The sequence below is a fragment of the Tetrao urogallus genome (assembly GCF_951394365.1).
Source record: "Tetrao urogallus genome assembly, chromosome: 24".
NCBI lineage: Eukaryota > Metazoa > Chordata > Aves > Galliformes > Phasianidae > Tetrao > Tetrao urogallus.
The window spans coordinates 5,388,780-5,457,288 of NC_136837.1; the positions used below are offsets into that span (position 1 = coordinate 5,388,780).

At 54.7% G+C, this 68,509-nt stretch overlaps 6 protein-coding genes across 7 annotated transcripts in view; 4 read left to right on the forward strand and 2 right to left on the reverse strand.

Moving 5' to 3' along the window:
* The window catches only part of FKBP5 (FKBP prolyl isomerase 5), a gene marked incomplete at its 5' end in the record, with an annotated part of 10,478 nt that extends 4,906 nt beyond the window's left edge, over positions 1-5,572 (forward strand). The window contains 6 exons of the mRNA XM_079546563.1: positions 327-483; positions 1,028-1,118; positions 1,965-2,048; positions 2,587-2,772; positions 3,244-3,483; positions 4,708-5,572. Coding sequence (XP_079402689.1) covers positions 327-483; positions 1,028-1,118; positions 1,965-2,048; positions 2,587-2,772; positions 3,244-3,483; positions 4,708-4,791 — 842 coding nt within the window. The 3' untranslated portion in view covers positions 4,792-5,572. The remainder of the gene's footprint in view (positions 1-326; positions 484-1,027; positions 1,119-1,964; positions 2,049-2,586; positions 2,773-3,243; positions 3,484-4,707) is intronic.
* A 3,216-nt stretch (positions 5,573-8,788) lies between these two features.
* Positions 8,789-12,888, forward strand: TULP1 (TUB like protein 1; the record flags this gene model as incomplete). Its single annotated transcript, XM_079546328.1, is given in 13 exon segments — positions 8,789-8,856; positions 8,858-8,917; positions 8,919-9,075; positions 9,078-9,408; positions 9,492-9,602; positions 9,780-9,914; positions 10,005-10,093; positions 10,280-10,450; positions 10,937-11,049; positions 11,183-11,291; positions 11,440-11,538; positions 11,783-11,954; positions 12,755-12,888. Coding segments are annotated over 13 exon segments (1,749 nt in total).
* A 12,506-nt stretch (positions 12,889-25,394) lies between these two features.
* On the forward strand, positions 25,395-35,126 carry TEAD3 (TEA domain transcription factor 3; the record flags this gene model as incomplete). 2 transcript variants are annotated; one of them, XM_079546258.1, is made up of 12 exons in its annotated part: positions 25,395-25,587; positions 28,534-28,598; positions 29,931-29,993; positions 32,000-32,011; positions 32,364-32,501; positions 32,677-32,720; positions 32,802-32,863; positions 33,273-33,406; positions 33,515-33,688; positions 34,031-34,171; positions 34,375-34,527; positions 35,013-35,126. In XM_079546258.1, the coding sequence occupies exons 1-12, from the start codon at positions 25,452-25,454 to the stop codon at positions 35,124-35,126; spliced, it is 1,236 nt and encodes a 411-aa protein (XP_079402384.1). In that variant the 5' UTR covers positions 25,395-25,451. The 2 variants fall into 2 exon arrangements, with proteins under 2 accessions (XP_079402384.1, XP_079402383.1); XM_079546257.1 differs by lacking the exon at positions 29,931-29,993 and adding an exon at positions 30,120-30,182.
* A 3,587-nt stretch (positions 35,127-38,713) lies between these two features.
* SMPD2 (sphingomyelin phosphodiesterase 2) lies at positions 38,714-41,287 on the forward strand (the record flags this gene model as incomplete). Its single annotated transcript, XM_079546379.1, has 10 exons — positions 38,714-38,763; positions 39,134-39,248; positions 39,333-39,409; positions 39,473-39,566; positions 39,652-39,741; positions 40,000-40,082; positions 40,187-40,319; positions 40,401-40,505; positions 40,575-40,731; positions 40,941-41,287. The coding sequence occupies 10 exons, from the start codon at positions 38,714-38,716 to the stop codon at positions 41,285-41,287; spliced, it is 1,251 nt and encodes a 416-aa protein (XP_079402505.1).
* A 1,145-nt stretch (positions 41,288-42,432) lies between these two features.
* On the reverse strand, positions 42,433-49,486 carry MICAL1 (microtubule associated monooxygenase, calponin and LIM domain containing 1; the record flags this gene model as incomplete). The annotated part of the gene is made up of 23 exons (XM_079546306.1): positions 42,433-42,563; positions 42,646-42,719; positions 42,803-42,902; positions 42,978-43,071; positions 43,167-43,265; positions 43,366-43,436; positions 43,518-44,001; positions 44,093-44,199; positions 44,292-44,460; positions 44,730-44,807; positions 44,892-44,945; positions 45,025-45,134; positions 45,236-45,426; positions 45,495-45,645; positions 46,016-46,088; positions 46,429-46,555; positions 46,647-46,762; positions 47,119-47,376; positions 47,459-47,559; positions 47,790-48,044; positions 48,116-48,232; positions 48,307-48,514; positions 49,226-49,486. 23 exons carry the CDS (start codon positions 49,484-49,486, stop codon positions 42,433-42,435), a joined length of 3,429 nt encoding a protein of 1,142 aa, XP_079402432.1.
* A 4,093-nt stretch (positions 49,487-53,579) lies between these two features.
* LOC306955236 (inositol 1,4,5-triphosphate receptor associated 2-like) lies at positions 53,580-56,970 on the reverse strand (the record flags this gene model as incomplete). Its single annotated transcript, XM_079546483.1, has 10 exons — positions 53,580-53,739; positions 53,996-54,115; positions 54,210-54,286; positions 54,366-54,416; positions 54,912-54,964; positions 55,411-55,558; positions 55,755-55,886; positions 55,999-56,139; positions 56,713-56,740; positions 56,879-56,970. 10 exons carry the CDS (start codon positions 56,968-56,970, stop codon positions 53,580-53,582), a joined length of 1,002 nt encoding a protein of 333 aa, XP_079402609.1.
* Between the last annotated feature and the right edge of the window lie 11,539 nt (positions 56,971-68,509).

The following is a 68,509-nucleotide window of genomic DNA, read 5'->3' on the forward strand; positions in this document are numbered from 1 at the left end:
CATATTAGTCATAATGTTTATCTGTTGTCTGGTCCTTGCTGGGATGAGATATGGCTGCACTGCTTTTTAGCAATGTTCTTCAAGCCCTCCCACCCCTCTCTGCTCACTGTCTCCCCTGATGCTTCCGAGGCTCTGGCTCAGCTTGGGGGAGGATGTGGGATTTTGGGGTCTTGTGATCGGTCACTGGATGGAACTGCCCCATCTCTGCTCCCGCTTCCTTAAGTGCCACCTATATGCAAAATCCCTTGGAAAATGGTTTATGGGGAGCCACAGGGCTCAGGGCCTACACGGTGCTGACTGCCTGTGGTCTTCACTCTGTCCCACAGTTCACCTGGAAGGGTTCTGTGGTGGAACCCGCTTTGACTGCAAGGATGTGAAGTTTGTGGTGGGCGAAGGAGAGGACCACGACATCCCTATTGGCATTGACAAAGCGCTGGAGAAGATGCAGAGGGGAGAGCACTGTGTCCTCTACCTAGGGCCACGGTAAGGGATTCTGCGCCCATGCTGCTCGGTGCAGGGTTGAAACTTCCAACATTGGAGGCCATTGGAGCATTTGTGAAAATGCAAATGTGCCAACAGAACTTCTCCGGGATATGTTAGTATCACCAGCAGGGAATGCCAGAGTGGTAAGTGGGAGGCAGGTACTTGAAAGGGGTTTTATCCAGCTGTTGGAGCTCAGGAAATCACTGTTCCTTGTCCTGACGCATGATGAAAGCTGTGTAAAGCCAGGTCTGGTGCACCTGTGTGCATCTGGAGATGCACATGTGTAATGCATTGTATGCTGCAGCATATATTTGCTTCTGGAGGATAATAGCACTCCAACCCAACAGCATTAGCATGGAGCTGGTTGTGAGAACAGCAAGCCATGTGGTTGTGTGCTTGCTAAAATGAAGATATAGGGGATTTACCTTTCCTCCTGCTTTTTAAAGATGCTGGTTGAGGAAGGGGCTGGGGGGAGGCTGGTCCCGGGGGGAGGCTGTGGGTGCCCTGACCTCCCCCCCGAAAGCTTCTTGCTTCTTCCCTACAGGTACGGCTTCGGCGAGGCAGGGAAACCCAAGTACGGCATTCAGGCGAACGCTGAGCTGGTGTACGAGGTCACGCTGAAAAGCTTTGAGAAGGTGAGGGCAGGACTCCCCCACACTCCCCACACTGTGCTCACCCTTTGTCCCTGGCCTGGCTGCGCCACAGCCCCTGCCGAAGTGGAGACGTCAGCAAGGATCGCTGTGTTCTTAATTTGTTCTTGTGTGTTGGTTTGTTTCATTTTTCTGGCCAAGCTCCAAGGCTGGTCCTCTTATTTGTTCCTAACCTTGTTCCTTTTGTACTTTTTTTTTTTTTTTTCTATCTCCTTGGGCTGCACAGAAAAAAAAAATATTAAGATTTGAGTCCTGATGGGAGAGGGTTGGGGTGAATGCTGGAGGGGCTGGGGATGGGGACAGGGACTGGGGACAGCACAGGGATCGGGCAGGTGCTGCTGGGTCCCTAACCTTGGCTGGAGCAGGGATAGTGCCAAGACCCTATGCTGGGGAGAGATCTTCCTTTTTTTTTTTTTTTTTCATTCTGTGGGGTTGCTATGTGTGTACCGCAGTGGACAAATCATGCTGTATAGCTGGGCTCAGAGTACATCCCATCCCTGCAGTAGTTACTCTGCACCCCAAGGCATGCCCTTTGTGTGCTCCATGAATGTTTCCTATTCCCTATCTGCTCCACTCCTTCAAATTTAGCACTCTGCCCTGTGCAAGACCACCTTGCTGAGCCCCACTCTATTAAAGAGAAATCCTCCAAAGCTTCCTGGGGCTGCCTGGATTGTGGCATCCCATTAATTTTGCTCTTCTTACTGCTTCCTAAGGGTGTGCATGCAGGTGGGTCTGGAGCTTTGGAGTTGCATGGTGTGTTGATCTGGCGCTGTTCCCACCCTGCAACTGCTGCTATGCCTTGGGGTGGTGGCTCTGAGCTTGTCTTTGCAGGCCAAAGAGTCATGGGAGATGGACACCAAAGAGAAGCTGGAGCAGGCTGCCATCGTCAAGGAGAAGGGGACAATGTACTTCAAGGTTTGTGACACCTGGATAGAAGCAGGGAGCTTGCACTGCTGGGCCCTTGGAGCAAGTCCTAGTTCACCTCACTGGGTCTTCAAGGAGTAAAAATGTCAGAAATGTCCCCTCCCAAAAAGTGCCAGTCCTCTGCCAAGTCCTCTCCCTGCGTAACAAATACACTCCATAGGCAACGCAGCAACTGGGGCCATGCAGCCTCATCCACTCCTGCCTGCCCAGCTGTTTGCTGTCCTCAGCAGATCCACTGTCTTTCTGAGTCTGGATTCATAAAGTAGAATCATAGAACCGTGGAATGATTGGGTTGAATGAGAACTTAAAGATCATGAAACTATGGAACGGTTGGGTCAGAAGGGCCCTCGCAGCCCTGCCGCCTTCCTCCCCACCTCAGGACACCACCAGGGATGGGGCACCTTCTGGGCAGAAGTGCTGGATAACCTCACTGCCCTCTGAGTAAAAAGCTCCGCCTAACATCAAACCTAAACTTCCCCTCTTTCAATTTTTAAACCCTTCCCCGTATCCTGTTTTTGCTCCATCTCAGGAAGGCAAATACCTGCAGGCGGTGATTCAGTATGGGAAGATCGTGTCCTGGCTGGAGATGGAGTATGGCTTGTCAGAGAAGGAGTCAAAAGCCTCCGATTCCTTCCTGCTGGCTGCCTTCCTCAACCTGGCCATGTGCTATCTGAAGCTGCGCGAGTACACCAAAGCTGTTGAGTGCTGTGATAAGGTATGGGAGCACAACTTTTGTTTTACTCTTCCTTTCCTATTCAGTTTGTCTTCGCAGCAGTTTCCAAAGGGCACTGTGTTGGTGCCATTAAGAACACTTAACTATTTTATAAAAGGCTCAAATTTACAATCGTTTGAGTTGGAAGGGACCTTTGAAGGCCATCTGGTCCCACTCCCTGAGCTGCACAGTGATACCCACAGCTCCGTCAGGTTCTCAGAGCCCCATCCAGCCCTGACCTTGGGTGTCTTCAGAATTAGGCATCCACCAAAATTTAGGAATCTTGCCTCTGGTTCTTCATTGCATAAGGCTTGCTGCCTTAACTCAAATGGAAGATACCAATGAGACGCATCTGTGGCTCTCAGGAAGCTTTCACTATAAGGAAATAACATGAAGCTGGCACAAAAGCTTGCAGTATCCATAGTGAACACGCTGCTGAGGGTTGCTGGGTTCTGGAGAACTCTGTGCTTGCAGGCGCTGGGGCTGGACCAGGACAACGAGAAGGGCTTGTACCGGCGGGGTGAGGCCCGGCTGCTGATGAACGAGTATGAGCTGGCAAAATGTGACTTTCAGAAAGTGCTAGAGGTGAACCCACAGAACAAAGCAGCCAGGTCGCAGATTGCCGTCTGCCAGAAGAAGACAAAGGAGCACAATGAGCGGGACAGGAGGATCTACGCCAACATGTTTGCCAAGTTTGCTGAGAGGGATGCAAAGGTTTGTTGTGCCTGGAGGTTGGGTTTGGGATGCTCAGCATGGTGATGGGGCTGAAACAGAGCAAATGGAGACTGGGACAAGGATGGAGGTCTGGATGGCAGTTACAGGTCATGCGTGGGCTGCAGCTGTAGGTCATGCATGAGTTCATAGAATTTTAGAATCACCACGGTTGGATAATACCTACAAAATCATCCAGTCCAACCATCTACCTATCACCAATATTTTCCACTAAACCATGTCCCTCAGTACAACATCTAAATGTTTCTTGAACACCTCCAGGGTCAGTGACTCCACCACCTCCCTGGGCAGCCCTTTCCAGCACCTGACCACTCTCTTGGAGAAGTATTTCCTAACGTCCAACCTGAATCACCCCTGGTGCAACTTCAGGCCATGAGGGTCGTATATGTGCCACAGCTATAGGTCTGTGTGGGCTGTGGCTGTAGTTCACTTATGGACTGCAGCTGTAGGGCTGAATGGGCTGCAGCTATAGACTGTGTGTGGGCTGACAGAGCAGCATGGGAAGGAACCCCTTGGTTCTTGGTCTGTTGCACGCAGAAGCTGCTGTCAGGTGCTCACTTGTCGATTAAAGTGTTTAGGACATGGGCACGTGACAGCTGGCAACAGATTTGGTGTTTGTGCTCCAGCTGCTGTCCCCTGCCTGTGGCGATTGATGACATGGGTAAAGCAAAATGTCAGCCGCTCTCTGGCAAGGCCGGGGGGAGTTTGAGACATGATAGTATGAATTTCCTGAATCATATAACCCAACACTTTGCTCCTCTGCTTATATAAGAGATCGCTTTCTTGTAATAGGCTCTTATCCAAAATTCCTTCAAACAAAAACCAATGCACAGTGTACCATAACAGGAGAGGACAACTTTGCAGTCTGTGTGAGTCATTTTTGGTATAATCTCTTCTGAACCAGTGTCTGAAAATGAGGCGGTGGAATATGTGAGTGCAGTGGACAGGGAGCAGCTGTGGCCCAGCACCAGGAGGTGGGTAGGGAGCAGGGCTGTGCTCAGCTGCCAGCTGTACGCGGGCTGCAGGATGTTGTCCTGCACCCGTGCGTCTGGCTGCAGCTATAGTTTGTTGTGTATGGGCTGCACCAATAGATTGTGTATGGGCTGCAGCTGTATCTCCATGTATAGACCACAGGTACTGCCCAGCACGTGGACTGCAGCTCCATAGCCCATCATTCCTGTTTCTCGCTCTGTGTTTCTCTTTCAGGAAGCAGCCAGCAAAACCAGAGTAGAAAAAGAGGCAGTGACAGCATCATGTGATGAAGGCAAAGAGACAGAGGGGCACGTATGATGGAGGTGCTGGCAGAAGGACAAGCCTCCTGCCTTCAGCCTGTGCCAAGAACTTTGCCAGGACTCAGGACCTGCTGGTGTTTCCTTGTAAAGTTTGTTCCAGTTTGTGTGATTGTGGAAGCAAAAGTGCCTCGCAGAGATCAGACCAGCCCGGTGCTGCTGCCAGCTGCGAGCAGTTGGATGGTGTGGGACCACCACCAGTGGAACAACCGCCTTCGCAGGGGTGGGGGACAAAGAAATCAAAGCTGGAACTCCTGGCTTCAGGAGGCTCACCTTGCTCTATGTCCTCTGGGAGCAACTGGGATGTGGAAGCAGTGTGGCAGGATGCAATAAAGCCTTCCTCATGCACTGCCTTCCTCCTCTTTCTTCTCACTGTAGGGCTGGGGGAGCTGCAACAGGGTGTCCGGACCCCACTGTGCTCACTGGTTGTGTTCCCTGTTCAAATTTTTCAACAGAGGTTTCATGGCCCATAGGAACAAAAATAATTAAAAAAAAAAAAAAAAAAAAAAAAGGAAAAAAAAAAAAAAAAAGGAGAGAAGCAGTGGTCAGGGAGCAAAGGGGAGGTTCTCGTGGAACCGGTGCTGCACGGTGCCATCCTCCAGCCAGCCCCGTGAGAAAGGATGTGGGCACTGCCTGCAGAGAACAGCTTTCAAGTTTTTATTTTTACTGTCTGGTCTTTGTAATACCCACTGGAAGCTGGAAAATAAAGAACTGAAAAAAAACAAAAAATTGGTTAAAATAAAAAAGTGCTTCTCTGCTCCATCCCAGAGGGGATGCAGCAGTTTGAGTGTGTTATGGAGTTATTGCTGTCTTCTAGGCCTGGTCCTGCTTTGGAAAGCTGTTTGTAGTCCTGCTTTGGGATTCTGCTTCGGAGTCTTGCTTTGAGGTGCTACTTTATGATTCTGCTTTGGGGTATTGCTTGGGGTCCTGCTTCGGGGGTGTTGCTTTAGAGTGCACCTTTGGATGCTGCTTTGAGGTCTTGCTTTGGGGTTCTGCTTTGAAATGCCCCTATGGGTGCTGCTTGGGGTCTTGCTTTGGGGTCTTCCTTTGGGGTGCTCCTTTGGGGTCTTGCTTTGTGTTGCCGCTTTGGTGTCCTGCTTTGAGGTGCCACTTTGGGGTTGCAGCAGTGCAGACTTCCCAGCCTGGGGAGTTTGTCCCGATGCCTTTATTTGTTCAGCACCACCGTTTGGGAGATTTGGGGCTGGTGTTTCGGGGTTTCGCTTGCCCCAGGTCTGGTTCTGGGGTGAAAAGTTGAATGGAAGTGATGGCTCTGCAAAAAAATGTTTTCTTTTTGCAAGCGGGACAAACAAGTCACTTTGGATCAGCTAAAGTCATGTTTTCCTTAGGAAACGACTCTGGCTTGCTCCACAGAAACTTGCAACTCTGGCTACACGGCTCGAGGGTGGCAGTGTTGAGCACACCATGGCTCAGGGTGCTCCTCTCTGCGTGGGGTGTGCAGTGTCCAAATGCCACCTAGTGGCACTGGGTGCTGCAGGGAGCAAGGCTTCAGTGGGTTGGTGCTGCAGTGGGGTTGTGTTGAGGAAGGAGTGGGTTTGATGCTGCAGTGGGGTTGAGTTGGGTAAGCAGTACGTTTGGTGCTGCCATGATATTGAGTTGGGTAGGCAGTAAGTCCAGCAGGGATCCTTGGGTTTTCTGTGCAAACCAACCCAAGTTCTGTGTTTCTATCCCCAACACTGGGTGAGAAAAAGGAGGCAAGCCACAAGCAAATCCCCCAGGTTCCCTTTTATTGGGATTACTGCGACAGCTGTCACTCTCCCTGCAGGGCCGGCCAGCCCTGAAATCCTATTACTGAGTTTCAAGAGAAATAAAAAGTTAATCGTCTTCTCTGCGCACTCCTGCGCTGCTGGCACCAGGGCTGAGGCTGCACCCATGGAACCAGCTCTGATCCTATAGGCACTGCAGCGATGCCACTGCAGACTGAGATCCTGCGTGAGGTGTGGGCCACCGACAGGTGAGGTCCCTTTTTCTCCCTTTTCAGTTTAATGGTTTGTCTTAGTGTAATTCTTTTGATTTTTTTCTCTTTTTCTCTTTTTTTTTTTTTTCTTTTCTTTTCTTTTTTTTTTTTTTTTGCTTGTTTGCTTGCCTCAATGGTCAGTGCCTCGGTGCTTGGTGGCTTGCAATGGGAAAAGCATTAATTAGGGCACATTCCCGCTGGTTAACCTCACTGCCATCAGCACTGACCAAAGCAGAGCCCAGCCTGTGCTTGGCCCTGTTGGGATATGGGGAAGCTGCTTTGGAAAACTGCTATCCATTTTGGCTCACGTTCATCAAAAAATAAACTTTCCAATGGAGCCAGCCCTCACCCGTCTGCTTCCTCTGCCCACAGCCCCAGCGAGGAGCTGAGCAGCCCTCAGCAGCAGCGGCTGAAGCAGGTGAGGAGCAATTCTACGGGCTGAGGACGGGTGCAGCCCCTGGCCACATTGTGGTGGGAGTGGAGTGGGGTTGGTGCTCAGTCCTGGGTGAGTGCAGGCGTTTGTGGGACCCTACTCTGCTTCTGATCTGTACATCCTTCCCAAGCCCATCTCCATCCCATCAGATGGGGCCTCAGCTCCCGATTAGTGCTTTAATTAATCATTTCAGCTGTCAGCAGTGTCACTTTCCAGGCTGTGACCCCTTCTAGGGGTGGCTGCATTTTGAGGCAGCCCTTTGGGACAGCCCCTGACAGGGGTCTCTGCAGCAATCTGAGTACTCTGCTGTTATTAGCAGACTTTGTTAAGTCTGCTAACAAAGTGGAGGGCCATCCCGTCCCTGTGCTGCTCAAGTGATTAAAGGAGGGAAAGAGCTTTTTTGTAGCCAGCTGAAAGAATTTGGGATTTGCAGCCCCACCACGAGACCCCGAGGAATATGCACTGGGAGATGGCAGTGGGTTAGTGCTGTGGGGCAGATCCATCCTTTTGTGGTGCTGAAGTGCTGGGAGCTCTGCCTGGGAAGGATCCCCTCAGAGCAAATCCCTCACAAAGGGGGGATGCTTTGCACCCAGATGTGATCAGTGCTGATGCAATCAGTGCTGCATCACTCCTGGGGGACCCCAACCAGGTGCCCTCTCCCTCTGATGTCCCCTGCCTGGTGCTGAACCACATGCTCTGCATTTGGTAAATCAGCATTATTTATAGCCCAGGGTAAAGAGGATTAGGTGTGCTGCCTTTAATCCCCCACTTCCTCCTGCCCTGCTTCTGCTGACCTCGATCCTTGCAGCTCTGGTGTCCCTAGCCTGTCTCAGCACATGGCCTTCAATCTCCACCCCACAATCCGGTTTCCATAGGAAACACACGTGGGCGAGAGGAGCCAGGGGGATTTTGATCCCCACACTCCCTGTGTATCCCTTGTGGCTCACATATGGTGGTATGGCATCATGTTCCCCATCCCCTGGACAGGCACGGTGTGGTACTGCTGCCCTCCAATCTCTCTGCTAATGGCCCGTTCTGTTTCCTTCCTGCCATCCCTCTGTGGGCCAACCCCATGGTAAGTTGTTCATGTAACAGTGCAGCACGTCCCTTGCAAGAGCTTTTGCAAGAACAACGCAAGAGCTGCCGTGCTCACAGAATCCCTTTCCAAAATGCACCAGTGTGCTCCAGCTGCTGTAAGAGCAGATGCTGAACCATGGCACGGTCGGTCTCTGCAGCATCGTCTGTGGGGCAGAAGCTGAAGAAGAAACGGCAGGAGCCAGCAATGGAACCCGAAGCCAAACCACGACGGCTGCGGGTGAAGAAGCCATGTGATCCCAGGGGTACCGAGGAGCCCCATGGCCCAGTGCAGGGTGAGCAGCTTATGGGGGCCCTCTGCCAGCTCCTGTTCCCTCCAAAGCTTATGCCCCATGCACCCATGGTGCTCCTTGTCACACGGGCTCTTGAAATGTGCAGGGGTGAAGAAGGTGGGGAAGAAAAAGGAGAAAGGAGAGCAGGAGGGTGATAAGGAGCCCAGCTCCAAACCCCTCCGGGAGCCTCGGAAGAAAAAGGAGAGCTCAGCGCCTCGATCCCATGTGGCCAAAGGCCAAACAAAGCAGCAAGGTGAGGGGACATGGCGGGCAGCAGCCACCCTCCATGGGCACATGGAGGTTGTACCACAGCATGGTACAACCACATTCCCTCACATACCATGTGTCCCCACGAACCACAACCCTGTGTGTCACGACCCCAAGCACTTTGTCCCCACTGTCCACCCCACTCATATCCACAGCAATTCTGCATCCCCTCAGGGTGCTTTTTGCCCCCAAATCAACCTCATGCATCCAAAAAGGATGGGGAAACTCCAGCCCCATGTCCCCACGCCTCATGTCCCCACTCACCACATCCCTATGTCCACGCTATCAGTTTCTGCAGAAACCCTGCACACCCCTGTGGTGGTTTTTGTCCCCAAATCAGCCTGATGCATGAAAGGTGGGAACCCCCCAGATCCATGTGTGTCCCTCTGTCCCTTGTGTACCACCACCATTTCTCTGCTGTGTCCCACTGGGCAGAGGTATCTGAGGAGGAGGAGGAGGAGGAGGAGGAGGAGGAGGAGGAGGAAGATGAGATGGAGAGTAAAGATCCTCCCAAGAAGCTGAAGAAGAAACTGACGAAAGAGCCACCCTCAGGGGAGAAGAAGCTGAAAGCAAAGGGTGAATACACAGGGGTGGCACAGTCCCAGTCCACTGTCACCATGTGACCTCTGTCACTGGCTGTCCCTGGTCTGGCCCTCCAGGTGACAAAAGTGATGCTGACAGCAAAGCCAAATCTACCAAAAGCGCCAAGAAGGAGCCGATATCTGTGTTCCATGTGAATGGGGAGAAGAAGAAGAAGAGCAAAAAGAAAGGTATGAGGTGAGCGGGGTTGGCATCCTCATCCAGCAGCTCCCACGATGTGTGATGGTGTCCCCATGTTCCCATAACCCTGTGTTCCCATGCACCGTTTTCCCATATCCCCACGTCCCTGTGTCACTTTGTCCCTGTGTCTCCATGTCCTCATGTCCTCATGTCCTTGTGCCCCCCAGCTGCCACTGGCAGTGATGAGGAGGATGACTCTGATGCCAGTACCAAACCTATCCGATCGGGTAAGAAGAAGAATCCGGTGTCACTCTTCCAGACTGGTGGGGACCCTCCCAGAGAGAGAAAAACCAGGAAGAAAGGTGGGAGCAGCGCTGGGGGGCTCCAGGGCCATGGGGGGCCTGGCTATGGGGCATTATTAATGATGTGTTGGCATTCTCTCCTGTCTACAGCCCCTAAAGCAGCAGAGAGCGAAGAGGACGCCTTGGAGACACAGCAGAAGAACTCCAACAAGAAGGGCAAAGGGAAGAAATCTAAGAAGGTAATGGGGGGAAATGCCAGAGACACCCATACAGTGGGTCAGGAGCCTCCCCTGGGGTAGGTCTGCATGGCCATACTGCCCCCAGAGCCAAATCCTGAGGGCACGTGGGGTGTAAGGAACTGGGAAATGGCAGTAAATGGCACAGGGCTTGGGATCCCCCAAAAAAGCTGTGGTGTGGCCCTGCAGAAGGAGGAGAGGCCGCTGTCACCTGTCATCGAGGTAGACAACCTGGAGAAGTTTGTGCTGTCCCCAGCGCCACAGGGGGTGACCATCAAGTGCCGGGTGACACGGGACAAGAGGGGTATGGACCGGGGCCTGTACCCCACCTACTACCTGCACCTGGATAACGACAAAAAGGTGAGCAGGCAGGGGGCCGGAGACCCATGGGAACACCCAAGGAGTGCACCCATACGGTTTTTAGGGCATGCCTATGTGCACCCCACTGGGTTACTTCTGTCTCATTTTTCCTTGGAAATGCCAAAGTTGATGCAAGGTATGATGCCAGAGAGGTAATGCTCGTGCCACGCATAGGGACACTGACAGTGTTTTGGGGCTCAGCTGCGCCACAGTGGTGCTGGTGGTAGGTCAGTGGTTGGATTTGCTGATTTTAGTAGTCTCTTCCAACCTTAATGATTCTGTGATTCTATTTAGGGACATGGCTTAGTGGCCATGGTGGGGATGGGTTGATGGTTGAACTGGATGATCTTAGAGGTCACTTCCAACCTTAATGGCTTGATGACTTTACAACTTACACAACGTCACAGCCGTGTCCCCATTGCACAATGCAATATGCAGAGGGTAAGGTGAGGTGACAGCTCTGTCCTAGCCACGTCATGCCCCCAGGTCTTCCTGCTCGCTGGGAGGAAGCGTAAGAAGAGCAAAACCTCCAACTACCTCATCTCCATTGACCCCACAGACCTGTCACGGGGTGGGGAGAACTTCATCGGGAAGCTGAGGTGGGTGCCACCAATTTTTGCACATCAGATGTGGGATGGGAGTGGGATCAGTGCAAAAGGAGAGGCTCTGGATGGTGGGATTTGGTGTGAGATAGTGATGCTGGTGGCACCAAATCTTGTCCCTCTGCTGCAGGTCCAACTTGATGGGGACCAAGTTCACCGTGTTCGACAATGGCTCTAACCCTGATCGGGCCAGCGCCGATTGGTCCAATGTGCGGCAGGAGCTGTCGGCTGTGGTTTATGTAAGAGTTCCCCCCAGCAGAGACTGAGGGATCACCAACCTGCACTCCCTTGCTGGGGCATCACTGGGGGCAGCAGAGCCATGGAGCCATGCAATGAGGCTGCAGCCCACAGCAGTTGCTTCTTTTATGAATGGGGCATCTCTTGCAGGAGACCAATGTGCTGGGGTTCAAAGGGCCCCGGAAGATGACAGTCATCATCCCTGGGATGAACTCAGACAACGAGCGGGTGCCCATCCGGCCCCGAAATGTGAGTCAAATGGCCAAGGATCAAGTGAGGATGGAGCCAGCAAGCCCTCTGGGCTGGGTTTGATGGGGTTCACTTGAGGTTCACCTGGTTGAGGCATCCCTCAATCTCAAGGGACCTCTGTGGGAGGTGGAGGTGTGGCGTTAGTCTCTTCCCAGCCATGTCCTGCTTCGGAGTTGTGTGCTCCAGAGCATCCAGGGACAGCATCCCACTGTGTGCCAAGTCTCACCCTCTTTGCCCTCCCCAGGACAACGACGGGCTGCTCATGAGGTGGCAAAACAAGAACATGGACAACATTATCGAGCTGCACAACAAGGCACCAGTGTGGAATGACGAGACCCAGTCCTATGTCCTCAACTTCCACGGCCGTGTCACCCACGCCTCCGTCAAAAACTTCCAGATTGTGCATGGCAGTGACCGTGAGTGGAGGGATAGGGTGCAGGGGGGACTTGGCTGACTCCCAGCACACATTTTGCTCTTTATTTCTTGCCCAACTGCTCTGGGGTTTCCCTGCGTTCTGCTCCGGCAGAGGGAGCACGTGGGTCGTGCACGGTCATGCAAAATAGGGCATGACTCGATCCTGCAGGGTGCTGAACTCTATAGCACCGCAGCATCGCCGCCAGCACACACCCCATGCGTGCTCCCCATATGCACATCTTTGGTGTGCATCATGCCTTGGGGATGGTCCCTTAGGGTGACCCTTTGGGGTGATGGACACAGGATCCGAATGTGGCTCAGGGGTACATTTGTACCCCCTTTGCCAGCGGCACTGCCTGCCCCACGGCAAAGCAGACACGGCCCCATGGCAAGCGTCCCAGCATGGGGCAGCACTCAACCCTCGTCACCTGTCCCGCGCAGTCAGAAGCCATCGGCACCCGCGGGTGTTGAGTTACAGGACAGAAAAAAACCTGTCGGGGGCCCCCGGTTATTTTTACAGATTTCCTGCCACCCGTGCTTTGGTAACAGTGAGTGTCCCATGGGGGGCAGTAGGCTCTGGTTCCCAGGGAGAGGGTGCTGGGGGGACCCAGAGTGCCACATCTCCTCTGAGGTGCAATGCAAAAACGCTACTTTTTGGTTAATTGAGCTGCAGTGCAGTGCAGCAGCAGCCAGTGTACGAGCTGGGCATAGGTGCCCCCTTCACAGTGCCACTTGGAAAGGGAAGGTGTGGGTGTGGGAGCCGTCCAGCCCACACCAACGTGCTCTCTACTCTGTCCTGCAGCTGATTACATTGTGATGCAGTTTGGACGTGTGGCAGATGACGCCTTCACCATGGACTACAACTACCCGCTGTGTGCCGTGCAGGCCTTTGCCATTGCTCTCTCCAGCTTTGATGGGAAGCTGGCCTGCGAGTAGCTCCATGCTGTCCTGTCCCCATCCGCCCCCCTGGTTCCTGTGTCTGACACCACTCCATTGGGCACCACTCTGTCAGGCACCGTTTTGTTGGGCACTGCTTGCCTGGCTGTGGACAACTTCCCTGGGAACTGGTTACCAGCCTCAGGCAGAAGGAAGAGTTAAACCTGAAATATATATCTTTTTTAGTTTCTGTTTTGGGTTTTGTAGCACAATCTTTAAACAAGAAGAGGATGTGATCTCCTTTGGTTGGCGGTTCTTCATACCCACACCAAAGGTCACCCCCAGCCGCCAGCAGCACCCAATACCTGATTTCGTTTAAGGACTGTCAGCAGGAACAGTGCTGTTTCTTGGAGACAAATCTCCAGATTTGTCCCAAATTGCCAGCCTAGTGATGCTCTTCTGTTTTCCAAAAGCTGCATGGCTTTGGGCTTCATGAGTCATCACTGCATTGGGGGCAGATGGAGCCCTACATGGGTGCATGCATAGCCCCATCCCTTACCCTCGTGGGAAAGCTGGAAGGAGAAACAACTGGTGTGGTTTAGGGCCAGCATCTGGCTAGGTGCAGCCAGAAAATGTGGGGGAAAGCCAGATCTTGCTGCCCAAATCCAGCTGCCAACCACACATTTGTTTGAGATTGGGAAAGGAACAGCTGATGGTTAGGGACTGCCTCCATCGGCACTTGTCTCAGTTTCCTGTGCATTTGTGGGAGGCAGGAAGCCAAAGCTTGGTAAGAAAGTGAGGTTTGCTACTGGGGTCCCCAGAGTGCCCCCTCTCAGAGCATCACTGTTCTCTGGGAGTTCCTCCCTCCAGCACACCCAAACATTTTTTTTTCAAATATTACTTGCAGTTCCCCCAAATTGCCAGCCTGGGGTGCAGTCAAAGAGAGCAAAAAGCAGCACTGTGTTGGAGATGCAATGCATTCCCATCCCAAACCCATCACCCATTGGGTTGGAGACACAACACCATCCCATCCCAAACCCATTGCCAGCAGCAGCGATTCTAATGTGCAAGCACTGCACGCACAGCCCACAGCAATTACAGCATCAGCCACCTCCCCCAAATCACATACACAAATCCTCCTAAACCAAACCAACTGCAGCATAAGAAGCAAATGAAAGCAATTTAATAGGGTGCTGGATGTTCGGGCCCTTTGTTTGCGCTGGCTGTTAACACCAGTGGAGATAAAGAATTGAGGCAGTTGCAATGTGTATCTACTTTGGCCGATGGAAAGTGTGACGGATGCTCAGGCAGACCAATGGGTGAGGATGAGGATGTGTGCGTGGGTGTGGAAGGAATGCTTGCTGCAAGTAAAGATCAAAAAAAAAAAAAAAAAAGTAGAGAAGAAGAGGAGGGAGCTTATCAACTTCTGAGGCCAAAGTGTGCATTGTCCTCAGAGAAATGCTTTTCTGAATCCAGGGGATGAGATTTACCCTGAGGCAAAGGCTTTGAGGCTTCTTATGGTTGAGTTTAGGGGTTAGGGTTGGGCTGGTGGAGCGGGGATGGGTTTAGCCCCATGGAGCACATAAGCTCTTCCCAGGATCCTCCAGGGAAATGCATTGTATTTTTTGCAAAGGTGTAAGGAAAAGAGAGAAGAATGCATCCCACCTTGATGCTGCATATCCTACCTTGATGCTGAGCACCCCACCCCATCCCTCTCCAATAAGCGGAATGGTGCTGCTCTGGGCCACATCCCAGTGGTATGGGTGTGCAGGACATGCTGCTCTCAGCATGATAACCAACAGGCAGCACTGGGAAAGCTGATATTTTTCAACTGCTTTAAGAAAGGAATCATTTTTTAATTAGTGAATCCATTCTGGAGAAGTGTCAGAGTTTTACAGTGTTGTAGCTGTTCTTGGTGTGTTGCCTAGACTTGGATGTTCCAGCCATAAGAAAATATTATTTATGGCATTGCTGCTCACAGCTCTTTTATATTATAATTTGGGAAGGGAAGTTGCTGTTCCCACCAGTGGACAAAGAACAGCAGAAACCAAGTTTAGGAAAAAGACCAATCAGCAGCACCACAGCAAAGCACCGAGGGCAGAACTGGAACAGGATGAGACCGTGTTGCAGCCACTCACTGCACACATCCAGCTCGGCACAGCAGTAACCCCACTGCTGCTCCCCTGTGCAGAACGCCATGTGTTCCTAAACATTTGCAGATCAGGCTTTTCTTCATGGGCTAATGCACGCCTGTTTGCTCATGCCTTACTCAGACTAAACTCCTATTGAACTCAATTAAGTCTGTCATCTCCAGGAGCAGTCAATGTCATTTTTGCCCAAGTAAGGGATGAGTAACGAGTGCTGCGAACGGCCCTTGGAGAATTGCAGCCATTTTGCTGCAGTTCTTGGTCCAGATTCTTGCAGTCAGCACCAGGCCAAGGGTGGAAGAATGCGATATGGCCATATTAATCACCCAGATTGCTGAATGTGCTGGATGGGTGTGTGGAGAGCTGCACCATTGGCTGTTGTGTCCCGAAATGCTTCAGTACAGCTGAGTTTGGCATGAAAATCAGAAAAATATGTTTCTGAAAGGGATGGGATGCAGGGAGCATCCTTATCCTGAGTGAAGTGCCTGGAAGATCCCATTCCCTGATCTACGTCTGCGTGCACTGCGCCATGTGTCACCCAACCTGCCCACGTCCTTGCTGTGTGCTGAACTCGTGCTCAGCAGCGCCGGGCTTTCTGCCATTGGGACCTCAGATCCCAACACTGGGGCTGGGCCATGGCCAAGGACTTGCATGCAATCAGTGTGTTACCACCCCTCAGCCCTGCTGCTGGCTAGGCTCCCTGGGATTCCACTGGGAATCACAGGCGCATGGGCTGAAATCCCCATCCCGGTGCCACGGGGAAGAATGGGTGTTCAGGAAATGGGGGACTGTGGTTGTGTGGGGGAGTGCACCGAGGGATGAAGGTATGAGAGAAGGAGGATGGAGGTGTTTGGAGAGGAATGAGGGTCTAGCATGGGGATAAGGGTATGAGGATAAGGATGAAAGTATTTTGGAAGGGATGAAGATGTTTGGAGGGGGATGAGGAGGTAAGGATGAAGGGGGGGGGGGAGGGATGAGGAAAAGGATAAAAGTGTTTGGAAGTGGATGAAAGTGTTTGGAGGAAGATGAGGATATGAGGATGGTAATGACGAGGAAGAGAATAGGGATGAAGGTGTTTGGAGAGAGATGAGGGTCTAGGATGAGGATAAGGATATATAAGCAAGGAAAAATATGAAGATGTGTGGAGGAGGATGAAGGTGTGAGGATAAGATGAAGGTATTTGGGAGGGGATGAAGGTGTTTGCAGAAAGATGAGGGTGTGAGGATGAGGAGAGGGAGGAGAAGGATGAAGGCGTGTGGCACAGCATAAGGGTGTGTGTTGGGGGGGTGATAGAAGTGTAGGGGAAGGGGTGAAGGTGTGTGCAGGGGGTGAAGATGGATACTGGGGGTGAAGGTGTTTATGGGATGAAGATGTGCAGGAAGGAATAGGGGTGTGCGGGAGGCAAGCACAGGAAGATGAGGATGTGCACAGAGGACAATGAAGGCTGGCACAGGGCAGAAGCACCCCAAGCTGAGGGAGAAGGAGGATAAAGGCTCCGAGAAGTCCCTCCCGGAGTCGGGGCTGCGCTGCCCCTCCTTCCCGCTGTGCTGTGCTCCGGGGGGGCCGAACACTCCGTATCCCCGCACCGCGACGGGACCACGAATCGAGGGTCGGACATGGGACCCGACGGGGCGGGAGTACTCGGGAGGAGGGAGGGAAGAGCACCGGGAAAGGAGGGTGGGAGGAAGGCCGGGGGAGGAGGGTCGGCCCTGCCCCTCCGCCTCCTGATTGACTCCCAACTTTCTGCTCCTCCCTTGCATAAACTTTCCCGTCCCTGAGCCTGGTTCCCTGTGCGGACTCCGGAGCTTGCAGCGCTCTCGCATTCCTGTCGTCCTCCCCCGGCCCATCCCCGGCACCAGCTCCGGTCCCGGTTCGGTCCCAGTCCTCTCCCGGCTCCCGTGGCCGGCCCAGCCCTCCGGAGCACGGAGCAGGTAAGAGCCGTCGGGAAGAGATCCCTACCCCCCTTCCTCCTCCTCCTCCTCCTTCTCCTCCACCTCCTGCGCTCCTTCCTCTCGGCCCGCAGCCCTCCTCCGCCTGCACCGAGCCCGGGAGGGGCGGCTCCGGCTCCATAGGATGGCGGTGGGGAACGGGGGGGGAGGGGTAGGTGAACAGAGGGTCCAATGTGCCCCCCGACCCACCAGCAGCCGGGCGGGAGCTCGGCTTTGGGAGCACCCCCGGGGCCTCTCCGTGCGCTCCTCCGGGCCGCTCCTTCTCTCCCCGGACGGCTCTGCAGTGCCCCCAGCCCACTCAGTGCTGGGACCCCCCCATCACGCAGCTCCCCCCACCCCTCTCCCCACTTACCCTCCCCCCCCCCACTCCAACCATTTCCCATTTTCAGCGCTGCGGGACGGCTCATCCCTCCCCGACCCCACTCATCATTTCTTATCCCAAAGGGTTTGCGTCGGGGTGAATCCATGTTTTTTCCCCTTCACGCTGTGCATCTCCGGATTACACATAGGGTTACAAAGGGGCCTTGTGTGCAATAGAGCCTATACGTCGGAGCGGGCGTTACATAAACAGCCCTGGCACAATGCCCACCCCACCATGCCCACCCCAAAGGCAGTGGGGTCGCGGGGCACGGGGACGTGTCACGTTACATGTGTGTCACACACATGACCATGCGCTGAGTGTATGCGAAACACTTTGTGCCTCGTCATAGGGGCGCATTGCTAACGAGTCAGCGATTAGGTGTATAATTTTCGGCAATGTGTCATCTTTATTATTATTATTTTATTTTTGCACTCTCATTCGGTTTTGTTTTGTTTTGTTTTTTCACTTCTCCTGTTCAAAAGAAAAATAACATCCAGCCCAAAATCACCCAGGAAGAAGTCATTTTTAGGGAGAAAACTGCTGGGAATGGGGAAGCATGCACGTGTGTTGCTGGTCCACACTGGGGCAGAGGGTCTGGGACTTTTCTGGGGGCCATGGCAAGCTAGGCCAGGCGACAGTGTCGCAGCAAAGCGCTAATCTCTGTGTCAGGCGCACTGGGGTATTTTGGGCTCCAGCGTCCTCTGCCCCCTCCTATCGCTTTCCGACGTGTGCACCGTGAGTCAGGGCTTTGCGCTGCCTGGGGGCACTGTGTGTTTGCTGGGGGGCTGCGGGGTGCATTGAGCCCCACTTTGTGCTGTCACATCTGGAGCTCTGTTGGCCCCAAAGCTCTTCTCAGCCATTGGATTTTGGGGTGGTTTTCCCATGAGTGGCTCCCCAAATGGGGCGTGAGGAGTCTCGCTGAGGTCACCAGGGATGGCCCAGTTGGTGGGGAGGTGGCAGCTGCTCCCTGATATAGGGGACATAAGTCCCATTGAGGTACAAAGTTTTGGGTTTGGACATGCTTGAGTCTATGCAGGGATCTGCCCTGCTCAGTGGGGATGGGGACATTGAGTGGGGATGGGAGAATGAGGGGACCTTCCTATCCCTGCAGAACCTCAGGCACAGCTTGAGGCCGGGCTTGCCCCCAGGTTTGGCACAGCAGCAGCTTTTCTAACAAAAATAACCCTTTGGGAGCGGCCACATTGCATAACGGTGCTGCAGGGGCTCTCAGCCGGGCTGGGCTGACAGCGCAGAGCATGGGGATGGTTTGACCATGGCACTCCAGGGGACAAAAGAGGTTCTGCACAGGGACCAACCTTCTCAGCCCATATCCCCCTCATGTCTTGCAAAATCCCTTCCATCCTCCAGACCCATCCATAGCCCACAGCAGAAGAACTCACTTGCGTTTCCCATGACATACGGTCACTATTTATCATGATACCGGAAACAGCACCGTCTTTAATCGCCGTTTAACCCCTTGTTTGCTGTGAGAGCGGGGCTGGGAGCATCTTGGTGTCTTATGGAGATGTGGGAGTTGCTGTGTTCACTGGCTATAATTAACCTATGAAACATCACGGAGCTGCACCATTCCCATCGAACACACCAAGTGTGAGATTGGGATAGGGAGAAATGGATGATGTTGGGCTTTCTGTGGAGAACATGGGGCTTTCTGCTTTCCATCTGTGGGAATAGGGGCAGAGGTGGATAGCAGAAAATGTGCTGTGGAACCATTCCCAAGGTTTGTGGGTTTGTGCTCACAGAGATGGGACAGACACTATCTGAAGTATTGTGATCCCAAAGAGCTCCTCTTGTACTTCAACCGCCAAGGTGCTCCAAGGCTGCAAGGGACTATCATGGTTTCTATGTGTTGGCCCAACCTGGGGTGCTGCTGGGAAATATCCTTTTTTGGGGGTCGGTGCCCGGGTCAGGCACTGGGAGCATGCCAAGGTGGCCAAGCCCAAGCACCTGTGTTGTGGTTGGGGACAGCACCTGAAGCGTGTGGGCGTTCGTGATTGCCACCGTCACGTGTGTTGTGTTACGAAATGTTTTTTTGGACGGAGGGAGGGAGGCAGGTAATGATGGGGTGAGCCGTCGGGGCTGTGCCCCATGCCAGCCTGCAGCGGGCACACAACGATACAGTGCGGGTTTGGACAGGTTGCTGGAGCGGTGGTTTTACCCATTTGGGAGATGGGCGCCGTGGCTTTACGGTCATCCCATCCAGCCTCAACCCATCCTACCTTACCCACTGACTGTGTCCCTCGCTGCCACATCTCCGTGGTTCTGAACACCTCCAGGGACAGTGATCCCACCACTCCCAGAGGCCTCAGCCACTGGTGTCCCAGCAGCTCTATGCCTCAGTTTCCCCACCTCGGTTGGGAAGTGGAGTGCTGCTGGGGCTCTGGGCTTCTCGCCCAGGAGCGCCAAGCCATATTATTTCCCCACGACTGTCTCCTCCTCACTCCTCATCAAATTAAATCCAGCTGTTCACAACAGCCACTAACTTCTCTCCGGAAGATGTTCAAAGTTTACAGCTGCACTGTGCATGGAGGATGGGCTGCGGGCCCGTGCCAGCTCCCCACTGCCCTCCCCCAGCTGCTGACTCCTGCTGTGCACACAACCAGTGTGGACATTGGGTTTGGTGATGATGATGATACGGGCTTCATCCCTCTCAAGGTGAAGGCACTGGGCAGGACCCTGTGCCTGCCTGCCTGATGGGAGTGAGCTTCCCCCAAAACTCCCGGTGGGGACAATAGATGGGTTGGGCAGTGCTGAGAGAGATTGGGCAGAAAGTGATGGTGCATGTCCATGGCACAGCAGGATGCTTCGCTCACTCACTTTGCTTGTCTGAGGTAGCAAGCAGTGAGGTGATGCTGAGCCCAAATATCCCTTTCTGGGAATAAAGTGGTACAGCACTCAGTGCTGCGCTGTTTTTGCATGGTCTTGGTTTGTAGGCTGTCTCATGTGGGTTGGTGACACTGGGGACCTCATAGCAGTGACCCCACTGTTCCTAGCTTGGGAAATCAGGCAGGAAAGGTTGCATTCTGCAAGCCTTCCTGTGACCCTGCAAGCCTTTTCCTATGAGTTTGGGGGTTGGCTGTTGCTCCCTTTGCTGCATGCCCCACTGGTTTCCTGTTCTGTGCAGTGCTGTGCTCGCCCCGCAGTGTTGGTGCAGGCAGCAGTGCAGCTGCTTCAGGGTAGGGTTGGGTTTCTTGGGGGCGGAGGTGACTGGGAAGGGGGCAAGTGAGAAATGCATTGAAGCCTTCCTCCTCCTGCTCTTCTTCCTCCTCCTCTTCACCCAGAAGTCTCCATCCCTAAGAAGATGTTCTCCCTGCAGTGGGGTCAGCAGCACCCAAACCTTCTCCTCCGTGGAAGGAGTGTGTCCTGAGGGGGTCTCTGGGGTCTCTCCCACCCAGCAAGGGGACATTGCCCCATGTGTGTGCACAGAGCCCTGGTACCCACAGCTCTCCCTTGCCCGTGGTGGCAATGGGTCTTGGGGTCCTGGACACAGTGGCCACCCTGTGGTAAATGTCCCCATGCATACCAGGATGGGCACATTTTTGGGGTGGGAGCAAAGCATATTCCTTCATATCCCTTCCATGTTCCAGGTCACCTGGTGCTGTGGGTGTCATGGGGTGGCCATGGTGGTGGCCTGTCTTCAACCCCAACCCTGTTGTTTTCATTGCTCTCGTTTCATAACACAGAGAGTAATTAATGCCGTCAAAGCTTTCTATTTATGACCTGACGGGTGCAACGCCCTGGCTGGGCAGGGTAATTGGGGCAAGGAGGGACAGAGGATGGGGTACAGTGTCCATCTGTCCCCATGTCCCGGGACCAGAGCCTTGGGTGAAACTAGTGTAGGTCCTCCAGCAGCCAAAAACCAGTGTGGAGCATCTTACCTGAGGCACCATGAGCTTCACCTAGGTCTTATCCCTTGACCATACCCTAATTTTACAGGGACACATCAATGAGATTTCCCCATCGTTTGCCCTCGTGATTTGAAATGGAGCATCCTTGACCAGTGCAGTGATGGCAGTTTTTGGGGAACTGTGCTGAGGTCTGCAGGGTGGGGTTGCAGTGGGTACCCCGTAGGTGGGCACCTTATGGTTGGGCACCCCACAGATGAGCATCCCATGATTGGATGGCCCTAGTGGCACCACAGACCCCGGTGGGATGCTGCCACGTGGCCTCCTGCAGTTTCCCTGCTCTGATTGCTTCCTGAGCCGTCTGCCAAGCCGGAAGGGACAGGAAGCGATAGAGGAAAGGAAACTAGTCAGGCTGCTCTGTAGGAAGTACCAGGGGCTTGTTGGTGGCCCCGTGGCACAGCCTTGGGTGGAAGGGAGCAGGGGAGTCCCACACTGCAGCCCCAGAGCTGCTGGGAGGAAGAGAGTGGGGTCAGCAAAGCTGTGCCACCTCCAGCCCCAGTGCCGACAAAGGGTCATTGCACAGTGAGCATCATGATTTGGTGTGCAGCATGGAATATTAGTGAACAGGGGAACGTCTTCCCATTGCTGGGGTCTTCGTAGGAGACCTTGGGTTGTTGAAACATCGGTCATGTTCTCGTTGCAGGTGGGACTCCACTGCCCCACTCACAGCCCCGTGGGATGTGTCATGGTGTGGGTGACCCTGTGCTCCTCCCATCACCGAAGAACACGCGGACAGTCCCACAGATTGTCTTCTGGTGTCTGGGTGGGCTCTTGCATTGCACCCAATGCATTGGGGCTTCTGCTTTGGGGTTTGTTGGCTTGGGGTTCTGCAGAACCAAAGGGGGCGGCTCCTCTTGGCACCCCGAGTGTCCTCCTCGGGGCACATTGCACCCATCCTGCCTCAGCGTCTGAGCAGCACAGCCCAATGGAGCGATTCCCTCTGTGCCACCAGTGGTGATGACCCCGTGTTTCCCCCCACCCCTCCCCATCAAGTGTCTGCACCACAGCAGTTACTGTGCAGGTGAGGCTGCGCCCGCCCCGATGCCTGCCCCAACTTGTTGCTGAACTTTTATCCTTTTGCTATGGGGTCCAAGTAGGGAGGGCTGGCTTGCCCCATTCCGCTGCGCGCGGAGGGAGTAAAGTGGTGGCAGTAGCCCTTTGTGCTGCGTCTGCTCATGCTCAATTGCATGTGTCCCCAATTTGCAGTCCTGAGGCTGCTCCCCATGGAGTTGGGGAAGCTGTCACCCACAGCAGGGCCACCTTGATGCCACTAGGAGGGCAGGGGTGGCTGTGGCAAGTGAGGAGCAAGATGAAGGTCCTGGTCCCTGTGTCATGATGATAGCCACCATAGGATGGCATCTTCCTCCATCCATCCATCCTCTCTTGCTTTGGGCACACCCCAAATCCTGGCTTTCTGCTCCACATAATTGGGATATGGGGCTGCAGTGATGTGTGGTGGGTGGAAGTGCTTTTGGGGCTAAGCATGCTGGGGAGAAGAGTATGCACCTTGACCCCAAGCTCAGTAGCTGTGCTGGGGATGAGGTGTCACTCCATGCTCCCCATTCTATCCCCATGCTCCCAGCTCCATCCCTGTGCTCCCAGCCCCAGTTGCCCTCATGCTCCTCCCACACATCCTCTGCCCCCCACAGTCCTTACTGCATCAGGTTCTGCTGCTCCTGCCCCCACTGTGCCCTGCCAGCACTCTGCTCCTGACCTGGGCACTTGGGCACCGCCACTGTGTCCTCAATATTTCCATTCCCCAGTCTGTGCACCCACTCTTTGCAACCCCTTGGGCAAAGCTTTTGATGCCACAGGGTTTGGCAGGGATTTCTCATAGGATTTTAGGACTGAGGACCCTCACCTTGGCGAGCCCTTGTGCTGCACTGGGGCCAAGCTTGGGGTGAGCACGCAGCCCACAGGAATGCCACATCTGTTTCTATCTCCCAGTTTCACCTTGGCCATGCCCTGGTGGCCCCCTCCATGCCCACTGTGAGTACCCATCCTGTACCCTCCTGCGTACCCCAAGGTTGCCACGGTGCAACAAGCATCTATCTCTTTGCCGTGTGGCTATGAACGTCTCTGCTGAGGTGCCACGGTCCTTGTGGGACAGAGGCTCAGTCCCTGTCCCAAGCAGAAGCCAGGAGGAGGGACACACTGAGATGTTATTATTCCTGCAGCTCCAGTCCCTCCCAGCCTTGATCAGGTCGGGCAGGCTGGTACCCAGGTCCAGCCGTGCTGGTTTCCTAATTGCTTTTCTGGTTGCTGTTTTGTAAGGTTGGGTGGAGCGCTGTGCTCGGCCCCTTACGTCAAAGCTGTGACTTGCTGCCTTTCTGCACCCTCCCTCCAGGAAATAAAATCTCTTGGCCTAGCTAAAAGCAGGTTTGATGGAGGAGGAGCTGTTTCCTCGCACCTTGGCCAGGGCCCCACTTTGCCCTCCTCCTCCCTCTGTTTTTCCCCTGCTTCCCTGAAAGGGCTGCACTGGGATTTCCCTGCTGGGGAGGGAGGCAGTGAGGTGGGAGGGATGTGGGGAGGCTGCAAGGAGCTGGGAGCTCTTGGAGAAGGGGATGGTGACATGTGCCACTTGTCACCATGTGGGCAGTGGTACCACTAGTCCTATGGCTCCCCAAAGCCTCCATTGCCTCAGGCTGTAGCACCCTGCAAAACCCCTGCAACCCAATTCTCAGGTCTGTCCTCTCCTGGCACCCGAATCCCATGAGGGGGATCCCACTGCAGAGGGGGGGATCTCACATTACTGGGGGAGACTCCAGGTGCTTCAGAGCTGTGGGGTCTGGGTGCTGTGGGGTCTGCAGGGGGTCTCCTCAGCACCAGTATAGGGTTTACATGGGAACAGGGTTCCATGGGGCTGTATGGGATGGGCTCAGTCCCATGTGCCAATCCATAGGCAGGCCCCCCGCATTCTGGCAGTCCCTCTCCCATCCCTGCACCCACTGTGGGGTTTGCATGTTGACAAGATCCCAGGGAACTGCATGGGGTGGGCACTGGGGGGTTCAGCCCTATGTGATAGCCCCTCTGCATCATCCATCCCTCTCCCATCCCCATCGCTCACACACAAAGCCCCTCCCCCCAGCCTATGCAGCCCCCCAGGGCTGTGCTCAGCGTGGGGTACAGAGCAGTGCAGCCCGCTGCCGCCATCCCTCCCCTGGCTGCCGGCTCCATCCTGCAATCCAGTTCTCCTTATTTGGCCACAGTGTTCGGCAAGAGGGGGAGCGCTGGGGGGGTGAGGGGGGCGTTGGAATGGGGGGGAGCAAGCAAGGGGGGGTCAGAGGGACTGACATCACAGAGAGGGTGGTGGCAAAGAAGGAGGGGGGAGAAAAGTTTCTTTTTTTATTAAAAAAATTAAAAAAAAAACTAAACACAACACAACACAAAGCAGCCTGGGCGCGTGCCCGAGCCAGTGAGTTGCTGCAGTTCCTTTAAAAGGAGATGTCTGCGTGCTGAGACCTTTGCACGCTCCCACCCCAAACGGGAAGCGTAGCACTGCGCAGCGAGACACCTCCAAACAGAATCCAATGCTACTCTGCAAAACCGTGCAGGAGGGTAGGGAAGCATCCTTGGGCACCTGGTTTGTCAAATCCCCTCCCCACCTTTTGGGGGCTCAGGTCCCCAAATGTCATCTTGTGCCCCATGGACACACATGGTGCCCGTGTGTGCTCTGTGTGTGCACTATGTGTCTGAGTGCTTTGTGAGTAGTGCAGCACATGGGCTATTCCCAACTGGTATTTGGGATGGGCATCTGGTGGCTTTGCTCTGCTGGACTGGGGGTGCAGGGTTGAGGCTCACAGGTCCCCAAGTGTCAATGTGTGCCCAAGCGCTCTGTATGGGCACCATATGCCCAAATGCTTTGTGTGTAGTGCAGCACATGGATTGTTCCCAAGTGATATTTGGGGTGGGCATGTGGTGGCTTTGCTCTGTGGGATTTGGGGTGTTTAATGGCAAACGTGGCCATGTCCCCAATGCATGCAACTGTGTGCATGCTTGGCACCGGAGTGCTCTCCTAGTGCAGTGCCAGCATGGGGATGTACTGGGACCATGCTGTCACCTGCGACTCCAACATGGCCATGACAGTTGTGGCCAAGTCTCAGGGGTGTCTCTTTGTTCTCGCAGGTTGCCACGTGTCCGTGGGGGCTCGGGCTCAGAGCCCAGAGCAGCCAGCACCATAGCGTCCAACAGCTGGAACGCCAGCAGCAGCCCCGGGGAGGGGCGGGAAGATGGCCAGGACGGGATGGACAAGAGCCTGGACAACGATGCTGAGGGAGTGTGGAGCCCGGACATTGAGCAGAGCTTCCAGGAGGCTCTGGCAATCTACCCCCCCTGTGGCCGGCGGAAAATCATCCTCTCGGATGAAGGCAAGATGTACGGTGAGTGCACACACAGGATGGGTTGGGCACTGTGTGCGTCACTGTGCACTGGGATGGGGCTGGTTCCGAGCCCTGAACCCATCTGGGATTCAACCCAGAGCACCCCAACTTCAAAAGTTCTTTCCCAAGCTGTGTGGCTTTGGGTACCAGAGGGCAGTGACCCGTGTCCCCATGGTGTTGTCACAGCCATCTCCTCCCTCCTGCTCTCAATGTGCTGGACTGACAGGTTTGGTGGAGCCGTGGGGCAGGGAGTGGGCATGGTCCTGTCTCATACCACTCCCTGTAGTGTCCTGAACCAGGGAGTGCTCCAAGAGAATGGTGGCTGTGGCCCTCAGCCCACTCCAAGCCACCTGTTCTGCATCAGGTGACATTGCCCCATTTGTGAAATGCGTTTTGCTTGGGCTCAGCCTTGTTTCCGCTGCAGCAGGAAGGATGAGGATGGGTGATGAAGGCAGGGGTGCGCAGTGCCACCAAGGAGAGGACAAAGGTGTGTGTCCACATCTGTGCCACAGTGGGGCTGTCCCCTTCTCTCTCCCTCCCACGATGTCAGCCCCTGACAGGTGACTTCAGATCTCCTTCTTGTGGGACACGGTGCCACACTGCTATCCCTGGTGGTGACCTCCAAACCCACCAGTGACAATGCCGTCATCATCCAATGGCTTATCCACCCACGGCACAGAGGGCACTGGGTACCTGGTACATACCATCCCCATCCCCATTCCAGTGCCACCCTGGGGCACCCTGGTCAGAACTGGTGGCTGAAAGGCAGTACAGGGCTTCCTGAGCGGGTGCATTTTTTGGATTTCTCCTGGAATAGCTGAAGTGCCGCTGGGAGTCTGGCCCTGCGCAGCACACCCGGGCGCAGACCGGTTTTTCCAGCCTTTCAGAGCCATCTGGCAGCTGTTTAAAGAGGCAGTGGCCCCCACCTCCCATCGCACACCCAGAGGGCTCTGTATTTAGGGGTTGGGGGTGGCATTGCAGAGGGCTCTTCTCTCAGAGGTGCCTTTGGAAAGTGGGGTTCGGAACAAACCTGTTGGAGAGCAATGGGTTTATACTGGGTCCAAGCATCCCCGCATGACAGCAATACTTTGGGACCCCCTTGGAGCACCCAAAGGATGAGTGGCTTTGGGCATTGCAAAGGGGGAAGGCAGGGTCTGAAACATATTCATAGGGAGAGCGATTGGGTCACACTGGGGCTATACATCTCCAGGTGGCACTGATTTGGGAACCCTCTTGGAGCACCCAAATGGGAGGATGAGTGGCTTTGCTTAGTACTGTGCTGACTCAGGGGATGGTGCCAGTGTCCCATGGAAATGGGGTGTGGGATGTGCACGTGCCCCAGGAGCAGGTGGGAGCCATGGGGTGGGCTGGTCATGCTTGCACCGCTCTTTGGCCGCCGGCGTGTCCCACTGGGTTATTTTTAACAGAGCTGTCCAACTGGTTGACGTGGTGGTGTCAGGGGAGAGGAATTTGGGGAATGTGGTAATTTGGAGGAGGATGTGCCCTCACCGAGGGAATGGCATGGCTCCGAGTGAATCACAAGGACACAGCCATGGGCACCCCAGTGGGATGAGGCAGAGGTGTGGGGAGATGTCCAGTGTTGGGCATCATGTTGGGTGCATCGCTGCATCCAGGTTTCATTTCCCGTATTTGCTTCCACACTGCTGAGCATGGGGATGGGACATGGGAATGGGCTGCGTGCAGCCAAAGTGCTGAAGGTCCCAAACCTAACACCCCACAAGTCACAGGCATTGCTGCACCCTGTGGCATCACATCACCGGTGCACCTGTGGGTGCTGGACAGGATGAGGAATGGGTGCATGGGGCACCCTTGAGTGCTGGGCAGGATGAGGCCGGGATAGGTGCATGGTGCCACGGCTCCTTCCAAGCCAGTGTTTTGGCAACCAAGAGCAAGTGAGTCCTGGTCATTAGGGGCTGCTCATTAATTAAAAGGCAGGAGTGATGTCTGCACCACCATTTTGGGGTTGTCATGGGGTTGCACCAGGGCACCCATGGCTGCTGAACAGAGGACAGGACTGAACACAGGGACCCTTCTCTGTGCCCACATTTCCAATGGACCCATGGTGACCCCCCTGTGGCCACCACCCCCTGCCTACTGCAGCCACCCCATAGCACCTGGCACTGTCAGTCCTCATGTGTCCCCTCTCATCCCCCTCCCCCTCCCCTCCCAGTTGCTCTGGAGCTGCCCAGGGTAGGGTGGTGGGGATTTTTTAATTTTATTTTATTTTTATTTATTTATTTATTTTTAAAGCTGAAACCCTCTCCAAGGGCATTTCGACAAGTTCCAACCACCACCATCTGGTCCATTAAAATAAATCTGGCGTGCCTTGCCGCCCCCGTGTGCGGGGGGTGAGGCGTTGGGGGGAACAGGGCCGGGTTGAAGAATGCTCCCAGCTGCTCTGACGTTGGAGCACAGATTGGCCACAGCTGGCCCTGTAAAATGTGGTGCAAAAGCACTTCTGCTTTGAATTAAGCTCAGGACGTTAGGAAATACTGGTGGAAAGGGCAGCTTGGTGTGTTGGGGGAAGCTCAGTGCTCAGGGGGCACCCAGGACCCATGTACAGAATGGGGTTGTGCTCAAAGGAGTGCCCTATTGGGATGGTTTTAGGGGATCCATGGTCACCTATGTTGGGGACACTTCTATAGGGGGGGTACCAGTGGATACCACCCCCTGACCGCCAGTCTGTCCTCCATGGTGCTGGGGGTGGTGGACACAACGGATGTTCCCATGTTCCCATGTATTCGCTGGCGGTTGGCCACTCCAGTGTCCCCATGGGCCACCCCAGTGTTCCCTCGGGCCACACAGCTGTCCTGGCAGCGCCATCTCCTGGCAGAGCCTCCTCCCTTGTTACAGACCAGTGTCCCCTCGTCCCATGCTGTCCCCTTCTCCCCGCTGTGCTGGGGCTGACGCTGCACATCCCCGCAGGTCGCAACGAATTGATTGCGCGCTACATCAAGCTGCGGACAGGGAAGACACGGACAAGGAAGCAGGTGAGGCTGGCACTCTGCTTTTATTGAGGGTGCTTTTATCTGGGCAGTGGGGATGGGGTGCCCAGAGGGGTCTGGCTGTGTCATGCATCTGTACTTTCTCCTCACTGGGTCAATTTCTCCGTAACAGCACTCGAGCTGCAGCTCTTGTGGCATCGCCACGCATTGCCCTTTCTTTCCACCTGGAGCCAGAGGTTGTTCCCATGTCCCAAAAGCTCCTTGTCTGTTTGTGTGCCTTGTGTGGCATACAGTGCGCTTGAAGGTATTCTGAGGGCTGAGTCCCAGCTGTGCCCACTGCAGCCAGGGGACAGCGGTGTGGCAATGGTCCCCAGAGTAACACTGCCTGGCAGTGGCAGCATTAGGGGTGGCAGCAGAGCAGGGAAACACGGCTTTCCTTTTCTGCTTGCACAGTGCTTGCGGCCCTCTGTGCACTGTGCCCACTTAGAACATACACATGGCTCATCTCTGCCCACTGTGAATCCTCATGGATGTGATGACCTTCCCCAAGGGGACGTGGGACAGAGGGGTTGGGGTGACCCATAGTGGAGTGGCCCCATGCCACTGTCCCTGCATAGGATGGATCCTGATACCCGTATGCTGTGGGGAAACTCTTCTGAGACTGATGCTGGAGTAGAGGACTGTGGTCCAGCCACTGCATTCTTCATTTCTGGCTTTGAGCCTTGTGTTTCACCTTCATGCTGGGTATCTCTGGTTGCAAGCATCTCACTTGGATTTCCTTCCATCGAGAGAAGGAGAGGGCACAGATGAAAGCAATGCTCGGGGGGTATCAATGTATGTGATGTTGTCCCCCTCATGCCTTTGTTGTCTGAGAGAGTCAGGTGCTGGTGCTGAAGTTGCTCCCCCCCAAAGTGAGCCCTACTGGGAGCAGAGACATGCACTCAGGATCTGCAGATCAGCCCCATCCTGCGCTTGGAGCGCTCTGCACAAAAGAAAACCTCTTATTAAATTTCCCACCTGCAGTATCAGCAGGGGTCCCAGGTATGCTGCATCCCCTTTGGGACCAGCAGTTTCATTGCAGCTCTACTGAAAGCACAACAGGGATGTGTGCGCTCACAGGTGTGGGGCTGTCTTTTTGGGAAGCTCCGACAGATGGTAAACACTGAGCCACCGCCTTCTCCCCATGGACCCCACTTCCTCCCCCCCAACTTTCCTTCCTCCAGCTCAGGGCAACTGCAATGCTGTAAGACCACGAGCATCTCCTGGAGCACTCTGGATCTACGTGCCCCATTTTTCCCATACACTTTCCCCTGGGGCAGTGCAGGGACATGTCTTCATGCTCTGTGTTTTCCTTTCTAACGGCGTGGTGGGCGCTAGGTGTCCAGCCACATCCAGGTTCTAGCTCGGAAGAAGGTGCGGGAGTACCAGGTTGGCATCAAGGTACGTTGGCACCCGTGCCCAGGTGTCCTCGGCGGTGTCTCTCTGAGCATGGGCAGCCCCTCTCCTTCCTCTCTTTACCTCTGGTTGACGGCTCTGCTGTTCCCCTCTCCTGCTCTCTCTCTGCAGGTCTCTAGCCACTTGCAGGTTCTTGCCCGACGGAAATCTCGGGAGATTCAGTCCAAGCTGAAGGTATGCGCCCGCTTCCCTCCTGCCTGCTGACCACTAACACTCTCCACCCTCTAGTGTGCAGCTTCCTCTCCTTTTGATGGCTTTTTTTTTGCTTCCCTCCTCCCTTTGCTCCTGGAACTGATGGATTGGAGTGGCTGCAAGGGCTGCGCGTTCCCTCTTGTCTCCCAAAAATGTGGAGGTATCCATGGTGTCCTCTCCACCCCCCGACCTGGACCACATGGAATTGGATTTACATCCTCCCCTTGTGATACACTCTGCTCTTTTGGGCATCTCCCAGTGGGGAAACGACCCATCCCAGTGCAACTAGCAACAAAGCAAAACCCAAAAGGTTTCCCCAGACTTGGGATGGTCACAAGGATTGTCTCCCCCTGCTCTTGTCAGAGGCTAAAACAGCAATATCCCCAAGCAGTGTCCTCAAGGATGGCACGCACCATGTTGTGGGGACAGTGTTCCCAGTTGGGGACACAGTGATGGTCCCAGGACGACCCATAGTTCCAGGGGTGAATGGAGCCAAGCTAGGAAAAACTGGATCGCCTGCTGCTGTGGTTGGCTTTCCTTTCCTTCCTTCCTCCTAACTGCAGCCCGACTAACCTGTCCTTAACCATTTCTACTGTTCCTGGTGTTATTTGTTGGGAGGGTAGGAATGGAGGGACACAGCAGGCACTGATATGCCCAAAGGACTGAGCCCTCCTTGGATTGGACCCACCCAGGTGTCCCCACCCAGTGGTCCCCATTGGTGACCATTGAGGGCATCCCATTTGCACAGCCTGGGCTGCTCCTGATTCAGTCCCCTCAGCTGGATTCAGGCTCATTTGGGGGCCCTGAAAGCTTCTGGCCCCAAGAATACAGCATTCTGTCTCCAGAACTTCTGGGTGAGGTTCACTCAGTCCCCAAAACATCGCCGCCATTTGGGTCTGAGTGCTCCTGCACTGGGGCTGGCAGGGGGGCGTCGTTCCAGGATTACCACGCTGTGCCCTCTGAAAGCGCTGAGCAGGTTTGGTAGATCCCAGTGCCACAAGGACCATCCGCCGTCATCCCCAGCTGTTTGCTGGGAGGGGACCCCAAATGATTTGGATTGTACACCAGACCCCAAGCCCAGGAGAGGGGACAGCTGGTGGAATAGAATGAATGACAACAGAAAGCTTTGCAAAAAGTAATTTTAAAAGGGCACTGGATGAGTGGCTCCAGCCCCAGCCATGCTTCAGGGCTGACCAAGAGCAATGCTCCGAAGCAGTGCAGTGTGAATGTAGAGCATCCTTTCACATCCATTCCTGGAGGCAAATCTGGGACCTTAAGACAAATTCTCATCCCACTGAGTCAGAATTCTCATCTGTCAGCAAGTGGTGACTTCTTTAAGGTGCAGTCATATTCTTTGGGTTCGTGCTGCCGATGTGTTCCTGCACACAGAGCTCAGCATTCCCTCAAACCGTATTTATCTCACATCTGCTGTGCCCCAGGTGTGAATAAATGGGGCCATAGACCCCTGAGCGGGGTGAGGAGGGGAGTGAAGAACTGGCTTGTACACTTCTCCCTGCAGATGGGGAGTGCCTGCTGCCGTCAGCTTCTGCCCTCAAAATGCGAGAAAAAATGGGGAAAATGGATTTCTTGAAGGAGTCTGGTTCTCACCTTCTCACTGGGGCAAGCAGGATTTGAAGGGTATTACAAAGCAGTGAAGGCAGGGGTCCCCACCACCAGGATGGCATGAGGGCCGGGGAGTCAGTCCCAAAACAAGGCTGTGGTGGCAAAGTGGAAGTGCAGGGGGTGTACTCAAGATCCCCTTGGCTCTAACCATGTCTTTTCCTTTCTTTTGCGGACAGGCCATGAACTTGGTAAGTTGAGCTCTGATACTGTGATTACCCCGTTGCCTTTTGCTAAACCCTTTGTGCCCCAGGGAGGCAGTGGGGACACCTCCTAGACCTGGCAGCTCCCACCTGGAGGGGTGGTACAGCATGTGTGGGGAGGGGAGGTAGATGAGGGGGGAGGCCATTTGCAGGGTGATAGTGTTCATTACCTTGTGTAGTTTTGGTATTGGCTGCATTAACCATGCCCCTTCCCCCCCCCCCCCCCATCCTGATCTCTTGGTTGCACAGTACCTCCACACTTTGCTAAACTTCTGGGGAGGGGAGGGCAGCCCACCCGAAGCCCTGCATAATGCCCATTTCCTCTCTTTACTCCCCCAAGGACCAAGTCTCCAAAGACAAGGCTCTGCAGAGCATGGCGTCCATGTCCTCCGCTCAGATTGTGTCGGCCAGCGTCCTACAGAACAAGCTCAGCCCCCCCCCTCCTCTTCCTCAGGCCGTCTTCTCTGCTGCCCCCAGGGTGAGGATGGCTCTGTGCCCATAGTCCCCATACTTGGGGTGGGGGGAAAGAACCCATACATGGACCTGGGGGAGTCACAGCCTCTTGGCTGCATTGTGGAAGGGGCACTCTGGAAGCTGCTGATGGGTCTGGGGGGTCAAGGGGTACTGACTGTGTTCTCTCTGCTCTTCCCCAGTTTTGGAGTGGGCCGATCCCAGGGCAGCCTGGACCCTCTCAGGAGTAAGTGCAAGCCCTCATGTCAACCAGCCCCACCATGGGACCCAACCTTGTTAACCTAACAAGGCACTTTTTGTTTTTCAGCATTAAACCATTTGCACAACCAGCTTACCCCATCCAGCCACCCATGCCTCCATCACTAGCCAGTAAGTGCTGTCCTTCCTGGGGGTATCACTTGGTACCTCACAACTGTGCTGGGGATGCAGCTTTCTGTCCCCTCCATGGTGCCACCTGATGTTGCCAGCCACCCTGGGGCACGCTCACAGCTTTTTGTCCCTATACTTTTTGTCCTTGTACTATATAGCAATGTCACCCATCCAAGGTACCTCTCCCAGCCTCCTGAGGTGAAAACTTGGGTTTAAACCCAGCTCCAAACCCCATAGTCAGCAGGTCTCTACTTTCCCCTTTTGGGATAGGGTGCAAATTTTCCACCCCACAGCAAAATGCCCGTCCTAGAAGGTTGGGGAGGGACAGGGGGAGCACACCAAGGCAAGCAACATCCTGGTGGGACAAGAGGGGCTCACAACAGTTGACACTGCCCCGTATCCCCCCCAGGTTATGAACCCTTGGCCCCGCTGCCACCAGCTGCCTCAGCTGTGCCGGTCTGGCAGGACCGCACCATCGCCTCTGCCAAACTGCGGCTCCTCGAGTACTCTGCTTTCATGGAGGTGCCACGGGATGCCGAAACGGTAACACCGCCTTCCCCATCCCCTAGACACCTGGCCACCCTCACCCTCAGTGTCACCCAGCTTTTTCAGCTGACCTCCACCTTGTTTTGACCCCATTTGCCCTTACAGTATAGCAAACACCTCTTCGTGCACATTGGGCAGACGAACCCCTCATATAGTGACCCACTGCTGGAGGCTGTGGACATCCGCCAGATCTACGACAAGTTCCCTGAGAAGAAGGGTGGCCTCAAGGAGCTCTATGAGCGTGGGCCCCAGAACTCCTTCTTCCTCGTCAAGTTTTGGGTATGAGACTGGGAGGATTGACCTCCAGCCCTTAAAGATCATAGAATCATGGAGTGGTTGTGCTGGAAGGGTCCTTAAAGATCCTAGAACCATGGAGTGGTCGGGCTGGGAGGGACATTAAAGGTCATAGGACCATAGAGTGGTTGGGTTGGAAGGGATCTTAGCTCCCCCCCCAGCCGCACCCCTGCTGTGGGCTGGGTACCCCCCAGCAGATCAGGCTGCCCAGGACCCCATGCGTGGCATGGGATGGGGCACCCACAGATTTTCTGCACAACCCATTTTAGTGTCCTGTTTCCCAAGAACACAGTGGCTCATGACAGCATCCCTCTCTTTTCTCTTCAGGCTGATCTGAACAGCACAATCCAGGATGGGCCAGGGACTTTCTATGGTGTCAGCAGTCAGTACAGCAGCGCAGAGAACATGACCATCACAGTGTCCACCAAGGTGTGCTCCTTTGGGAAGCAGGTTGTGGAGAAGGTGGAGGTGAGTGCTGTGCGGTGTTGGGAGTATTTGGGAATGGCGTCCATGCTTCGAGTCCTGGGACAGTGTGGGATGGATAAAACCCCAGAAGTGAATGTAGGGCGTGTGGGCACAGGCTGTGGTTATCCCACGGTGTCCCTGTTGGCTGCCACATGCATTCCCCATTACTGTGTCACCCTCCCGCTGATGCCTGGCTGTCATTGCAGACAGAGTACGCGCGGTTGGAGAACAGCCGCTTTGTCTACCGCATCCACCGCTCCCCCATGTGCGAATACATGATCAATTTCATCCACAAACTCAAGCATCTCCCGGAGAAGTACATGATGAACAGCGTCCTGGAGAATTTCACCATCCTGCAGGTATTCACCCTTCCCAGAGCTTTGTGCATGGATCAAATGGTGGGACATGTCATATTGGCTATGGATTGCTGCAAGGGGCCTTGCGAACTGCCCCAGTTATGGACACCAAGTGGTGGTGCCACAAATAAAGCAGCTGTGCCCGAGTGCATGCAGCCTACTGGATGGTGATTATCAAGCGTGGGGTGGCACACTGAAAGCAGCAGTGCATCCATCCCCAACCCATACCCACTGCAGGGAGCACACTCTGATGGTGAAAATAGAATGGCTGTGCCCAAGCCCATGCACTCACTCCCTAAACAATGAGGGGGGCAGAGTTTTGGTGGTGCAGATTAGTGCAGCTGTCTCTGATTCTGCACAAACCCCCAAATAGCAGATAGCAAAATGAGTGCACATAAAGCCTGCCATGCCTGAGCCCACACAACACCCCCAATAACAGCATCCACCCCCAGTAGTACACTTACTGATGCCCCTCTGCTTCCCCACAGGTTGTTACCAACAGGGATACCCAGGAAACCCTGCTCTGCATCGCCTTCGTGTTTGAGGTGTCCACCAGCGAGCACGGCGCCCAGCATCATGTCTACAAATTGGTGAAGGACTAGGGGCCCTTGGGACAGGCAAGGGCTTGAGGAACACAGGGACGTGGGGAGGGTTGTGCAGAAGTGCCGCCTGTTGTGCCCCCCAGCCCCACTGGGAGTCATTGGAAGAGAGGAGGAGGAGGAGGAGGAGGAGGAGGAGGAGGAGGAGGAATAAGAAGAAAAGCAATAGCCAAAAAAGACTGACTTGTGATTTCAGATGTTTTCTACTTTAGGAACAGTTTTTAAATAAATATATATATTAAAAAAAAAAAAAAAGAAGAAGAAGAAGAATGAGAATGAGAATGGAAACGTAGGGAGGAAGGAGAAGAGCCCATGTCCAGTGCTGGATGGGGAATGCAGTGGTGCCGATGAGCCAGGACCGTGCAGGATGTTGGAGCGGTGGATGGTGCTGCTTTTGCCTCCCTGTTCAGCTCCCCGCGTGGTGTCACTGGGTCCATGGTGATATCCCTTGAACAGTGGTGTAACCCGGCACTGGGAGTGGTGGTGAGGACATGGAGCCCAGGGCAGAGGTGGGATCAGATGGGAGCAGGGCAGGGGTGGTGGCCTTGAGCAGGAGAAATGAACAGGAGAAAGTTGCATTGTGCCTTGATGAGGATGAGTGTTCCTCATCCTGTCCTGGCAGTACTGGGAGCGGGAGATGCAAAGCGTTGTTTAATGGCTCTTTTTTTTTCTTTTTCTTTTTTTTTTTTTTTTAATTAAAAAGTGCTTTTTAATACTGTGCTCAGAATTGAGCTTTTTCCATCCTGTGCCACTCCACAGTGCCCAGGACTCCCTGCTGTCACCTCTGGTGCCTGTGGCCAGAGCTTACCATGGGGCTCGTGGTCATCACATTGCTGTGGTGTTTGTGCATACTCTCCAGGAATTGCATTCAGGCTTTTCTCCAGCCCCAGCACCCATCGGTGCGATTTGCCATGGTGCAGTGGGTTTGCTTGATTTATTTTGAATATGTACATTTTCCATCTTTTTTTGGCCTGTTTTTCTATTTTTACAGTTCTGATATTGGCTTTTTCTCAGTGGGAAGCAGCCGAGTCCAGAGGATCATGGAGCTGAGCTGTGAATGGGAAGAGGAGGGGATAGAGAGGGGACCGAGAGGGGACAGAGGATATGTGGGATGCAAGACTGGGTCTGCTCAGAGGGAATATGGGGCTACAGCCCACAGTAACCCAATGCACTCTGCCCAGTCCTGCAGGTTGCAAGGGAGAGCATCCCCAGGAGGGTTGTGCAGGGTGACATGGAGCAGGGGGCAGGAGAAACACTTTGTCCGCCTGGAGGAAGACTGAAGGCAGTGGGAGGTGCAGTGCAGAGTGTTTTGGGATGATGGAGCTGGGGATTGGTGATGGGATGCTGGGTGTGCAGGGGCAGCGCAGAGCTCAGGAAATGCCCTTTGCTGATGCCATGTGTTGGGGTTCCATCCCAGCAGAGCCACTCCAGTGCCGGGTCAAAGGGAGAAAGGGGAAAATCACAGGGACAGCCTCAGCCCCCCCGTCCCAGGCTCTCATATGTAGCATGTTCATTTGTTATTTGTGGTTGTGCTGTTTTTTTTTCTTTTTTTTCTTTTTTTTTTTTTTTTTGCTCACTGATTTAAACTCTGGGAATCCAAGTTCAAACCTCCCACCATCACATGGAGCTCTTCATTAACTGGACCGCTTTGTGCTCCTTCCATCCCTCCCTCCATCCCTCCATCTACCTCTCCATCCATCCCTCCCTTTCTCCATCCATCCCTCCTTCTCTCTATCCCTCCATCCCTCCCTCCTGCCCCAGCTAAGACTCAGCCACGGCCTCAGAGATCCTCCTTGCCCTCCCCATAGCCCCTCTGTTCTCCTCCAATGTATTTATGAATTTCACATGAAGTACTGTTTTATTTTTTTAAAGACTTTGTAAAGCTTTACCAGGGTTACAATCACCATTTTTAGAGCTGTGTCAGTCCACAATGTTAAAAATAATAATTTTTTTTATGTATTATATTTTTTGTGTATTTTTTTAATCCAGCTGTGATGGGTTGTATCATGTATTTGTTGTGTTTACTGTATCTGTCCAACTTCAAAGAGAGGAGACTGTGGAGCTCCGAGAAAAGTATGGTCTGCTGAAAAACCATTAAAATTATTTGTTCTTGTGTTGGCTCAAATAGTTCTGTCGTTCCTTTGGTGTTTGTTGTGACAGTGGGGTCTGTGGGGCCTGCTATGGTTGGGTTACACTTCTGCAATTAACCCAGCGCTGGAATGCATCCTGCAGTGGGTTACTGTGTTTTGTAGGGTTGAATGAGTGGTGATAGGTTTGTAGAATTGTATGGGTTTACAGGGTTGATAACGGGTTTGTAGTGTTGCCTAGGTTGGTAATGGGTTCACAGGGTTGGCTGTGCTGGGTTGGCCTTGCCCTGTTCCCACTCTCTCCCTGCCCTGTCTCCCAGGCTGGAGGGAGAAGCCCTGCAGCATTGCTGGGTTCACTGACCCATATTTAGGGGATTGCAGACTGCTTGTGCCAGCATCAGGCATTGGAGGTCTGAGTGTGTGCTGTCAATAACAATCGCTCCTTACAGCTTTGCTTTCACTCCCATGGCTACTTAACACCCGATCTTCTCCCATCGCAAGGCGACACCGAGGCCGTGTTCTAACACTGGCTGTATTTCCTCTTTCTGTAAGCCAAACTGTCCAGCGTGGCATGACGGCACCCGAGATACTTATTTCTACTTCACCCAGCTCAGCTTGCACGCTGGAACAAAAAGAGTAGCGGGCTGCAAGGAGCAGCGGGGCAGCACCACCCGAAGGCAGTCTGCAGCGGCGCGCAACGCACCGCCGGGTGACTCCGCGACTCCACTGACTCCGCGCACTGCCGCCCTCCCCCTAGTCACTACGCACCGCCCTCCCGGGGCCGCTCCCTGCTGCCTTCCCCTTCCCGTTCCGCACTGCTGACTGCCGGGACTTGTAGTCCCCCGGCACGGCACCGCAACCCGACCTCAACCGGCACGGCACCGCAACCGGACTGCAGCTGGACCGGCACACACGCACCAGGTGCGCTCCTGATTTTGCGCCGCGCTCCGGCACCGCGCTCTGCTCCGCTCCCACCTGTTGCTCCGCGTCCCGATTCCGCCGCCCGCCGAGTGGCATCGGCCAGGGCTGAGAGTTCGGTGAGAGCTCGAATGGGAGCTCTGGGCCGGTTCAGGCGCCCAGCGCGGCGGCGGGGAACGTGCACATGGCTCTTTTATTTTTTTCTTTTCCCAGTTTTTAAAACTCCTTTGTGTGACGCGCAGTGGGACGGTGGAGTTTGGCTCGGGTCAGGGTCCGTTCCCCATAGCTCTCCATAACTGTTCTCATGCTTGGGGTCGTGCTGTAGCACTGTGGTTAAAGTCTATCCAGTGAGCACAACTCAGTATAGGGAGGTGCCCCATCCCTGCCCCCACCCCTTTCAGCGCCCTCCCTGTCCCCATCAGCACAGAGCAGGTTTGGGCAGTTGGCTCCCTATTTTGGGGCAATTTGAGGTTCAGGGGGAGAGGGAGGGAGAGCAGGTGGCAGGCTGAGCATTGTGCCCTCTGTGTGGCTCTGTCACCCCAAAGCTGCTTGCTGCAGGACCCTCCAGTGTGCTGCTGCTGGGCAATGGAGAAGGACTCTGCACTGCGGCTCCGTGTCTTTGACCTCAACTGCTGGTAAGTGCTGAGCCTGGTGAGGCTGTGAGTATGAAGACATCTGCCCTAGGAGCACCACCTTCATGCCTGCTTGGCTGTCGGATCACACTATTTTCACAGCCCAGAGGGCAGGGCACTCAGCTGGGCTTTGTCCTACTCCTTGTCTGTTCCCCTGTGCTCCCCATTCTCCTGTGTGGAAAGAGCCCTCCATGTGCCCCCCAAATGGGGATGCGCTGCTTCACCTTGGAGGTGGGAAAAGCCATCCTCAAAGAGCCTCCCCTGCACATCCCTATTGCCCCACAACCCTATCATCCCATCTCCCCCCACCTGAGTTGCAACCTGCCCCATACCCTCTTCCCCAATTTGTGTCCCCATGAGCCCTTATCCCCAGCTCCTCTCCATGGCTTAGGGCCATTCGTTACCTGAGCAAGCGGCGGCAGGAGCGCATCCGCCTCATCGGAGACCGGCTGTGCCAGGAGGGCTTCGACCTTGTCCTGCTGCAGGAGGTGAGCTCACTCATGAACTGATCGTGCCAGTCCCAGCCCATATGCTGAGCACACCCAGTCTCAGCCTATCTCATTGTCCTGCAGATATGGAGTGAGCGTGACTACAGTGACCTGAAGGCAAAGCTGGGTGTTTGCTGCCCCTTCTCCCATTATTTCCGAAGGTGAGAAGGGCTGGGATATTCCCTAGAGGGAGGGAGGTGGTTGTTCACTGTGCCCCCCTACAGTGGTGTCATCGGCAGCGGTCTCTGCGTCTTCTCCAAGTTCCCCATCCTGGACACACTGCTCTACCAGTACTCGCTCAATGGATACCCCTATATGGTGAGTGGGGTGGGTAGGGCACATGGCATCCACAGGGTGCTGCTGAGCTGTGCAAGGCTCTGCCTCCCCCCATCCCCTTTGGCAGCTGCACCATGGAGACTGGTTCTGCGGCAAGTCTGTGGGTCTCGTCGTTGTCAGGATTGCCGAGATCACCTTCAACATCTATGTCACCCACGTGAGTACCTGAGGGAGACAGGTGGCTGCACCCCTCCTTTGCTGTCCCCTCTCTGGGGACACTGCTAAAATGCAATGATTCAATACTGCATAGGGTGGGGGGACAGTGACCCCAGCTGGGCAGCACAGTGGAGTGAAGGTCCCAAGCTGTCAGTAGAATGAAGGCAGAGCCATGGGACCAAAGCATTGCAAGGAGCTGTGGAGCGGGATAGGTGCTGCAGGGAGGAGATCATGGCTGCTTTGTCCCCTGCTTTTCCAGCTGCATGCTGAGTACAGCCGGGAGAAGGACGCCTACCTGCCCCACCGCGTGGTGCAAGCCTGGGAACTGGCACAGTTCATTCGGTGAGTGCTCACAGCTTGCAGCCAGGACTATGGGAGGGGTGCACCACGGGGTGCCCCCTCCCCCAGGGCTGAACCAGAGGGCTGAGTCAGTCCTGTCCCTGCAGCCACACGGCGAAGGCAGCTGATGTAGTGCTGCTGGGGGGAGACCTCAACATGCACCCTGGAGACGTGGGCATCCGGCTTCTGCGTGGCTGGACGGGACTGCAGGATGCCTTCACCGAGGCCAAGCACTTCGAGGTGAGTGGTGGCTCAGCAAACACACCCCCTGGCCGTGTGCCCATCCTTGCCCAGTGTATGGCACAGGGCTCTTGTTCCCAGGGCTGTGAGGACGGCTGCACTCTCATTCCAAATAATTGCTTCGCTGTCAAGTCGGAGCTACAGCCCTTCCCATTGGGCATCCGCATCGACTACATCCTCTACAAGGTGACAGGGTCCCTCCATGCTGCACATGAGGCAGAGGACAGCCAGTGACCCCACTGCCCCCTCTCCCAGGCTATTTCCAGCTTCACAGTGAAGTGTGAAGAGCTGAGGACCACCATGGGAACAGTCCCAGGAATGGACATCCCTTACTCAGACCATGAGGCTGTGATGGCAGTGCTGTGCATCCAAAGGAGAGGACAGACAGCGGGTGTCACCATTGGCACAGCCAGTAAGATCTGGGGACACCACTGAGGTCCCCTTGACATGGGTTTGAGGAAGCCAGTGGGGTCCTGCATGCACTGGGGATACTGCTGACCACTGGCTTTGAAATGGGGAGGATATTATGGGGCACCCCTTGGAAGGGAGCTGACAGAAATATGCTGGATGGGGACCAAATGGGTGTGGATGGGTGTCACCCCCAAGCCCCTGTTCCCACAGTGCCAGCATTGGTGGAGGTGCTGAGTGAGGCACGGACGGAGGTGTGCATGGGGCTGCTGACAGCACGGCGGCAGCGTTATTCCTCGGGCAGGATGGCAGTGCTGGCCATGCTGCTGCTGCTGCTACAGGCGGTGGGAGTGCTGGGTGTGCTGGGAGGGCTGGCAGCTGGGAAGCCCTTCCCTATTCTTTCCTTCTCCCTGCTGGCCTTCCTTGCCCTTGCTACCTTCCTCCTTGCTGCTGGCCTCCACCTCTTCCACAGCATCGAGGTGAAGATGCTGCAGGGCACCGAGGAGCAGATGGAGATGGCGATGCGGGGGCTGCAGGAACAGCCCCTCCCCTGCCACTGACCCGGCCCCATCCTGACCCCTTTTTTAGCTGAAGAAAATAAAAGAGGTGTTTTAACCCTTTGTGCCATGTCAAGGAGGTTTTATTCCAAGGCAGGGGGTTGCAGCAGAGTGGGAGGTGCAGAGCATCCCACACCCAGAACTCCCATACTGTAAGCACCACATCACTGTGGAGAACAGCTCTGCAGCAAATGGAAACCCTTTAAAGGTCCATGCAAAGGCACTGGAATTGGAGAAGCCCAAAAGGGCCAAGGAGGATGTGCCCTTTGTTCTGTGTCACAGATAGTGCCAGCTCTGGGCAAAATCCACTAGGAGAGCTGCTGGGGAAACATCGTCATCCCACATCACATTGCACAGGAGTTTCTGATCCTTGTATCCTGTGGTGGATGGGGACAGTATGGAGTTTGCACCCAAAAGTGGTGATACAGAGCTATGGGCTCAGTCTAGTCTGGCCATTGGTGGCCCCATTTGTAGAGCCAGATGTCAGGGGTTGGGGTGGATGTTCCCATCTGGGATGGATGTGTCCTTGATTAGGATGGGTGTCCCCAGCTGGGATGGATGTTCTTGATTGGGATGGATGTCCCAGAGTGGCTTCCAAGCGCTGCTCCTGCTGCTGCCCCACCACATCTGGCATGAAGCTGCCACCTGCCCATGGTGGCCATGGGCCCTTGGGGTCTGGTGGGCATGGAGCTGTCACACACTGGGACTGAAGCGCTGTCCTGAGGAAGGCAGTGGAGCAGCTTGAGCACGAGGGGTTTTGCAGGACCAAAAGCTTTCGATGCTGCCAGTTCTGCCTTGTGGCAGCATGTGCCTGGAAGGGGACACAGCTGTGGGATCTCTTGCAGCGAGACTCCAGTTCCCTATGGGGATTTTTCCTCCTCTGGCAAATACTGGGCAGAGCCATGCAGCCCATGTATTTCATGTGCCCTGCAAATCTCATTTTCAAGCAAGCACAAGGCCAAGGCAAAATTAAGCTGGATGTGGGAGGCACTTCTTCTGTGCTGCCGAAGGGGGATGTTCCTTGCTGTCACCCCCTCCATAGCAAGTGGGGAGCCAGCTTCACCATGGCAGCTGCCTGCAAAGCAGCTTGGGGTGATGCTTAGCCTAGGGAGGGGCACTGCTAGAACCTCTCCCGCCATGAGAATCCTTCAGGGATGTAGCTCACTGAGCCGCTTCTCCTCCTGCATGTGGATGAGTGCGTTGCGCTTGTCCACCACCTTCAGCAGCTGAGCCAGGATCTGTTGCTCAGCTGCATGATCCTCAGGGGTCTTCAGGGCTTCTGTGGGAGTAGCAGGGGCTGCAGCATGGCTGGGGGTCTCCACCACACACAGCTGCTGCCCCCAGTATGCACAGACGCTTACCTTCTTTCTCTATGTACCAACGCAGCTCCCGGTCCAGCTGCCACTGCTGCTCCTCCAGCTTCAGCTCCTGCACCCTGCGGGGCAGAAATGGAGAGAAGTGAGCATGGGGCCAGGGGCCTGCGGGGAGGAGCCCATGCAGCATAATCCCCAGATCTACGTGATCATGAGGTCCGACTCCTCCAACATCAGGCTGTTCTTCTTCTGCACCAGGTACAGCAACTGGTTCATCCACTGCGTCTTCTGGTCAGCTGGGCTGTCTGCGACGCAGGGCAGGGTGAGTGGTGTGAGTCCCTTCCTTGGGCACTGAGATGCCCCACATACCAAATCCTCACCACTGTCCTCCCGAAGGAACTTCTCCAGCTTGATACCCTGCTGCTCCAGCTCTCGGAATGTCACCTCGATCTCCTCCAGCCGTCGCTGGATGGCCTGTGAGGTGTGGAGGGGTAGCAGGTGGCCAGTGCATCCCAGTGCATGAGGTAACAATAGGGATGGGAACTGGCCTCCACAGCAGGGCTCCCTACCTGGGCTTTGCAGAACCGCTTCATCTGTGCCTCCCGTGCACGGCGGTCCAGTGTGCGTTTCCAGACGGGGTACTTCTCTGTGCCCTCCACTATCAGGTTCTATGCAGGCACATGGGGAGGGTGAGGCCATTAGAGCCATACCTGATGCCTTGGTGTGGGACAGTGTGGGACCAGTGGGTTTGCTGCTGCCTGAACATACCAACTCTCCCACGATGCCCAGGTCTGAGCCTTCTTCCTCCTCCTCTTCTTCACTGTCGCTTTCTTCCAGATCTGTGTTCCCCCAAAGCACAGAACAGTTGAGGCACAATGGGGCCCAAGAGGGACCCTCAGCCCAGCTCAGCAGCCACCCACCTTCCTCCATGGCTGCTTCTTCTTCCTCCTCCTCCTCCTCCTCCCAGGCCACCTGTGCCTGCACTCCTAGCATGGCCTCAAATGGTGCCTGCAGCCGCAGCCGTGCTGGCTTGGGGGGAGGCTCAGCCTCTGTGTCACCCATGAGGCTCAGGGAGGAGAGATGGAGCTTCTCCAGGTCTGAGAGGATTATCTTCCTCCTGCCACCACTCTCTTCAGAATCCTCCACTGCCTTCTGAGGCTCTGTGCTGGGACCTTCGCTCTTCTCATCCTCCTCCATTGTATCCTCCATCCCCAAAGGCAGCAGCTCCTGCTCCACTATCTCACCAGTGCCCGTACTATCCTTCATTTCACCAGTGCCCACACCCTCCTCTACCTTGAGCTCCCCAGGTGGCTGTGGGGAAGTGGGTGGGGGTCCGGACTCCTCCTGCTCAGGGGATGCACAGGGGCTCCCAGCATCTGAGAGCACATGGTCAGTGACAGCATCCTAGACCCGCAGGGGTAGCGGAGGAGTGATGAGTGTGAGACTATACCCAAACATTCCCTCCCGCTATTTGACCCCATTCATGGCCACTTACCCCATCAGGCAGCATGGAAGGCTTGTCTGGGAGCAGCCCTGCTGGCTCACGCAGGGGCAGCTCCATGCTAAGGGTGTCAGGGAAGTGAAGTGAGCAATAGAAGTGACCTGGGAGGATGGTGCAAACCACGCAATGAGCAAGCAAAGAGGTTGCAAAGAGAGTCACCCACCCCCCCATCTCTGTCTCCAAACACACTCACCGTCCTCCTCGTTGAAGGCGTAGTCTCCTAGGCGCAGCGTGGCCCCACAGCGCCAGCACTGGAAACAGCTGCGGTGGAAGAAGAGTCCCTCGGCGCTGGCCCGTTCCAGGATGTAGACGCGGCGTGCACAGAAGTAGCAGGCATCACTGCTTTCTGGACGAACTGATGTCTGTGGGAGGACAGGACGGATTAGGGTAATGTGGGGTGACCCAGTCTTTGGGGTTGGATCGTGCTGGGGGCTCCTCTTGTAGAGGAGCTCAGTTGTTGACGCAGGGAGGAAGGGAGCTGCAGCGCCTGGCTCCAGAAAACCAGTTGGGTCAGGAAATGCTGTGGGAGGAGCCGGGAGCTCATGGGCGTCTTCTGACGCAGCCCGTGTGCCAGCCCTTGGCTTGTCCCCATGCACAGGAGGAACCCCCCAAGCGCAAGGTGAGGACCAACCTGTGCGGGGTCCATTGTGGCAGCAGGTTGTGCATCGTGGTCGTTATTCACAGTATTTCCAGATGGCACTGCATCAATCTAAGGGCACAGCACCAAGCAGGGTTCAGTATTCCACAGGCTGCATCACACAGAGCATCCCTTTAGTATTCAGCAGGCACCCACCTCTGTGCTGTCCCTATTGCTCTTCTTGCCCTCAGCATCCTTCTGCACACTGGCCTGCCAACACAAATATGGGACTCAGAGTTATGAGGGATGGCTGTGGGGAGCAACATGGGGTGATGAGGGTAGTCTTCACCTGGGTGTGCTTGTGAGCCAGGATGCAGTTCTTCTGCAGCTTGCTGAGAAAGAGGATGGCCCCTTTGGTGCCACAGGGGGACAGTGGCTTCTTGCTGAGCTCCATTGACGCTGCACAGAGGGGATGGGGACATGTTGGGGATGTAAATGGGGAGCACCCAGCTCGCCCCATGGAGGGCTCAGGGTGGGATAACCCACCCTACAATTCACACCTGGAGGAGGAGGCTTGAATACTTCATAGAACTGGCTGAGGTAGGTGATAAGCCCCAGGCGGTTGGGCTCAGCCATAGAGGCCATCTCAGCACTGGACAGGATAGGCTGGATGCCCAGCTCCTGCTCTGCCACATCCAGCATCAGCTGGTGGATGCGTATGGGGTCCTGTGGGTCCATGGCATCGAAATCCCTGCAGGGAGGGTGCATGTAGTCAGGGTGAGTGCTGTAGGGCGGGGGTCTCTGGGGCTGAGCACTTACACCAAATGGGGACGAAATCGATGGATGAGGGCACAGAGAGCCAAACCACTGGTCCAGGAGGATGTGAAGTCTGTCACCTCCACTCCACGATACCCATCTGTGCTATCCTGGCACCAGCGCAACAGCTCCTTATAGGTGTCTCCGCAGACAGCTGGGAAGGCAGCAGCACTCATGTCCCCATCCCAACCCAAGGACGCCTCCGCAGAGGTCCCCCACCCATGGCATCATGCGTTAGGTGGGGACTTTATCATGCAGTGTCCCCCAAAGCTCAATCAATGAAATGAGAAAGCATCAGGAGGAGGGGAACAAACACATCCGAAAGAAAGCAGTGGGGTAGGAGCTGTCTCCACGGGGGCTGTGTCATAGAGAGTGGGATGGGGATGCAGACATTGCTGGGAGGAGCACAGTGCCTGTATGGTTTTCAAAACGAGGGGGTGGGGAGGGAAATCAGGGCAGGAGCCACTCTGCCGTGGCCTGCAGGAGAGGTCCTGGAGGTGGGAGGACCATAGGGCCACTCATACCGGTGCTGAGCCTGTTATCAATCTTCTTCTCATGGTCCACCTCCACCTTGCCTATGAGGTAGAAGTCCCGGACCTGCCAGGGGAGACACTCAGGTCACTAATTGCACCCAACCAATGCCATCAGAGCTGGCATTGGCAAAGGGGACACCCAGACACCCCCCTTCCCTTCACCACCCAGCTGCCACAGGAAATGCGTAGCACACCTTGAGGACCTACGGCTGTGATTTCACACCCGTGGGGGACAGGGGACCATGCCAGTTAGGAGGGGACCATGTCAACTGATGGCACACAACTGGTGTCACCTCACTGATGGGTACCAAGCTGGATGGCTGCTGTCTCTCCCACCCAAGCAGGATACCCCTGGGCTGGGAAGTGGAGAGCTGATGCTCTTCACCCATACTTCAGGCCAGTACCTGGCTGGGTCTGATAGCCTGCAGGTTGAGGTTGGGGTAGCGTGTGGTGGGGTCGATGCTGTACTGTGCAACGTTCTTGTTGGTGTTGTCCGGAGAGGTCTGCGACAGGCGCTGGTAGATGCTCTCCCTGGTCACAAGGGGATGGTGCTGGGTGTCACATCCACCCTCACACCTCCCCAACACACTGAGCACACAACCATTCCAGGGTGGACTCTCACCTCTCTGCCAACACCTCCAGAGGAGGTGTCCCGGCCGCCCACCGCCGCACCATCCATGCTGCATCGAAAGCGGCCAGGAAGCCCCGAGCCACACCAGTGCCCAGAGGCCAGAAGGGCTGTGGAGAGGAAGGTAGAGGGGTGGGGATAGGGATGGGGATGAAGCTGTGCGGCCAGTTGGGGTGGCTGGGAGGAGGCAGGGAGCAAACAGGCTTGGATGGAGATGAAAGCAGGGAGAGGTGGCGAGGCATGGACAGAGGGAAAGATAGACATCTCCTCCCCAGCTCCACGGCTGCATAGATGCTGCTGCATGCTAGGAGGAACTGGGCTGCATCCCAACCATCTCCGATGGGTGTGGAGAAGGGATAACCCATCCCCATCAATGTATCTTGCTACCAGCAATTTGGGTATGTGTCCACGGGGATAGGGTGCACTGAGCAGCTCATGGATAGGGAAACTGAGGCACAGTGCTCACCTCCACCAGGCAGTCGCCCACCAGCCCCAGCAGTAGGCGTGCTCCGTTATGCTCCCGCACCAGTGCTGCATTCTCGGAGCGTGTCATGCAGGTGAAGTCAAACATGTCAACGTCTGGCTGGTTGCGATGGTTGAGGGCGAACTCCAGCTCAGGCAGGCAGTAGTTGGTGGAGAAGTTGGCAGCCTCCTTGGCATAGCTGAGCAGTGCATCCCAGTTCACGTTGTCTGGGGACAGGAGGCTCTCAATGTCCGCTTTGTCCTACAGGGATAGGTGGGTCCAACCAGGATGGGAAGTGGCATTTGTCCCCATCCCAGTGGCGGGACAAACCCACTCGCCTCACCTGCAGGATTACGCCCTTCTTCAGCAAGCTCTGCTTCTTGGCTGTCATGACGAAGTAATGCGTATCATCCTTGTAGTAGACAATGTTCTCCAAATCAATCCCTGGTGATGAGGAAGGAGCTGAGCTGAGCTGAGCTGAGCTACCAGTCATCCTCACCAGTAGGATCACTGTGTGGGGATATGCACCCACCACAGGGTGCATATCTGGAGCAGAACCTATGAACTTTATGGGGCCACTGCATGTCCCCACCAGTGTGGTGACCATGTGGGGATATGCACCCATGATAGGGTGCACACCTCAGGACCCCCCCCACTGACCCAGGACCACCAACCTGTTTTGTTGTAGAGGTTTTGGAAGAACTTCTGGTTGTAGATCTGGGCCACGCCGCTGATCTCAGCTACCTCCACCTCTGCCTGGCTGTAGCGGTTGATGAAGTTGGTGGTGATGCCAATGGCCAGCTTGCCCCGCATCTCCTTCCGCTTGAAGCCTTCTGGGACAAACTTGCCTCCCCCAGCCGAGATGAGGACATCAAACTCATAGTGGCTGAGGGGAGAGGAGCTGGGCTGCAACACAGCCCGCCAGCCGCCTGCGGGACAGGGGAGTCACTGGGGTCTGCTTGTATCCCCAAGATGCCACAACCCTACAGCCATGTCTTACCCTTTCCAGCTGCTTTGCCTGTTGGAAGCTGGAGGCCTTTAAATTCAACCTTGGTATGCACCTCCACACCCAGCAATAAGGCCACCTTCAGCAGGATGAGCTGCAGCTGCCGGATACCTGCAAGTGGACACAGGAGGAGTAATGAGAGCTGCACTACCTGCCCAACTCTGGGGTGCACCCAAATCACTCACTGATGTGGTCCAGTGTGCCAGTGCAGAAACGCCCGTAGAACTTCTTGGCGCCCAGCGCCCGCAGATCATGGATGGTGAAGGGCCAGAGGTGCAGCACATTGTTACGGGAGAAAGAGTCACGCTTCTCCAGCAGCACCACACGGGCGCCAAGCAGCGCCAGCTCGATGGCAGTGCGCAGCCCACAGGGACCAGCACCCACCACCAGACACTGCAGAGGGGACAGATGGCATGATGTCCCCATGGTGTGACATCCCCGTGATGTGATATCCCAGCGATGTGTCATCCCCATGGTGTTACGTTAGGCTCAAGGCTAATCTCACCCTAATCCACTTTAAACCATTGCTCCATCCCTTCCCACTCCCCTCCTTCCTCCCCATGCTGCAAACAGGGTGCCATGTGGGGTGATATCCACCTCCCCGCAGGCTGAATCTTGCCTTGGTGTCACGGCAATGGTAGCAATTATGCACCAGGCAAGATAAGGAACACACGCTTTCCCTCCCTGCAGATAGGGAAGTTTCGCTGGTAGCAGACCCAGTAATGAGACTGAACTTTGAACCGCTGTCAGGCAGGAAGTGACAGTGGGGAGGAGAGGTGACAGTGGGGAGATGGGGGAGATGGGGGAATTGAGTTCACCAGCCCCAGGAGGACACATGGTGTTGGGTCACTATATCCCTCCATTCTTTTGCAATCCTCACAGTGGGGATAGGATGGACACTGCCAACTGAGCAGCACCAAAGTGGCTTCGTGCCATGGGAGGACATGGGGGCTAATTAACACATCAACCCACTTCAAGACATTAAACTGCATTGCCATCCCAACTGGCACATCCTGCACCCTCCTCCAAGGACATCCCAAAGGATGTTCCCACTCCATGGACACAGCATAGGGACCCAACCTCACATCCCACAGCCACCTGTACCTTGGTGCGGGCGCAGGCAGTGCCCTGGTCGTAGTCCTTGTGTCCTGCTTTCTTATCCAGCTTGCTCCACAGAGCCTTGGCACTCCAAAAGTTGAGGGCAGTCTTGAGGCTGTGGTACAGCTGCAGCCCATTGCCCCGCAGCCCCAGATGTTGACACAGCTCCACAAAGCAGCTCAGTACCTCCTGGCACTGCCTGGCGCGTATGAAGTGCTCAAACAGTGTGTGGGCTGGATTGGTCGGCTCCTCATCGGGTGTACTCATCCTGGGGGGACAGCAGGGATAAGAGGAGGACCCCCAAGTGCCATCCTCCAGTCCATCCCTATAGGGATGCTGCAGAACCTGGGGTCTCAGCACAAGGTTTTTTGCAGCACGGGGTGCAGTAATCTTGATGATGGTGACGCTAGAATCAGGGCCCTTTCCGGCTGCACCCAGTAAGCCACGGTGTCACCGTCCAGGGTGACGTCAGGGAAGGGGACGGCTGCAACTTCCTTTGTGCTGTGTATACCTGCAGCGAGTGAGAGCACTGTTTCGGAGCAAAGATACCGCTTCCTTCCTCTTGTTGGTGAGGTCCCAGCTGCAGGGACAAACCACAGTGCCCCAAGAACAGTAAAACTACTGCTGGGCAGGAAGGGGCAGGACCCTGCTGCCCTCGTTTGAGAGCAGGATTTACTCTGTGATAGCCCGGCAAGGTGGAAGCTGCCATCCTGGAGGCAGACGGAGAGCAGAGGAAGCAATGTTGGGAAACCAAAAATAACCAAATGACACACAGACAGTCCTGGCAGCATGCAAGAAGATTTCCACCACAGCTGGGGTGTAGCACTCCCCCAAAACCCTGCCCTTGCTCAGCATCTGCCCAATGCTTGCTCACTGATCTCCATGCACCTCTCCCCAGACCTGATGGCACCACACTGCTGTCCCATGCCACAACTAGCACCAAGCTCTGCCATTTCCATCCACCTCCAAACCATGGGACTGGCTGATGCTCCCAACCTGGCAGGAGAAGCAGCATGGTGGAAGTCTCATCCTGCTGCACTGCTCCTCAGCTGTTCTGCTCCCTCTTTGAACAGTGAGCATTGCCCTTGCGCTGTGCCCCAGCTCCCTGAAGCTCTCCAGCCTTACCAGTGGGAAACAATGAATTTGAAGAGCTTGGGGAAACTGAGGCATCCTGCCCACAGCCAGTGGTGTGGGGCCAGGGCCATGCCCCATGCCAGGACAGCATTTCACTACAGTGCTTTGGCTTGGCAAGGAGGAGGCAGAACAACAAGCTCAATGTTACTTTGAGTTTCCTATGGAAACGATGCTTGTGCTAGCAATTCATGTCCCCTTTGGTGTGCTTGAACCCCTATACAACAACAGCTTTTAGCAGTAGTCGGAATCACTCTGGCTGCTCAGTTCCTGCAGATTTGCTGCCACCAAGGGGGGGCAAGGCACTGAGCCTCCGCCTCTGCACTCCTCAGATGAAAGCACAAATACTTTGTTCATTTCTTCCCTTAAAGGCAGAGAGAGGAGGTGGGTTTGTAGCCAGTCCTGACTCAGTCCAGGACAACTCTGGTTGGAGCAGCTGCACAAATGAAGCTCATAGGGAAGTCATCCAGCACCAGTGCATGCAGAGCAACCCTGGAATGGGGGTGCTCATTTGTGCTGGTGGGGGTTTCCCCTTGTCCTGACTCATGGGGATGCAGAGGGGAAGCAGCCCCAGGGTGCAGAACTGCTGGCAAGTTCACATCCTCCGGCACACAGAAACAGAGTAGGGAAGGACAGAGCAATTGCAGGCTGGGAGGGCTTCCAAAAGCACAGCTTGGCAGCTGGACCTCTCCCTCCTGCTGAGCGTGCTCCCAGCACAGACTGGTATCAGTGCAGAGAACCCATGGGCCAGGCTCTGCAGGACTACCATCAAGGCAGGATGCTCTCTGCCAAGGGTTTATGAAAGTGGGTATCAAAGCCCCTTGGGATGCAGCAACCTTGTGCAGACCCTGGGGGGGTCTCAGCCACTTGCCGTGGTAGTGAGCATTTCTCTGGTACACTGTGGGATTGTTCTGCACAGGGGGTCCATAAACAACATCCTGACCACATCCCCGAGAACTTGGGAAAAAGACAACACTCAGGGGCACCAGCACCCCGAAAAGTCGTCTGAGCTCATGGGGCTCAGCCATGCCCCCCACTAAGCACCAGCCCCTCAGGCTGCACAGAGGTCACTGCAGCCAAGGGAATGGGACAGCTCAGTCCCTTGTCTAGGACAGCACTGGTAGTGCTACCAAGAAGCTGCTCTTGCTTGGGCTGGGGCTGAGATGGCTGCAGGCAAAAATAACCTGGAGTGTCCTCTCCTCTGGGCTCTCACTGCCTGAGGGGGGTAGGGTGGAGTGGGATGCCCAGCAGTGCTGCTCTGCAGCGGATGTACCCTGGAGGAACAGCAGACTTGCAAACCCCCACTTCAATTGGCAAAATGTCCCGGGGGCTCCTGCACACCAACTGAGCATCTTCCCCCTGCACCCAAGCAAGAGGCCAGGATGGGAATAAGCCTCTCCCTTTGCAAAGCTCTTCCTGCTCCATTGCTCTTGGTACTGGGAGCACTGGTGGGACTGGGAAAAGAGTGCAAGACGAGGGGACTACTCCCTTTTCCCTTAGTCCTGGTGGCAGCGGAATGTAGGGGTTGGCAAAGTGAAGACCAAGGGGAGACTCATGCAGCCCAGCATCCCAAAATAACCCCCAGGGCTTCAGCAACTTACAGTACATCAAACCGGAGCGATGTTTCCGGTGCCACTCACACAATGCGGGCCCCCTTTTACCCACATTTTCCTTGGAGCAGGAAACAGAGCTGGAAGGGGAGGGGAGGGGGGGGCCGGGAGGACAGCAGGGTGACCCCTTACATCCCCCTACCCACCAGGGATTCTCTGCTCATCCCCTCCCACTCACCTTCAGGTCTGCGCAGTGCGGGAACAGTGCAGAGATGGGGCTGGATGAGGGTTGAAAGTGGTTCCGGCCACCCGGTTCAATTCCTCCCGGCTACTTTACTTCTGACTTCGTTCCTTTCCTCTCTTCTCGACTCCTTTCCTGCTGGAAGGCGGTGCTGGGATCCCAGCAGAGGGGACAGGGCTGTCTCCGGGTCTGCCCCGTTTTGTGCTGCCACCAATTGTGCTGCAATCGTGGTTTTGGAGAGCGGTGATGAAACAAAACGCTTTGCTTTTCGTGCTGTGCTTCCTCCCCGCCCCCAGAAATAAAGCCTAGAGCCCAGCAGCCAGGTCCTGCCCTGGGTGGGAGGGATTTGCTCAGCCCCTGTCTCTAAATGAACCAATAGTGTCCCCAAGCAGTGCCACTCGTGGAAAATTTTGGGACAGCACTTCCACCTTAGCTGAAGGGCCACAGGGGGATGAAGCTGCCCACTCCCCAAAGATTGACCCCAACTGGGTGGATTTTAGGATTTCCCAGGAGTGAACTCCTTGGGTTGCTGCTGTCTGCTCACCGCATGCCCCTAGTGATGGGGCTGGTGGAGCGGTGACACATGGTGACAACCTGCCACGAGGCTGCGGTGACTCAGGGACATGGGGCAAGGAAGCACATAGGGACCATGAGTCATGTGCAACAAGAAGGGACAGGTGTCCCAGTGTCTCCATCCCTCCTTGGATCCTCCCAAGAGTCCCACAACAGGACCATCACCCATGGCCCCACCGCTTGGCTGGGCTTGCTGGAGTCCCCCAGCCCCATGTAAAACCCCCAGAGTCCACCCATGTTTTGGAGGTGTGGATGCAGAAATGAGGTGCCTGTGCAGAACTGGGGCTGGTGTCAGCCATGGAGCTGCTTCTGACAGCTCCCTTTGTGAGTACTTTGTTCTGCTACAAAGAGGTCTAAGTGCTAATCAGTTCCTTCCAGGTGTAGGTTTGTCTCTTGGGGGGACAGATGTAGAGAATTAGCATACATCTTAATTAAGGCAGAAAAGGAACTGGAGGTACGGATCCTTCCTCTCCCTGTGTGCCCATGCTGGGGTTGAGGATGCAGGGGAAGGTGTTGGCATTCCTTACAGTGCAGGGACAAAGGGAGCATACCTGAGACACAGCCCTAAAGCAAATCCACGGTGGTCATGGGCACTGTCCCCAAGGGAAAGGGGACATGCAAGGGACATCCCTGTATCCCTCATTGTGTCATTAGAACCAGGAAACTCTCACAGGGCTGCAGGCTGATGCAGCTTTATGCCTCCAAGCTCCAAGCACAGAATGTCGCCCTTTGCTCCAGCATCAAAACTCCCCATTTTTTTTCCTCCAATTTTATTTTTCTAGGGCCTCTGTGATTTTGGGGGGAGAGCAGGGAGGGAGGAGGGGGAAAGAGTGTCAGGAGGAGCAGTGATAGGGAGTGGGTGCAGCTAAGCTTTGGGTGATGCTGCAGGCTGCAGCCGCTGCAGCTCCAAAAGGTGGAGAAGGAGGAGGAAGGCGACGCTCAGGAGAAGCAGGCAGAACACAACCCAGTAGGGCTGTGAGATGAAGAGCCACGGCTGCCACAGCTCCACAGAGGACTCCTTGGACCTAAGGACAAGGCAATAAGGGACATCCTTCACCCAAAGGGCACAGCACTTGTCACAAAGCAGGGACAAGATTTAGCCCAAACCTGGATGAAACAAGAGTGAGGAAGGCACAGGTGACTCACAATACATGGGGAAACTGAGGCAGGGCAGGTTCAGAGGGACAATCACAAAACTCCATCTCCCAACATCCCACCTCCATTCCCACATGCTAGCAGCACTGGGACTGCAGAGCCCCAGGGATGAAGGGTGTTGCTCACATCATCCTGAGCTGCCCCAGCTCCTTGCCCCCTGCGATTGATTCCAACTGCTTGCCACCTGCTTCCACCACTAGCCCCTCGCACACCAGCTTGCCCTGGCTTGGTGGCTCCAGTTTGCTCCTAGGGAGGGAGAAATGGGACACTGTACCCCATGGGATGGTGGCAGACAGAGCCGTGTGGTCCCCCCACCCTTCCACTCACCCAGCACCATTACCTCTGGGTGCTGGTCTGGTGTTGGGCACCCTCAGGCCCGCCAGCCAGGGTTGCTCGGCCATCCACGCCAGAAGCTGGCTGGGCACCAAAGGAGGGAACGTGAGCACCCAGACCTGATGGTACCGAGTCCGTCTGTCCCCACTGAGCATGTCCTTACCAAGAGCTGCTTTGGGATGACAGCAATGCTGACTCGGCGGCGTGCAGATGACTGTGGGGAACGGAGGGGATAGGGTGAGCACAGTGCTGATCTCTCCCCACATTTCCCAACCCCAGTGTGAGCAAGGGACAAGGAGGAGGAAAAGGGATGCTGCCAGCCTCCCATCAGTAGGTGATGAGAAGAAGGGGTGTCAAAGCCAAGAGCATTGCGCCTGTTCCTGCTGCGCCAAGCAGTGCCACCTAACCCCTTCTGAGCGCTCCCCTACCTCATGAGCTGTAGGGGAAGAAGAGACGAATTCAAGCTGGAGCTAGAGAGCAGCCTCCTCCCTGTCAAGCCCTGCAATGCAGAGGGACTGCCTGAGGTCTCCAGGCCAGCAGCTCTCCCCTACATTTTGCCCCAGTGCTTCTAGCAAACCTTGCCTACAGCAGTGGCTAGGAAGAGGGATGCTGCCCTGGGGGGAGCAGTGCTTGGGTATAGCAGGGAGAAGGATGTTTGCAGGGCATGAGGTGGTACTGGGAGTTGGGAGGCGTGCTGTACTGCCATTACCTGCTGTAAACCTCGCATCAGGGGGTGAGGCCTCAGCCGCTGCTCTGCATCATCTGGAAGAAAAGAGAAGAAGCCTCATGTTGCCTCCAGAAAGAAAAATGGGGCTGACGTGCAGGCAATCATGAATGTCCTTCATGTTGGAGGCAGACAAGACCACATGCTCTCGGCTTGACATAAGCCACAGGTGTGCCCAACCAGGGGGAACTGCTTGTACACACACACTGTGCATGGGGTTTGCAGGGACAAGGCACCCTTTGTGTGCCCCCACTCTGAATTCCCCAGTGGTCTGCAGAAGAGCCACCAGCACCTGCTCCCACTCTGTGGCTGCTGTTACATGCACCCCTCACATTTGTCATCAGGTCTGGCAGCTGCAGCCCCAGCTGTCATCCACCCCCGGTCCCCAGCTGATGGCTCCACAGCACAGGATCATGCTGTCTACAGGGGGGGGTTAGAACTGAATTCTGCAGTGTTGCCTCCCTCAGGGGTGAGACCACCTCACCCTGGGTCTCCGCCAACTGCCGGTTGCGGGAGTTCTGCTGGATCAGGCACTTCATCTCCTCTAGCTCAGCGTGCTCACGCAGGTGGTGCCGCTTCAGGTTCTCCACATGCTGGACCATCACCTCCGCTGCTCGGCTCATCCGTGCCTCCTGTGTCCGGGAGGACCAGCCATCGGTTCCCAACGTCCCCATGGACGATGCCCCCCACTAGCTCTCTCTGGGTGCAAATCATCCCCTTCCCACTCCCAGGACACCCCAGTGCGTGCCAACAAAACCCACAGGAGCACTGGGAGGAGGAAGCACAGCCCCCAGCGATGCATTCCCAGCACCTCCATTCCTCACCCACCTGGTGGACAGCTCCCAGCTTCTCTGCAGCACTGGTGGCACGCTTGATGGCAGCTGCCAGCACAGCCAGGCTGCACTGCAGCTGCTCCAGCACCTCCTTGCAGCTCACATCCATGCAGGATGCAGTCAGCCTCTGCAGGGGGAGAGCATGGAGCTGCTGGAGCTGGAACTTGGAGTTGCCCAAACCCTTCTATAGCTGGAGATCCCCATCAGACGTCAACCAACCCCCTCCAGTGCCCACCTACCTCCAGGAAAGTCCGGCACTGCTCCAGCTCCTCCTGAATGTTTTCCTCTGCTGCATCTTGTGCTCGCTTCTCCACCTGCACTCGTTGCTGCAGGGTGAACACGTCGCAGCGAAACGCCAGGGCGAGGTGGGCAAAGGCTGCCTGTAGGCAGGAGGGCAAAGGACTGGGACATGAAAGGGAGGCCACCGGGGCCATGCATGGCTGTGCCCAAGACACAGCCAGACTCCCTTTCGTGTGCCATTGGGCAGTGCTCCATGAGGACCATCAGCACTGCGTGTCTCCAGCGCTCATCAGGACACTGCACACTGGGGGCAGACTCTGTGAAATGCCACAAGAAGGGGACATCCCCTGGCAGCCAACAATGCACTGGAATCCCAAGGCCTGCTGATACTAGGATGTAGTGGGCAGACACCAGCTCTCGCTGTAGGTCACTGTTGGCATGCAGGGCAGCAGAGCCTGACTCAGCCCTAGCACTCACAGAACAATTATTTTTATCATGAGGCTTCCACTGCCTCCCTGCTCAGGGAACTCAAGGAAAAATTTGAGGGATTACTGGGTGCTCATTGTGCCACAGAAATGGAGCTGAATCCAAATGGCAACTGCATCACTGTCAAGGGACTGCAGATCCTGGGAGCAGGACACATTCCCCCAGCTGGGATTCAGTAGAACATTGGTCTCTTTTCCCCTTTCCCTAGCCCACCTGCAAGCCCTCACCTCCACGTCCTGCTCCGTCAAATTTGTGCTGCAGAAAGAGAACAGCTGTCAGAGCTGGAGGCACAGTGCGGACTGCATGCCAAAATGCCCTCGGTCCACCTCCAGGGGTGCCTCAGGACCCCAGTTCTGCCGCCCCCAGCAACGACGCAGCCAGTCACCCCTTTACCTGTGCAGTCCCAATTTCTCCAGCACTGAGAGCTCACTGGGGAAACTCGGCAGCTGCTCCTCTGGGGTTTCTCCATCTGTGGACAGGACCATATGTGGGGGCTTTTGCTTGGTCTTCCCTCCTCCCTCTCATCCTCCCATACAGGTGCTAGTAGGGTGGGAACGCCCCAGCACTTCTTCCAGGAGGGACGGTTCCCATGTCCCCATCAAGGAAGCCGAACCCTCTCAGGCCACACAGTTCCCATACTTGTCTCCAGTCACTTCATGCTCCACCAGAAGGGCATCCAGCCTAGGACATGACATGGTGATTCACCCACCTTCCTCAATCCCATCATCATCTCCAGTGCAAAAAGCCAGCTCCGTGCTTGGTTCCTGCAAAAGGGCACTTTCAGACCAATCCCCTTCCTGGTGCTGAATGGCATCCCCCCCCCAAAAAAAAGCATCACTGAGTAGCTCTACAGTCCCAAACCCATTGCCCTCCTGTCCTCCTCACCTCACTGACGCTCTCCATGCTCTCCTTGCTCCCAGCCAAAACCCTATCCAGGTGCTCCTGGGGACTGATCATCCTCCCTGGGGACACAGAGAGGTGGCAGCAGTGTGGCAGCGTCCCCGTGCCAGCCTTAAGATCCCCAGAACCTCCAGGATGCTGGGGAGCGTGGGCTGGCAGGTATCCCCCAAAGTATCCCTCACGGGATTAAGGATGTCCCCATCATCCAGGAGGAGCTGTTGGAAAGCAGATAAGGGTCGCAGGACTGGAGGGGACATGATAATGCAGGGAGGTGCTGCTGGGATGAGGGACCCCCACCCGGACCCCATGCTATGCTGCCAAGGGAGAGTGGAGGCACAAAGCCACTCCTTTGCACCACCCCCACCCCAGATATCTTTACCTTCATCCGGAGCTGTGAGGAGCCTGGGTGGCTCTGCATGCTGCTCCCTACAGAGAGGAACTAGAGTAAACCCGAAAGCAACACTGGCAGGAGAGGCAGCATCCTACCCGCAGTGCCCAGGACCTTCGTCCTTTCTGGGCATCCTCCGCAGCCCACTCCATCCCCATTGTCCCTGGCATGGGCGTAGCAGCTCTCCCTGTGCCTAACAGCCCTTCCATTGCAGAGGAGCCAGCAATGAGTCACCGGCCTGCAGCAGTGCTTCTTAGCACATTTATTTTGTCCTGACTGCCAGGCAGATCTCACTGCCAGCTGGCCTCCTTGCAGGCACAGCACCAAAGCTGGCTTGTGCCACTGCTATGGGGACAGCAGGCTTTATCATGCGGTCACTCCCCCAAAATCTTGCCCCATGTTCACAGAGTTCTAGCAGATCCATGGAGCCAGGGATGCTGTAGCATCACAGTGCATGGAGACACAAGGGCTGCTATGCAAGCAGCAAATATGTCAGAGCCCAGCACCCAATTGGGGAAGAGTTTGCACTCCCAAACTTTGTTCCTGGCTCCAGGCAGAGCTCAGCAGCACTTTTCCCTCTCCTCCCTGCAATTTGTTCCTCAGGATCAGTGCCCAGGAGAGAAAGCATTGCTGCACCAAAACAAGGCTGAGCACTACATCTGGCACTGCCGTCCCTATCCTAACCCTACCAAACTGGTGCACATACCTGCTCTGGTGGGGGCTCTGCCAGCTGCCCCTGCACTGTTTCCGTGCCACACGCCCCTGGGCTTGTCCCTGCACCTCTTTCCCTGCTCCCAGTGAGGTGTCCACCCGTGGCTTCATCTGCACAGCACAGAGGCTCCGGGACCAGTACACCTATCATGAGAGACACGTATTAGCCATGCACAGATGGGAAAACGCCTCTAAATGTTATATTTTTAAAATGTTTTCTCACCCAGCGGCAGTGCGGAGGCATTTGTGGGTTGCAGGAGGATGCCGCTGGGATGGGCATGGGGAGAGGCAAGCGAGGGATTTACATCAAACCACCTCTGTGCAGCGCTGAGGATGAGCTTTCCCTTCCACCACCCGTTTCCCACCTCCCACCCATGATTTCCAACATCAGCAGCACGACCCTCACCCCTCCGTGGGATACATTTGCACTCCCTGCCTGGTGCAGAGAGGAAGCAACCTGGGCTGGGGTCATCCCAAGCATCCTGGCAGGCAGGCTCCTGTGCAAATAAATGCATGGGATTCCCACATCCCTTCTATAAGTAAGCTCAGGTATCTCATTTGAGTTATTTTCCAATGTTTAAACAACAGAGAGAAAGATGGCAGTAAGCCCAGAGAATCCCTGTCGGTCCCAGGAGCTGAGCCTGAAGAAATGCAGCTATGGGGCAGAAGGAAATTTATTTCTTTTTTTTCTGTTTATTTGTTCTGGTCAGGATACAAAATGAAGAACAGATTTAAGGGGCTGACTATGTGGAAAGCCTCAGCTGAGCCCAGCCATCCCCCTTCTCCCAGAGATCAGTCTTGATCTAGGAATATCTAACAACTTTCACGTGCATTGGGAGTTGTCCCCAGAACCTCTGCCTAGGGGTCCAGGAACCCCCAAAAAACAAGCAAACTCATCCCATCAGTGAGCATCAGTTTCATCCAGAGGGGTAGTCCCTGCTGCAAAGCATCAACTCTGGGACAGTTGTGGCAGACCCTGGAGCCTGCTGCTTTACCCCATCTCACCCACCCACCCCATATCTTTGCTCCATAGCGGGAAACACTGAGTGCAGTTCATTGAACAGCATAGCTTCAATAACACCCAGGTAGCCCCGCTCTCCCTTGGCTCACTGGCTTCACCAAACATTCCCCAGGTCATTACCTGCCCGAATCCGTCCCAGAAGGCCCCAGCTCAGTCCCAGTCCTCTGCGCAGTCAGGACCCTGGGGATGGGAGCCAGGGCACCAAGCAGTGCACACTGCCAGCAGCACAGCAATTGCATCTGTGGCAGAAGGAGCTGCCAAGGGAACAGCTTGAAGGGAGAAGGCCTTTAAAGGACATGCACGAAGCAGTCAGAGTTCCCCATGCAGGGCCAGGCTGGGTGCTGCACAGGTGGCCTTTCATCCCCTGTATGGGGGCTAGAGGGGAAAAGCTGAGCCTCAGCAGCAGTTGGAAGTCCCCACACCTTCACACAGGGCGCAGCATGAGGATACACCAGGACAGCTTGTATGTGGTGATATGGGGAAGCCCCATCCCTTCTCTCACCCTGTTTCACCTCAGTCATCAACCTCAATGACCCTTTCTCTGCTTGACCTCTTTGATCAAATCCACTACATCCCCAAAGCTGCTTCCTTCCCTAAGGAGCTTACATGGAGTCAGACTTGATACTCAGCACTACAGAGGACCAGCCTGCAGGCAGGCAGGCACTGTTGTCTCCCTCATCCCATGTCCCCACTGCAAGTCTTTGGGGGTCTGCCAATCTTCAAAGCTTTCAGAGGGCAGCCAGCAAACAGCATCTCGTCATCCGCAGCAGGGCTGGCCCAGCTTTGTACCAGCTGCTGAGAGCTCAAGGGCTCAGCCACACGGCCGCAGTGCTTTCCCGGCTGCTCAGCAAGCATCTTCAAAGGCAGAGGAATGGTCCTGGTAGAGACAGGTTTACACAAGCATTACTAGCACACTTCTGGACACCTTCTTGCCTTCAAAAGCAGAGTCCCAAGCACCAAAGATCCCTCCTTTGGGCTGAGTCCCAACTGGCAGAGCACTTGCACACTGCAGTGACATTCCCCTCCTCACTGCCTGGCTGCGTGGGTCTAACCTGTGCGTTTTGTTGCTGATGCTTTTTCTAGCCCAGCACAATGTCTCTTGAGAAGAGATTGTTGAGAACAGAGCCCACAGCCAAGATTTGTATAGCGGAGCATGAGGCAGAGCAAGCAGAACATAAAAAAACAACTATCCCTGAGGACAGGCAGAGGCTGGCAAGCTCAGGGGTTGGAGGACAGGCACCCCTGCATTTACCAGTGCTTTCCCACCAGAACAGCTTGGGTCACGCTGGCCCCATCCCTGCAGGTACCCTCCTCCCCTGTGAGCAGCAGCCTGACACTGGGCAGGCTCCACAACTTCTGCCCCTATATCCTGGCAGGTGCACAGCTGCAGAATGTGGCTTCAGCAAACACATGGACACATCACCTTGTCAGCTGCCCATGTCAGGAGAGAGCTTTACACAAGCAAAAGCAGCCTGGCTCCCCGCACACCAATCTGCTCAGAGAGAACAACGCAGAACAAGACCCCACCAGGACATCTCCAGCTCCAAGAACAGAGCAGCAGTGAAGGTCCCACAGCAGCTCATGGCGCTGACATCTTCCCCAAGCTCCTCTCGAAACGGCCTCAGCTTGTTCTCAGATGGCAGGGACAGTGATCATCTGGATTATCCACTTCTCAGCTTGGGAAGAAAGCTGTTCAAATCCACACTGGCTGCTGCTGCAAACATGATTTATGAGGTCAGTGCAGGGGCCTGGTCCTGCAACCAGCGTAAAACTAAACCCCAGCCCTTGACCATGACCAGCGAACCCCAGCAAAGACCAGCTCTGTCATGGTTTGGCTTGGCTTGGCCGAGTGTCCAAGACAAGGGAGCAAAGTGACACACATATTTATGTTCCAGGAAGGGGGCAGAGAAGGGAAAAGGTAGGGAGATGAGCCTAGATGAGGAAAACAGCTGCAACAAGCTAAAGAAAAAAACCTTAGTTCACTAAATATAGTAGCAAAATATGAGATAAAATATAATACAATATGATTGCAATTGAAGCTAATAAATCATGTAAAATAAAAAGAAAATGAGAGAGTTTCCAAAACTGACATCCTTACTCTAATGCTGCAGGCAAAGCAGACAGGGAGCAAAGAGAGTAGCCTTGTGACTCCCAGTCAGCTTTGTCTTTCCTCCAAAAGGAAAATGGAAGCAGAAAAATGAAGTCTTTTGGGAACTGTCGTTCATGCTTCTCTTCTGGGACCAGGAGACTGGAAGTATCGACAATCCACAGAACTGGAGCATTAACTCTTTAACTTCCAGGGCACTGCCAGATGTTATGATGTGGAATACTGATGGAAAACCATAAAACCATAAAGACAGTCTCCTCTCCTGAAGTCCAGGGAAGTTAACTTGCTGTGTCCCCTCGTTGCTGCCCTAAGGATTTTTTTTTTCTTTTTTTTTTTCTGTTCCCCTTCCTCTTCCAACTTCGTGTTTTTCCCGTCCTCAAGAGGAAGAAGGAAAGGATCCCAGGGACTGCGCCGCGGGTCCGCGTCAAGCCCATTGGAGAAGTTCTTTGTGGTCTCTGCTGCCACCGCGTGGCCAAACCGGGGAACCGCTGCCGCCACTGCTCGGGGCAGCAGGCAGAACGACGCATGCGCAAGCCATGCGGAAGAGGAAAACTACGTTCTCGTCGCTCTGCACAGCTTATCTACCAATCACAACTATGCTCAGTCCTCCAGACAATAGTGCACACGCACTCAAGTGATTATATAGCACCCACATTCAACAAGCCCCTGCGGAGCGAGTAAGAAGTGAATTCTTGGACCTCCGGCTCACACTCTTCCTCTTTCTAACCTAGGATGCTCACTGTCTATTTCCTCGGGCGGTTTTATGGCGAGCCCACCCCAGCAACAGACCGCTTTTACTCCCAGCAGACCCTGCACCCCACGCGCCACCCGATTGGATCAGCGTTGCAAAAAGACTCGCGCATGCGTATTGTAGTGTCAACACAGGAGCACGTGTAGCGGCGCGTCATGGAACAGCGCATGCGTAGTAATACGCCTGGATTGACGAAAGCGCAATAGCTCGTCGGAACCTACGCATGCGTACTGCAACGCAGGGAACAGCGCATGCACTCGTATTGGCGAATGCGTATTGCTGTGAGAAAACATGCGCATGCGAAGTGGCAGCGCATGTGCACTCGTCAATCAGAACAAGCGCATACGTAATACTACGATGAACCAGGCGCATGCGCAGTAACGTACGTGGAATGGCGCATGCGTAATACTGTTATCAGTCTTGCACATGCGTAGTCCCTTAGAAAGACATGCGCATGCGCAGTAGCATGTCCAGCATAGCGCATGCGTAGTCACGCAACCCAACTTGCACATGCGCTCTACTGTAACTCAATCGGCGCATGCGTAGTGCTGTGACTGGAATGGCGCATGCGTAGTCCCTTATGAAGAGATGCGCACGCGCAGTACCATGTCTAGCATAGCGCATGCGTAGTCACGCAACCCAACTTGCACATGCGCTCTACTGTAACTCAATCGGCGCATGCGTAGTGCTGTGACTGGAATGGCGCATGCGTAGTCCCTTATGAAGAGATGCGCATGCGCAGTACCATGTCTAGCTAAGCGCATGCGTAATCACGCATTCAAACTTGCACATGCGCTCTAGTGTAACTAAATTGGCGCATGCGTGGTGGTGTGACTGGAATGGCGCATGCGTAGTGCGCGGCACCAAGCAACATAGTTCATTTACGCGCATTGGCCACGCGGTGGCAGCAGAGACCGCGGAAAGAATTCCGACTGGATTGACGCAGACTTGCAGCTCAGTACCTGACGATGTTTTCTTTTGCGATGACAGGGGAAGAACGCAAAGTTAGATGCGGGAATGGGAGGAGAGGTGGGGAAGACGAAGAAAACAGGGAAAAGCAGGAAAGCTGTGTTAAGTGTCCGTTAAAAAAAAAAAAAAGAGGAATATATTTGCATTCATGTGGTCATGGGGGATTTTTTTTTTTTTTTTTTTTTTTTTTTTTGCCAGTACCTTTTACATGGATTTAAAATATTCACATACTAAAATCTAACTGCCCAGCAAATTTAATGATCACAAAATGAAAGCACGTTAGCAGAAAGCATGGGGCCATATTAACGTTCACTCTGCCTCTGCCTTGTTCATTTTTCAGTGCATGTTTCAAAGTGCCTTTCTTGCACTTCAAGTTTAACTTTTGGGTTTTTACTCTTTTTAATGCCATAAAATGGGTAGTTTTAGGCCCCAGTCAGTCCCCAGGCACACACTGCACTAAGCTGCGCTTCTGAGTTTCGTGTGGACCATAACATTGTTTCCACAAAGATCAAAGAAAACTGCAGTTCTCTACCTTAGTTTTACAGATGGAAAAAATTAATTTACCTGCATAGAAAGAATCGATGTGTCACAGCAGCCTCTGGAAGATGGCCCAAGAGTTGTGCAGGTCCATCAGGCTCAGCTGCAGCTTTTCATCTGCCCTTCTCCAGTCCTGCTGCAGCTGGAGTGACCACATGAGGGCACAGGGTACACAGACCCACCCCCAGCTGTCTGCAGCCTTCACTCCTACCCTTTCCTACACTCCCTTTCCCCCACGGAGCCTTGTGTGGCAGAGGAGGAAAGAGCTGCAGGCAGAGGGAAAACAGGATGCTAGGACTCCCCCATCCCACTGCCAAAGTTTTCTCTGGCATTCTGGGGGTGGGCAGAGGACTGCGGGAACACCCTTGGGGCTCTATGCCGGAGATTAGGAAGGAGAGATGCAGCAGCGGGCAGTGGGCTCCAGGCTGAAGCAGTGCAGCCAGGCACAGCTGCACAGCTCACAGTCTAGGCACACAGGGAAAACCTGTCCAGCTGAGGGCTGCAGTGCTGCTCTTACCAAACAGTCCCCCATCCTATACGACTGCATCAGTTCTCTCAGAAATACTGCTTTTCACCCCTGAATATGACAGTTTCTCCCAGGAATACCACTTTTCCCGCAGGAATATGACACTTTCTCTCTGGTTCTTCTCTTACTACTGATATATTTATAAAAGATTTATAAAAGGATTCCTTATTCCCTTTTACTTCAATGGCCAATCTGAGTTCAAGTTGGGCTTTTGCCCTCCTAACTTTCTCCCTGCTTACCTTAGCAACTTCCTTGTAATCTCCCCAAGTAGCTTGTCCCTTCTTCCAGAGGTTGTAGACTCTCGTTTCCTTCCAGAGTCTCAACAATAGTTCTCAGCTCATCCACACCGGTCTTCTCCTGCAACTTGCCTTACAGCATTCAAGGACAGTCGTTCTTATGCCTTTCATCTTGAGGAGCAACCAGGCTTCCTGGACCCCTTTACCCTTAAGGAGCGAAATGAGGGAGAGAGCAATCAGCTGCAGTACAGCCAGGAACTCCACCTTTCCTCCTCTGCATGCCAAGTCCTCTGGGAATGCCGTTCCTACCCTCCCATCCTAGAGCCCAAAATACCCACAAACACAACTCACAGAATCAGAACACGAACTCTTCAACTCCCATTGATTTACAGGATGTTCTGATATGGAATGCTAACAACAAAAATCACAAAACCAAAACAGAGATCCTTCCCCAGTGGCTGTCAGTCCTTAAATTGGATCTAGGAGAGGTGCAGCCAGGCTCCACCCCTTCATTACACAGCTGAATCACCTTCACCTGTGCTCCCACAGCTGACTCAGTCCTTACCTCAGGTGATCAATCAGTGGTTCAGGCCCTGACTCAACAGCTCCTATTTGCACAGCTATGAAATGACAGATAAGTGTCACTGGGTGCTGTGGGTGTGCAAACAGCACTCGCTGGGATCAAAATATGTGGGCTATGGCAAGTCATCCCTCCATAAACCTCCCTCAGCAGACGTTCATTTTCCTCATTATTGTTCTCTATGGCTGCACCGGCACTTTAAGGGCACGGCCCGAAGCTGTGATGGAGCACCTGGGGGGGGTGCGGCCCTGCAGCACAGCTGGGGGCAGTTTGGCTGTGGGCGGGGCTGAGCAGGGCTCCACCCCTCCCTGGCCCCATTTAAGGGCTGGGAAGTGCAGGGGCAGCATCTAAACTTGGGGAGTGCTGCCTTTGGAGTGTATGTTGAGTCCTTCTCTTTGGGGTGGGGTGGGTGATCCCTTCCCTATTGCAGGGTTCTGATCCCTTGCTTTTTTGGAGGATCCTGGCTGCATTTGAGGGCTGGTAGCCATCTGCACCTGGAAGCTGCTTCCTTTGAGTGTGGGTGAGTATTGGTCCTTGGAATGGGGTAAGTGGTTCCATTTTTATTTCGGGGTTGTGACTTTCCCTTTTTTGGGGAATCCTAACCACATTTAAGGGCTGGTAGCTGTAAGGGCAGCATTTGAACCTGGAGACTGCTTCTTTTGGGGTGTGGGGTGAGTAATTCCTGCTTTATTTCAGAGCTGTGAGCTCTGCCTTTCTGGGGGATCTCAAGTTGGGTTAGAGCAGCTGTATCTTATGTGTGTGGTCTCTTCTTCAATGATTCTCATCTCATAACTTCCAGTCTGGGGCCCCAAATGTGGTTCATCTGCTCCCACATCATCCCAATTCGTGGCCATAATTCACAGCGCTATCTGTTAATTGCATCCATGCAGAGTTTTTTAAGGGCTTTGTGTGCATCATTATCATGTATTAAATTTATGCTCTGTATCTCTTCTGCTTTCATTTTGCAGCTCAATGGGGTTCAAGGATTGCCTGGGCTCCTCCAATCAGTGGTGTGAGATCAGTGCAGCAGGTAATGAACATCACAAGCCCCTTGCTGGTACATTGCTTGCATGCAGGTAGGTTTGTGATGCGGTCCAACTCCACCACGATGAACATCCATAGCTGGATCAGGTGCTCAGAGCCTGACCCAGCCTCACCTTGAAAGGGACAACGCATCCACCGCGTCTCTAGCAACCTGTTCCACTGTCTCACCACCCTCACTGTGGAAGACATTTTCCTTATATCTAACCTCTATTTTCCCTTGTTCTTTCCTTTGGATTTGAAAGGCTGTTACTAGGTCATCTTGGAGCCTTCACTTTTCCAGGCTGAGCAGCCCAGCTCTCTCTTCTTGCAGGAGAGGTGTTCCATCCTTTAGTTCGTATTTGTGGCTGTGCTCTGGATGCGCTCCCACAGCTCCATGTCTCCCTGCACTGGGGACTCCACATTGGGATGCAGCACTGCAGGTGAGGCCTCACCAGCGCAGAGCAGAGGTATGGGGATCGCCTCCCTTTGCCTGCTGGCCACAAATGGATGCAGCCCAGGATACGGCTGGCTTTCTGGGCTGGAAGGGCCTACTGCTGACTCATGTTCAGCTCTCACCCACCAGTACCCGCAGGCCTTATGGGGCAGGACTGCGCTCAGTACTTTCATCCCCAGAATGTTTTGGTGGTTCTGGGCTGCATTAAAAGAGGAGCAGCCAGCAGGGGCATGGAGGTTATCGTCCCCTTCTACTCTGCTCTTGTGAGGCCCCATCTGCAGCACTGCATCCAGGCCTGGGGCTCCAGCATGGGAATAATGTGGAGCTTTTGGAGCAGGTCCGGAGGAGGGCCACTAAGATGGTCAGAGGGCTGGAGCAGCTCTCCTATGAAGAAAGGTTGAAGGAACTGGGATTGTTCCTTTTGGAGAAGAGAAAGCTCTGGAGAGACCTCAACACAGCTTTCCAATACTTGAAGGGAGCGCATTAAGCGGGCGGGGAGCGGCTGTTTATGAGGGTGGATGGTGATAGGACAAGGGGAATGGTTTTAAACTGAGATGGAAGGTTTAGGTTGGTTATTAGGAGGAAGCTTTTCATACAGAGGGTGGTGAGGCACTGGAATGTGTGCTTTAGAGTCACTTCCAGGAGGATCTGCTCCACGATTTTTCCCAGCACGGAGGTGAGACTGACGTGTTGGTAGTTCCCAGGGTCACACTTTCTATCCGTAATGACGGGTGTGCTGTTGCTTTTTTTTTTTTTTTTTTTTTTTTTTTTTCCTACTCACCAGGCATTTCTCCTGACTGCTTCGACTTCTGAAATACCATTGAGAGTGGCTCAGTGACTGCAGTGGTGAATTCCCTCAGAACTCTGGGACTCATCTCGTCAGGACCCAAAGACTCCTGGATGTTCGGGTCCTCAGGTGGTCCAGAACCTGATCTCCCATCACAGTGTAGGATAGGGAGGGGTCTGTGGGACTGGCATTGCTTCCTCAATCCCCACCTACCAAACCAAAGGTGAGGGCTGTGTATAATGAGCAGTTATCAGAGAAGATGGAAGCAAAAATGTTGTTGGGTACCTGAGCCTTCTCCTTGTCTGTTGTTCCCAGCTTCACTGCTGCTGGTAAGCAGCACTGTGCAGAGTGCAGCCACGTTGATCAGAGAAAGGAGTGCAGGTTTGTGAAAGAGGCACATCTGCAGGGCAGTGCCTTCATTACTGTGTTGTGTCCAACAGGTGGCAGCAGAGCTGCGGCGCTCCCGAGTGCTGTAATGACTGCACGGAGAGGTGAGGGTCTTCATGGGAACAGCAAGGAACTGGAATCTGCATCCGGGGCATTCCAAGAGAACCTCGCTTTGCTGGCTGGTAATTGTCTGCCCAGCAGGTAAGGGCAATGCACACCCACCAGTGTTTACCCACTCCATAGCATGGCACAACACGGTGCTCCCAGAGCTCTTAATTGCACTTTATGGTGCCCAGAAGGCTGCCTGTCTGTTTCTTTCTGTGTTCTCCTTGTCTCTGGCCTTTCACTGCAGTGTTTTCCTTCCCTTTGCCCTTGCCGTTCCTATTACATTCTCTTGTCCTCCTGTTTTTGTGCTCCATGCCACGTTCATTTGGCCATTGCCCTTGGCTTTCTTTACCGCATTCACTTCAGCATTCAGTTTTGGCGTTCCGTGCCATGTTCTCTCACCCTCCTGTTGTGGCACATCTTTCCGTGTATTTTGGCCATTATCTTTGGCATTTCCTTCCGCGTTCTCATGTCCCCTGCCTGGGAATTCTCTTGCCCTCCTGTTTTTGTGTTCCATGTCGCGTTCTCTTGGCCATTGCCCT